Genomic DNA, 60,948 nt, shown 5'->3' with positions numbered 1-60,948 from the left:
TTTCTTTTGGGTTGCCCCGAACAAGTCAGGGACAACACCACTTTAGCACCACCCCCTTCGAAAGCAACCTGAAACTTTGGGCTCCAACTTAATTCTGACAGTGCAGGTCAAATTTGACCACATGGGCGATGGAAAATGATAGGTTTGTATTATTTGCATAGTAAACAGGCGCGTTACAGTACACCAAATCCGTTGTCATTCACCTCATGGACGACCAGTACAATGATGGCAATATCCCATTTCAAGCATACTTTATTCAAACTCGTTCAAATTTGCACATTGCTGGAAGGAAAGCAGTGTAACTGTGAAAGTTGATTGTGATGGCTATTTGCTGCCAGGGTTATGGAACAGTTGTACAATGTATACGGTGCTGTAAAGAGAAGTGTACAGAGGGGGAAAGGAAGGCACTGGCTAAATTTTGCTACACAAAGGTATCAAGGTGTTTCTTAAAACAAAAATTAGTATCACACCTTTTAGTTAACAAGAAACCACACAGAACTGGTGTAATGAAACTTCCTCTTTGAAATCTTCCTAGTTGTATCTATTGAGAGACTGAAGTATAGACAATATTAGTAGATTTTTTAATATTCCTTTTGGATCTATTGAAAGACAAATTTTGACAATATTAATAAATTTTTGACAGACTGTTGGAAATGCTGTATATATCACTAGCATCATGTGATTTAAAAGTGGAGTTTGAGATAGTGTGCAAGAGAAGTTTGCCTAATTCTGGAGATGTCGTGATGAATACAATTCATGCATACTTTCAGTGCAACATTTTTCCATAAATTACTTTCTATATAGTGAATCTCAAGTACGAGCAGTGTTCTTAAGCCCTCCCATTTCAGCCATAAGACATCGGCCTACCCCAATTGTTGTGAAAGCGTACAAGTGGACTGAATCGATAGGGGAAGGGCAGGAGAGGACGGCAAACTTTGCAGATCAAATGTCCTTGGCTACTAGTAATTCAAGGGCATTAATCAGCCCTATCTACCATTCATTCCGAAGTTTTCTCTTGCAGGTATCTATGAATTATGGGTATTTGCATGGCGAGGGTAATATGCCAGTATCGGTCACAAAAGATTGTTTACAACTGGTAGCAAATACAAATGTTACACCTCTACCCAGTCAATGGCAAAACTGCTTACGATGCTTGGATAATTCTTTGTGATAACTTTGGTATAATATAAATTGAAGATGTAATGTTGAATGAAAAGCTGACACAAGGAAAGGTCTGTCTTGAGTTTCCTGCCAGTGACGGGCCTTCTTATGAAACTTTCGTCCTCTGAATAAATACCATGTGCAAACTGTGCAGCTTTAAAAAATTGCACATATCAGAAATTACCAATATCTCCCTCCCAAAATCTGACATCAAATTTCAAACAGCAAAGAATTTCAGTGATTTGAGCACATTAGGCGTACCAAGTCTGCATTTGCAAAACTATTTTATAAATTTCCAGCGTGCTAGGTAGTTCATGGCACTACCTTGTCTCCAAAGCATTGATACATGTCAATGAAAATAGTAAAGACACCCCCAAAATTACTGAAATGAGCACATTGATGCACTAAAATGACATTTAATAGTTTGAATATAAAGTACAGCACAAGCACATCTGCCACAGGATGACAACGTATATTAAAAAAGCTTACACCTGTTCACCCCAATTCTCTGTAAACAGGTCCAAATTCACCATTGATAACAATGGGTTTGGACCAATCCATGGTGGTGACAGGGTTTCACAGCCAAAAAATTAAAAATGCTATACACTTTTTGCACCAACTTTATTAGAAAGTCTTTGATCTTCGTACCAAAGATTTCATGAACCGTTGTGGAGAATATAGTTTAAATGTTGAATATCTTACAGTCGCTAACCCCTTTTCTCATGAATTAAAAATTAAAATACATATATTCCCATCAATCGTTCGATCTCAATTTCCCTGTCACTATGGTAAGAGAATTTCAAGTATGTTTTGTTACCCTTGAAAATGACGAAAAACTAGCAGTCTTGTAAATCGACTGATGCAATACCAACAAATAGCCGACCAAAAAAATGCTAAAATTTTAAGAAACATTTTCACATTTGCAATGCGTGTCCACTGAGATTTATTTCAAAAATAAAAGTCCAAATTCATTGGCAAGAACTTCTGTGGTCACATTTTAGCAATGTCCATTTCCCTATTAAATCTTAAAGGTGCATATATTTATATACATCTTGACTATTTCCTGGGTGCTTCACTGAGAAGTTTGAAAGACAGTAAATATTTCGGACTTTCCCTCCCCACCAGTGATCTCCAAAAAATTAAAAAGCATCTTCACATGTTCTTTGAAATAATGTTCAGTCTTTCAAATACCCACTTTCAAAAGACATGCGAAGTGCCTGAAAATATATATAAAATATTGCTAAAACAAAAAGGTCCGTGTTCGATGCCTGGGTAGTTTTCTGTCAACTTTTGTCCAATTTTACCCAAAATATATTCAAGTTCATAAGCCCAATATATCTACTACAGTTGATCCATAATGCTTAGCAGTGTGTGTTAGATATTTTTTTCTTCTTTTAGGATTTGAACACGAGCTTCTTTGGTTGTTCCCAGGTAAACTCTGGGCGTCCAAAATGGCCATAAGTGCTGGTGTTCTGGTAAATTGGTCTCTTCAAGTCAAGTTCCCTGCAAGAAGAAAGTTTGAGAGAAGTCAGAACCATACTGGTATTAAAAGAATGACCCTTTTGAGTGCCAAAGTCAATTTTTGTTGCCTTTGAAAAATAAATGCCACTCAAATTTTGAAAGATTTTTGCCAAAATTTTGATAAGAAACTGTAGCCGATAAAATGTTATGACCATTTGGTTCAAAATTATCAAAAAAATTCATAAAAATTCATAAAAATTAGTAAAATGTTGCACTAAAATTTTTTGGGGAAAAATTACAGAGCTCAAAGGGTTAATGACCATAGACATTACAATAAGCATTTTGGTCTGAGCAAAATCTTTGAGATATGGTTTTTACTCTTGGCGTGGATCACACCTCGGCAACATTCTTCTGGTCAACCATTTGCATTGTCTCTTGTGGGTAAACCAAGTTTTCACAGCCTTATTTTTGTGAAAATTGACAATATAATTTTTCCTTGAACTAAAACAGGGAGATAATGCCGCAAAAACACTGACAAAGGGTCAAACCCTAAACTCCTGTATTTTAATCTCCAGCACTCATGTTTTTTTATCTACCCCTTCTTTTTCTTTTCTGTAATTTTATTTCTTGAAACTGGGATGGCAGCCATTCTGAATTTCAAATAGTCAAGGTAATTTGTCTTTCTGGCCAAAATTTGGTCCTGCATATTTGCCTTTTGTCTGATATGCATAAATGTCATACAGGAAGTGAAAATTCAAATAAGCTATACATGATACCTTAGAATTCCCTATTTGCATCAAAATAAATAGCAACATGTTACTTATTATTTTATGCAGAACTTTTGAAACTTTGATTCAAAACCGAGCTTGGTTTCCTTTCTTTCAGAAGAATGACAAAAGAGTGCAAAATACTATTGAAGCTACACATTACAATGGAATTTTTTTCTTATGAATGAATATTTCAAACAACTTGTTTCAATAACAATGCACCTTTTCAATGTTAGCCCAGACAAATGAAAATCATTCAGTATTGTGTTCATGTAGAATGCTTTCATTCAAAAAGACCAAGCTAAAGATGGCGATAAAGACATATTTATGCGATCCTACGTTTCCATACCTGACAATGATACCCGGTCTCAAGTCAAAGTTCTCTTTGACAATCTGAAGGAGTTCCTGCTCTGAACGATCTGATGTGCCGTAGCTGAACACAGTAATAGACAGTGGTTCCGCGATACCGATGGCATATGAAACCTGCAGGGAAGGGAGAGAATTATTTGTACATGTACCAGGGATAGAACAATGAAATTGACAGGTACAACTGATGCTTCAATATACAGGTTACAGGAAGTATGTTGGGTAACTTTATGTAAGTTTTTTACATCGCTATGATCTGTTCTGATGGAAGAATTAACAGGATTGTGTGTTGATCCTGACACTTTTGGTGGGAATTTCACGCATGGAGCACAGGCAGTCTGGGAGAAGTCCAAAGGAACTGAGAACCGAGAGTAGTCGTGCAAAAGTGTTTGATTTTTCAGGTAAAAGTGGTAAAGGAAGACATGTCATAATGTGTACTTTCCTGAAGAAATGGGCTGAATCATCCCAACAGGTCAATAAGATGTAGGTACGGCTGAAACAAGATGTTAGACTACATATGATGTTTCTTACCTGTACTAGTACACGTCTGACTAAGCCAGCCTTGACCAGGGACTTTGCAACCCATCGTGCTGCGTATGCAGCAGATCTGTCCACCTTTGTGTAATCTTTGCCAGAGAAGGCACCCCCTCCGTGGGCTCCCCAGCCACCATAGGTGTCAACAATGATCTTCCTGCCAGTCAAGCCAGCATCTCCCTGTTAGACACAAAGACAGAATAACACAGGTTACCTTCTGTGAAAAATTGCAGAAGATTACTTAATATAGAATGTGTGCCTCGGGACCTACTCTGACTTTAAGATTTTTACAATATTTTTATGATGTACCATTTGCATGCACTCAATTAGACGGTCTTGGAATAAATAAACTTTTCTCAGTCTTTATTTTTGTGAAAATCAAATCGGTTTTTTGATCTCATAGAGTTAGCATAGGAATGCCGGCCCACTTTGAATTTCACATGGTGGTAAATCAAAAGTATTCATTTTTCCTAAGACTATTTGTTAACCCAAATCTTATTATTTTGAATGAGTGCTTGAAAGTTTTCTTGAGGAAAGTTTGAGCAAGAGTCAAGTCTTTCACTTTCGAGGCGCATACTGAATGCCTGTTGTGTTTTAAAACAGAGGGGTAAAAAATTTGGTGGAAGAGCTTCCACTAGTACCGTTTTGAAGTTTTGTCACAATTTGAACAAAATTCGACAGAGGCAATCTCAGGAATCTGAACCATCATATGACATCACAATCCCGACTTTCGACAAATCACAACATATAATTTTTATCGTTGAAAATTTGAGGAACTTCATTCAACTGATGAAAAACCGAAAAATTGAGGTGTTTGACATTTCAGAAAGTGTCAGCAGGTTGGAACCCAATGTTATGCTAAGCAGACGCTGAAAAGCAGCACTCTTATTTACTTCTTTGTAAGGCAAATTTGCAATCTATTCTTATGTTAATCTATTAACATTGGCTAATTGTTCCTCAACAGCAACTTGAATTAAATTTCAATTAACACCCATTTTGTCTATTGAAAAGCAATACTCAGTGAGAAAGTTCAGAACATGATATGGAAATTAACTTGTTTCTACATGTCTTGTCCAAAAACATGTGAATACTTGATGACTAAAAACAGCATTGTTAATGACTGTTGAAACAACATGTTGAATTGGTTCACAAGTATGTTTGCTTTCAACCCCCTTCATTTTTCACAAGATTTTTGTTTGATCTCTAATTTGAGCAGTATGGAAGTGAAGGAAACGCAGTCAGAGCCTAGTGCCATGGTCACCTAAAAGAGTCAGAAAACTGTGACCAACATCATGGAGGGTGGATGGTGCATGGAATAATCAATATCAGAAAAGACAAGTGTATTGACGAAGTTCAATATCACTATTGCCACAATCATACTTTTGTTGCTGCTACTGAAAAAAAATTCTGTCTGTTGCTTTCATAATCATCTTTTCTCATTTAGTAGGAATGTTGATCACTACATACACAGCTACTTCAAAAGAGTATTTGCACATGGCCACTGGTCTGTTAGGGTCAGCGAAAGTCATGGAATTGTTAGAAGCTGATGACAGTGTTTGAAAGACCACTATTACAAGTTTGGCCGTAGTTTGTACTTTTCTGCCAGACTTACCATGGGACCTCCCATGATGAAGCTGCCTGATGGGTTCAAGTGGTAAATTGTATTCTCGTCCAGGTACGTCTCTGGAATGACAGATTTGATGACTTTTTCTCTCAGCTCCTTTCTGAGTTCGTCATTCGTGATTTCAGGGCCATGCTGAGTTGAGATGACCACTGTGTGGACGCGGAGTGGGATGCAGGCTCCGTTGTCAATTTTGTACTCAATGGTAACCTGTTGGTGCAAAACATTAACGGCCATTAACATTTCTGTAAAACCCTTTTGCGAAACAGAGCTCTCAAGATTGGCATTTCACATACTTTGGTTTAAATTGTAGGTGTACTGTAGCATGATAAACTTGTTTTCTTCCTAACAAAATCTTTGAAAATGGAAATTCCATTCTTGGTTAATCTGTTCTTAGGTTCATCAGACCAGATATCACTGTTATAGTTGATTTGATTACACAGACAAGACTAGAACAACACACTGCCCGTCAGAGCCCAGTGGCAAACAGTCAATCATCATCAGTGAAAAGCCTGTACAAGAGCGCCCTCTATCAGACAGGCCTTGACAAACAAGCCTCGTATCAGCTTCTGAAGATGTTACAGCCAGCCAATAGCAATTGGTAAAGACAAATTTTTCATACAATGGTAATTTGCATATATCAAAAAGCCTTACACAAATGATACATCAGCATGACATTGGCTTGGCAACATGCCAAATATTGAACACCCTAAGAAGCATGGTTTTGATTTTTCACTTTCATTTCATTTATTCTCTCTTTCGTTTTACTCATGATGACGGCCTATACGGAGAATAAAAGGCTGACGGACAAATTTGCAAGATCCACAATGCAACCTCTCAGATGCACAAATTCGCTGTTCTATATATAATGATCTTCTAGTGAACAGTCTCAATTTACAGGGATGAAAAATAACATTTTCGGGACATTAATTTATTTACAACATCACAAGCTATTGGGAAAGTTTCAAAAGACATTGCTATTAATTCTGAGGTAAAAACTTTCAAAATTTCAAGAGATCACAGTTTGTTATGAGGTAATCTTTGAAACAAACAAATCAATTTTAATCCATTTCGTCTGAGGGTAAGAGAAATCTTGTGTTTGCCCTGTGCTGTCTGACAATGCAATTTTCTCTTCCCTGTTATAGGTCAGTGGTATTAAACATCACTCACAGCAAGATATTTTCCCCGAAAAGTGGCCGCAACGTTTAAGTGGGCGTTCTTTGAAATAATGAACACAATTTTGCTTTCTCTTTGAAGTGATGACAATGAACAACATTCTCGGAACGTGTCGACTTCATCCCTACTTGTAATCGGTGGTAAACAGGACACGCCTCGAAAGAAATCTTTTATGTGGACTAATGAGACCAACTTTGATCAATTCCTTCTAATCTGTAGAGTTGTTGCAAGTTTGTTACCTCAAAAACAGAATGGTGTTAAGTAGTTTGTCAAAATCAGAAGTGACAAATTGACAAAGCTTATATTAGTTTTATTTATGCAGTGGCATAGTAGCAAGGACATGTGAAATTATTCAGCTGATGTCTAACATGTGGACAGGTAGGCAAGTGGAAACCGAGGTAGGGGCTATGAACTTGTTCAGGTTACTGGTTATGCTGGGGCCACTGGATCTGAAAATCATTTACTCCATGAAAAATTTGGGACTCCATAATGACATACTGATTATTATACATTGTTGGACACGGATGGGAGTAAGGCCTCATGTCTCTGTCACAGTAGACTTTACTAAGTTATGTGACATTATCCTTGTATTTCTCCATAGAAATTTATATTGAACTGGTGTATGGCTTCAAGCCTGTACATCAAAATCACAGAAAGACTTTTTAATAAATTTTACAGCTAACATGCTTAATGTTGCAATCAGAAGTCTAGTAATGGCTCAACATCTGCATCATGTGACCTGCCTGAACCAATCAATGACAGGATCTACACTGTCAATCAGTTTTCATCTGCAGAGGTAAGGTATTGTTATTCCATATACATTACCTGGGTTTTTGAGTCGGGACGCAGGTATGGCATGTCGCCATTACGTCTCAATTCTGCTAATTTTCTATTAAGTGCGTGAGCGAGAACGACAGTCAATGGCATGCATTCTTCTGTTTCATCTGTGGCGTAGCCAAACATGAGACCCTGATCACCAGCGCCGACGTCTTCTTCCTTCCTGTTCATATGTACACCAGCTGCAATCTCTGGGGCTTGCTGCTCAATGGCAACTAGTACATTGCAAGTCTTGTAGTCGAATCCTGCAAACAAAAAGAACAAAATTGCTCACACGTCTGTCTGATGTGCTTTTACAGCTGCAGTCTTCAATCCCTGGTTCTCGTGTTAGTTCTTGTTGACACTGACATTGAACACAGCATTTAGCTATCTACAGAGAATCAACTTGTACACAGAAAAAGCTTACAAACAACCTGCCCATTTATTCCCATTGGTTTTGATCAACTTCCTCGTCAATCGTGTGCACGGACCTGTTGTACAGGGAATGGGGGAGTGAATGGTTTGAGAGCTGAAATTTTGATAAGTGAGAAAAGCAACAGTAAACTTCACACAGCAAGCAAATTTTTTTTGATGGAGGAGGATTTTTATCAAACTCTCCTTTGCCATATATATTCTTATCAATTACTGTGTAACATGGACGGATAAAGTTCACACTACCACTTATGTAGGTTGGGGTAGATGAAGCGTCATCATCAGGCTGATAAAAATACCGACGATTGGATTCTGAACCTTTTCACCCCCATTTCATTATACAGAGTTCCAACTTCGCCACAGAAAACAATGCGACCTCACTAAAATATACTGTGAAAAGGATCGTGCATGGAATTCATTCTGTGGAAAGAGAGCAGCCACCTGATTTTGGTAAGCATAGATCTTTTATCAGTTTAACCCAATCACAAACTTACCTTTTGCACAGTTATCATAGCCAATTTTCTTGACAGTGTCACGGACTACCTTTTGGTAGTCGACAACTGCTTTTGAGGTGATCTCGCCAGCAATCAGAACCATACCAGTTTTTGTGCAAGTTTCTATCAAAGAGAAAAAAATTCCCATTTGGTTGCATCATCTTTTTACACAGTACTGCAGTCTGTCAATAATACAGATGTTCATATTTTAAGTGTATTTTAATATCCATACCCTGTTCAGAGTTACCATGACAATTTGGCAATCTACAGCTTAGTACGAGACAGATATAAAATATCAGCAAAGGGCAAAGAAGACCATTGATATAATGATCATTTGCCAACCAGAAACATGTTGCTTTGTTTAACACCAGGATGTACCATTGCCCCTGGATTACGGTTTGTTTATGGTTATCAAAATTTATGCTTTAATTATGTTTTTAGTCTATATGGAGTAAATGTCACAGTACAGGCTTGGTTGGAGTGATGGCAAATTATTTTGAGGAATACTCCAAGCATGCACATAACCAACGGACTACCATTTGCGGTGGAGTAGCTGGCCTTTCCACAAGACAGTGGGCGCAAGATAACATCACACTAGGGCGTGTTATGACAGGTCTTTCATTTCGATGAGAGAGAATCAGAAATTTACTTGACTAATCACACTGTCACGGTAGCACGACGCTATTGTGTTCTATATTTCAATATCTTGATGTGCAACGACGTCAGCGTTCATTACAGGCATATTGCAGTAATGTTCTTCAGCATTAATTATCTTGGTAAAATTGCTGATTACTTAAATCATATGAATAATATCTGTGGCATATTTGTGCAGGACACACACTATACACACTCCATTCAATATATATCAGTTTCACATAAACTATATTGTTAGGCGATTTTCTCCTTCCTGTTGACTAGGAAAGGAAGCAGTTGCTATGGTAACAGCCAGCCAGCAACTATCTGCATCAATTGCTGATATTCTTTTGTTGCCATGGAGACATCCCACGGCTGACGTGGATGTATCAATCATTACAGATCACACACAAGAAAGGTGCAGCAAAGACATATTGGAAAGTGGGGAGGAGGGCTCATGAAGCGAAACTACAGGTAAATGTGACACAATTCTATCGAATATATTTATGAAAAAATTACAAAGTTAAGTAAATTATGGAGGTATATTCAAACAAAGTTTTCGACTTGGCGCAAAAACTATCATAATGACAGAAAACTTTTTCAGGCAAAGTAATGAAACAAACTACTGACACATTGCAATTACACAGAGTATCCAAACCCTTTCCTTGACCAATCCTTCATTCCTGATATTCCAATTGTTTACAATATGGTATTTCGACATGTATCTGGCACATGACTGCGTATTTTCCACATGCCAGAGTTTCTAGAGTCTTGATGGAGTCATGAAAATGTTATGTTGTTTGACTGAAGAAAATTTAACCCTTTTCCTGCCAAGTCCATATTTCACCACCACGTCAAGATGGTTAAAATTAATGAAATACAACGTATTCCATATGATGTATTTTAACATAATATTGTACATTTGAAGGCTGTTGAAAACATAATACTGTAAAGTTGATTTTTTTGGGATAAAAGATGCTATAACATACCAAGCCAAGTGTGTGAAAATACGTCATGTTTTGGCTCAATACCGCTTTTTACTGACTTGGCTGATGGGGAAGTGATACAGTTATTACTGTCTGGCAGGAAAAAATTTAAAGAAATACCAACATTGATTTTGAAAGTCCTGAAATCTTAAAACATTGCAGATGTAAGACCTCGCTTTTCAACACTAAAAAGTGCCGGACAAACCTTGCAAAAGACTGACAGTCAAATAAACAAGTTGTAAAATCAAGTATTGATTAGAAAATGACATTGAAAAGTTTATAAAGACACTTCTGGATAGACATGTCACTAGGAAGCAAAGTAACCATTTTACATGGTAATACATACCACATGCTACCTTTGCATTGGGATCTTGCTGTAAATGAGCATCCAAGACTGCATCGCTGACTTGGTCACACAGTTTATCTGTAAAAAGAACCAGAAAAGATTGGCGTTAAGCTTTCTTGCCTCTCGATCCAACAGATATGCCTCCATACATGTGCTAATCACAAACTTTTGATAATCACAAGCCTATATCATACATGTAGGTATGATACAGCACACACAAATATTTGGCTGCAGGCAGAATCTTTTCTGTCCTATAGGCATTGCTGTACACAGTCAGTAGCTTTGGCCAATATTGCGATATGCCAACAGAAACTATTCTGTGCTATGATACATGCATAGATCCCAAGTTGTCTTTGAACCACAATGTGATTATTATGGTTTTGATCATAACAGCTTGGATGGAAAACCTACAATCTGACAAGATCTCCTTATAACATGTATATTGCAAACTGCATGTTTACATTTGGTAAATTTGTAACTGTATGAAGTGCAGTTCAATTGCTGAAGTTTTCTATGTGCAAAGGCCTGTACTAAAGTACAACCCATTTCACCAAGGACCATACGTGATTTTCTCTCCATTACAAAACCATACTGTGGATTAATATGTGTTCAACAAAAGGTTAACAATGTGGTTAAAAGTACCTGTGGGAATTTTCAAACATGGAAATGCAGACATCTATTGGCAGAGGTACTGTACCTTAAAGTACTGTAAGGTGGTTTACAAAGGCAGCGCAAAATAATGGGTATCCAAAATGCATTTTTCACTTCATCTTTCACTTTGAAAAAGTTTTTTTGTCACCATTTATGTTTTCATTGATCTTGCTCGCAGAGTCAGTACTTACATATACAACTTTGTCTCCTGGTCATGCAATTTTCTGTTGTTTTAAACTATGATTTTGTGAATGACTGTGATATAACTCTTCTTACCAGACACCTAGTGAGAATGTTTGGTCCTTTACTTAAAGAAAATTTCTCCAAATATTCAAACAGTAGCAGAGAGTGCACAAACAATTTATTAACGTTTCTTCCTCTTTGTTTTGATTTCTCAACGTCCTTAGATACAAAGCTTTGGTATTTATTACGAAACTTTGATTCCACGCCAAGTTACTGATAGGGTCATTAAAAGACAGGTGCAGAGTACACTGCAGTTTCCAATTTTTCACTGTAGCAACTTGAGAATGTGACAAAAATATGATCCACTTCCAGTATTTATTGGTTGTTATAGAGGTGTTTATGATAAAATGTCACATTACGTCAGATTTCGACAGAATGGGTACTCAACTTTTTACAGGGCAGCCATTGTGTTCAAAAGTTTTGTCATCTTTCTGCCAGCAGGTTTGATAGTCCAACCCACACCTTCAGAAGTCGTAACACTTAAGTGTACGTGATGGCTTGGCAAAACTGGCTTTACATGTATATAACTGGTTCAATTCTATCCTCCCAAAACGTGTCCAACAGACTATGCAGAGACACCATACAAACAGTGTGTGTCTGCCCAGTTGATTGTTTTGCTCAGAATATCAGATCTACATCTGTTTGGACCTCTATTCACGACAGGAAACTCATGACAAATATGGCTTTCCTCTGAAAAATTTGCAGAAATAATCCTCTTATTCCCACAGAGCTACATTTAACGAAGCTCAGACTGAATTTAGTGAAATGTGATCACGCTCAATTTTCAACAGACTTGCGATCAAATTAATCAACTTTCACACAATCAGCTTGATTTCAAGAGTCATCTGGTCAATGCCAATCAAGAATTTGAATATGGATGTGACATTCTGAAATATCAAAAAAATATTATTTCTTATCTGCATTACTACAGCAGTTTGAACTTGAAATTTCAAGTGTTCAGAGATGTCATACATGCAACATACTCAAAAATATTCAGCTTGCCAGGAAAAGGATTTTTATGAACCAACATTATAAGAAGTCTGAACAATATTGCCAATGCCTGCGAGCAGAAAACCTGCAGCTCATATCATACCCATGTCAACTCAAAGTGTTTTGTTTTCAGCCTAAAGCTTGGATACCACAATCTACACCGACTATTTTCACTTTGGTGTTTGCATACTTTGTATTAATTACAAATTGTTAACTTGGTGGGAATTTTCAACCCATCAACTTGAGAAAATCCCATGGGTTAAATGAAAACAATAGGAGGTACCCTATGGTGCTTGAGCAACTGCCAATTTTTCTTTTCAGAGAATCAACATGAGATCTTTAACGATAATTTTCACTTTGATGTTTGCATACTCTGTACTACACACAGGTTGTTACCTTGTATGGGAATCTTTACTTCACGTCAACTTGTGTAAATCCAATGGGATTAACAAACTCGACAAAATTATTAAAAGGTACGTCATAGAGGTTGAACGAAAGCCAATTTTTCTTTTCAGAGAATTTACTTCAGATCCTTAACGATAATTTTCACTTTCGTGTTTTCTCACATACTGTGTATTACAAAGAGCCACTTTCATTTCATGGGAAATTTTAGATAGTTTTTTTGTTCTTGTTTGTCAACTCATTCGAATATCTCTTTCAATTTGTCGCCTTTTGCTATGGCAATTTGTGAATGGCAATTACACCAAAATTTGTATTCCTGCTGTAAATTTTTTTTGCTCTAGTTACATCATCCTTATTTTAATTTTCAAACAATACTTGGTCCAATGAGTGGGTACATTTTTGTCTCTGTTGAGAGAAAGTTCCAAATACAATGGCAAAAGAGTGACGGTTGACTTCGTTATTTTGGTACACAAATTTCTGTCGGGGACTGCATGAAACAGAACTGGTACGATTCAGCAAACACACCAACGGGGTAGTTAAAGGTGCCTTTTTTTCACTTCTTCAGAATATGCAAACTACTGTAACTTCACATGACTGTTTTCCTTGCTTTTCCACAGCAGAGCTGCACACATGACCATGAGCTTTCTTCATTAATCTCAGTTTAGTTCTATCAACACACCCCTTTGCTACACATCAAATGGATTTTTTGAAAGTGTTCATATTGCTACTTTATAGTGGAGAGGACTTTTGATGAAATGTGACCTTGGAGTTTGTTAATGTCACCCAGTGGGAGCACTGCCACTGTCCAAGTGTGACCCAGTAATGGAATCAACACACACCAGCCTACATGTACTGTATGCACATCAACTATTTGCGCAGACTATCCTGTCTAATGTGGTTTTACATGCAGACGTTTTGAACAAAATAACATCAGATAGGATCTCCCAGGATCTGTCAAAGTTTATGTCAAAGCTTAAGACTTTCACCCCCAGTTCCCTGTATACAGGTCCAACTTACCATAGAAACAATGGATTTGGGACAAACCATAGTGGTGTAAGGGTGAAGAGTATCAAAGTATTGGCAGACATGCATTGATTTCTGCTACATGTACGTGTATCATATTCATAGAAAAGCTAGTTTTGACTGTGCTGCTGGCACTCATGTACCCTGTCCCGTTCCCTCAGTGCAGTACTTCTAGAAGGCCCTTTTGGGAATATCACTAGTACAACTGTGGACAGAATTAAAATTGAGTGTCATGCTCCACTTCTGTGACAAAATAATGCTGCAACCTTGACATGCCAAAGTGTAAATGAAATTCAGCAATGATTGGCTGGAACAATGGTTTAAAGTTGAAAGTTGAAAGGTTAATTCGGCTGTCATTTGAGGTACATCAACAGTCTCGTCAAACAAAACACTGTTTAAAAATGGGTTTATGGGCTTCTTGGGATGAATAAATACCTTGCGGTATTCAAGCAGAAGAGTTCATGGCCATACATGTACAACTTTGATCCAGTTTGTGCCGGTTGTAAGCTTCAAGCAAACCATATATGCTAACATAGGTAAAACATGGTTGCATGAATAGACACCTACAAGATAGCCATTATAATGAATGTGTAGCTCTTGACTTGCCTTGGCCAATATGCAAATACGATTTTGTAAATTTCAAAGATATTCACTGGGGAGAAAAGTTTCTGTTGCTTGTACTTTGTACGAACGGAGGCTTGCCCTAACAGTTCCTTTTGTTTCTATTGAATTCTGCTAATTCATCACAGTGACAGTAACAATGCTTCAGACAACAGGCATGATGATGTAGAAGAAAGTGTACAAATACAGTCACTCAAATCTGACATGCAGCTGGCTTTTTTAGAGTAAATGAAGTCTGGGTCATGTCACTTCATACTTTGCACTGCAATTGTAGTGTTATTTTGCCTTGGGCTTTTCTCAGCCTCTCATTGTTCCACCGAACTATTAAAAAATACTAAAAGTAAAAACATGCATCTCTACGAATATGCCAAGCACATGCTGCGTTTAAAGATGTCAACATTTCTGAACAGATACATGTTTATAGGAGCACAATGAATGCCAACAAAGGTTTTCTTCAGCTGTTGTGCTGATGCAAATTTGTGATGACCTACTGTATTCATATCAAGAAACACCCATTCAGCAACACTGGTACATATATACCTTTTCAACTCCAAAGAAAAGAGTGACCGGCAAATAACAGCCCAAAAGTAGGGATTTACATCAATTCACAGTGGATTTGTCTGAAACAAACCTTACATACACCACACAATGCTTGCCTGTTAGTATTGCAATGTTCAGTTCACAAGGACAAGTCTTGACAATGGTGCAGTCAATGAACCTATAACTTGGCGATCAAAAGACACAGATATATCACTGTCAAAGTGACAGAGTAAAATCAGGCACTGATCAGATCTCAAGAAGAAAATCACTGTATATCTTGAACAATTGGAAGGGAGTGGGGGATTTACTATACTTAGAACTGATTTCCTTATCTTTTGCATAAAACCAGCATATCATCGTTATCATGTGCACATGTACATGTAGTAAAAACTTCGTTTGGCTTTTCAGAACTTTGGAAACCCAACATTCACCATCTCACACTTTTACATTGCGTGTTGGGTCGGCTGCAAGACTGCACGGAATACCGGCAAAGCTAAGCATTGGGTTTCTGAGTAGGGGATGCCCAGCAACTGCAGTGTTTTGGCAGGCAAAACTGCACTTTGGTTTCTTTCAGGTCCAAACACTTAGAAACCCTTGGATTCAACTGGAAATCTGGCAGTGAGGGCTATGGTCACATTCTTTGGTACAAGTGTACAGGGGACAAGAAAATGCTGCTTTGAAAAATGCCATGAAGTTTTTGCACGGTCTAATGTCACAGAGTTGCAAAGATTAGTTTCTCCAGGTGCTTTTTCTGATTTTGTATATCGGCATTTTCGTGGCCCCGAAAAAGGGCATTGACATAGCTTATATATATGCTGCCATGCCAGATTTTTTCACATGTACCTTTACATAACAAAATCTCTAACTCATCTATGTCAACCGTATATCTTGCCACGTTGTTGTTTTGGAAGATGGGAAGATTGCAATTTTGGTAAAGACAATACTTAGCTATCACTACCAATCAATGAGGTGGTGCCAATTTCACGTGGCATGGCCAAAACTTTTCGAAAATAACATTTGATTGACAGCCTCTGTGGCCTTGAAAAGATGGCCAATCAAAGATCTCAAGCTACAGGACCAGGTACTTAGATACTTAGATCCCCTATCTAGCTGAAAAATTCAGGCAACAGGTGTCTCACCATGATTGTTTGAAGAAGAAAAAAATTCACAAAACCTGGGAAGGACAATCCTGACAAATTCCCTTGCCAGATTTGGATGATCGTTGCACTCGAAAGCCAGTGTTTACAATGCTCCGTTGACACACGTGGAAGCTGTTTACAACACTGACAATAGGTTGTATATTCTCAAACTACATCGAACAATACACATGCATTAGCCCACGTTACAAACGTTATGTTGGACGTTCTCATTACATTAATATCAACAATTCTCTTTATTTCAAATCTAACGACACCTACCTTGGACCATCCTCACACAAACCTTCAAATTTCTTCATTTGGGGGAAGGGGGCGTGGCATATCAGTACACATACTAGTGAGGTTTGTAGAAACTGCCCCCAGGGGAGGACCATGAAGGACTGTTCAAATAAAGCATAAATTGATAGAAAAAGCTTGCACATATGACTTCTTTAAAGCTGAGCAGATTTTTGAACTGTAAAGATAACTGCACAAGGTTGTCTGTCACCAGAAGTCCTTAGCATGACTTGCAATAAAATGTGCCGATCTATGCGGAGATGAGTGACAACCATTGAGTGCAGGAGTTTCCTGCAGCTTACACCACAGGGTACACAGGCTTGTTGTTTATTTGTGTTTGTTTGTTTGTTTGTTTGTGTGTATGTTTGTGTTTGTTTATTTGTTATTTTTAATAAAATAACAGCGAAAAGCTGTTTTGTTAATATTTGTCAATAAAGAGCAGTTTATTTGTTTATTTGTTTGTTTATTTATTTATTTGTTTGTTTGTTTGTTTGTTGATACGTATTTCCGATGGTTAGGGTTAGGGTTAGGCTTAAGTTAGGGTTAGGGTTAGGGTTAGGGTTAGGCTTAAGTTAGGGTTAGAGTTAGGGTTAGGCTTATTCACTCCCACTATATATGGAGACAAGGGGAGCAAGTGGGATTCCAACATCTGTATTTTCAAGTCAAGAAAAACACACCAAATAAATGCCGGACAATTGAAATATTGGGTTTGTGGCAGCATCATGTCCTGTACTTACCACACCTATCCTTTAATTCGATGGAAAGGGCAAATTCGGCGATATTTAGCATCTTTCTCCTTTGATTCGTACAGTTTGTACGGCAAAACGTAAGTGTCACACTTTGGCGGGTTAGTACGTCAGTGAAATTCAAATCGGACCAATCAGATAGCTTGTTAGCCCTGCCTTGGCCCGAACTGGAGACGTTACCGTTATGGGGCTCGAACCAGGATGATTTTACTTTGGCGCATTTTGCCATGTTCATTTTCCCTTTACGAATCGTCGACAACTTTGTATGCCGCAACATTCACTTTGGTCTTATGAGAAGAAGGTTCCACTAGAGTACTTCAACTATACATCTGTGCGAAACGCACTCATTTCCAATCAGTTCGTGAGATATACGAGCCTAGATGGACAAAAACATGAGCGTAAACCCGGAAGTAAACAAATACAGAGAGACCGTCGTCGCCACGCCACGGTTGAATTTCCGCGGCTGGAAAAGTTGTTCTTGGTATTGGTTCAATTCTAATAGTTTTCTAGCTATCGAAAGTAAACTACGGGCAGTAACCTTCCAACTATGAACAATACTGTACTCGTCCGAGTATACTATAAGCCCCCGGTTCGGCAACACTGAACAGTGAACGGTGGTAAAAACTGGAGGGGCTCGAGTATCCCATTTTTTTCTGCCACGCCACCACGGTCGCTTAACTTATGCTAATTTTATGCACGATTTTTTCAACTCCTCTGGATGTGTCTATCGCTTTCCAAATCAACTTTATCCAAAGGTATTGATTACACAATCTCTGAATACAGAAGTGACATTTTGGTAAAATTTCAGCGTCGAAAAAACCCCAAACTTGAAACAAAGACGTCATGTACATGTATGCTGCTGATCTGAGTGTATGTGAACTGGCATGGCATGCATATTGCCTACACGGAAAGGCAACTCAATATTCCTGTATCAAACCGTATACATCTTGTGAAAACAACAACATAGCAGTGATTGTAATAGTCACCAGGAAAAAAAGCTTCACAAATGAAAGGATAATTAATTGCTTCAAACAAAAGCAACTGCATGTTCACATAAAACAGACATCGTGGCCGTCAATGAAAATAAACCATGGCAGACGTGTGTGAGACTATTCTATTTAGGCGACGGGGTGAGCAGGGTCAAAGAATCAAGAAAGTACTGGAAAAACGTGTCATTTTCCTTACATTGCTGTCAAGGGAACTCGAGTTTCCCATTGTTTTTACATCTTTTAATGGTTAAAGTATGATCCATTGTCATGAACAGCGAATCAACGACTTTTTTGTTGCATTCTCGATATCTGCGAACACGTATTAGTCACAGACACGACTGCATCTTGCTGTGGTATAGTTGCTCGAGAACTGGCATTCGCGTATACTGCTGTGAGTCTAACAAGCTGCCTGATTGGTCCGATTTGAATTTCTCTGACGTACTAACCCGCCAAAGTGTGACACTTACGTTTTGCCGTACAAACTGTACGAATCAAAGGAGAAAGATGCTATTAGCATATCGCCGATTTTTGCCCTTTCCATCGAATTAAAGGATAGGTGTGGTAAGTACAGGACATGATGCTGCCACAAACCCAATATTTCAATTGTCCGGCATTTATTTGGTGTGTTTTTCTTGACTTGAAAATACAGATGTTGGAATCCCACTTGCTCCCCTTGTCTCCATATATAGAGGGAGTGAATAAGCCTAACCCTAACCCTAACCCTAACTTAACCCTAACCCTAACCCTAACTTAAGCCTAACCCTAACCCTAACCATCGGAAATACGTATCAACAAACAAGCAAACAAATAAATAAATAAACAAACAAATAAACAAATAAACTGCTCTTTATTGACAAATATTAACAAAACAGCTTTTCGCTGTTATTTTATTAAAAATAACAAATAAACAAACACAAACATACACACAAACAAACACAAACAAACAACAAGCCCGTGTACCCTGCGCTTACACATACGTGTACAGAATATATACACTGAAGGTAATACCATGAAGTCCCTCTTATCATAACCTTATACAGGCAAAAAAAACCTGATTTCTTTGAGAAGAAATCACTTTTTTTGAAGCAAAGCCATGCAATCACATGCTATGATTGCTCCACAGCAACTATTAGAATAGTTTGAGGGGAGAAACCCTAAACATAGTAAAAACGTTAACTGATTTGAAAATATGACTCGGTAATTGTGAAGCACAGTATTGCATCAGCTAACTTGTATTCCATCCAGAATATCAGTGTTTGATCAAATCCAATACAAGCCATTCATGGCTTATCACCGGTATCTCCTGAATAGGTGGACAGAGTCCATCTGTCAGAGAATGACGGCATCAAAACCAACATCCCGTTCTCCAATGCAGCGTACCTGAAAATCGCAATGTATTCCTGCAAGCTGTTCAGACTGTTGGATGAAAAATTCAGCTCCGCATAGGAGAAGGGTACAGAAGGCTGCTTTCTGACAAAATTTGATTTGCTGTGAATTATTGGGGGCAACACTTTGATTGTGTCAGCAGTTTTTAAAAGTTTTATTCTTGAAATTTAACATCAGTTTTCAACCCCTAAAATTATCCATCAAACATTACAGTCGTAGTAGTATGAACAATGCTATGAATTTCCCAACTACCAAGACAATTATAGAAGTACCCATATGCTTTAAAAGGTAACCTTCAAGAGGTCTCAGTTTCTTTTGCATCTCAACTCTCAAGGCACATTGACATTCCTTTTAGTTAACCCGTAGTACCATCTTCAGAAACAGTCACACTTGGTTGTTTTCTGAAGACTTTTAAAACCTTCACGCTATAGCCCAACTTCTGTCCTTACTGCCACAGCCGACAGATGAAGCAAAATGTGGATAAAGGCTCGAAAAGAAAGCTCCCGCTTATGAAAGACATGTACAGAACTGTGTCAGACAATTGGTAGAGCTGTCTGTTGACCTTTAATACATCAACTGTCTGAAGGACAAACAATTTAAAATGCTGGGAGTGGAGTTGCCCAAAGATGGTTTTTCTCATTGTTCTGATTGTTTTCCTCACAAAAATTTTGCAGTCTTTCACAACAAAGTCGTGGGTTGCAACCTTGAAGTTGTCAGAGGCATCAAATTAGCATGATGATCATGGTGACCTGACCAAACCAGTTGCACTTCTTCTCTCTGACATCATGGGTTTTGTGGCGATGAAGTTTGGACCAGGATCGATGCAGATAAAGGCCACTGCCCTTTTTGTATAAGAAAATGCAAAAACATTCTGACCTGGAGACAGCGGAGCAGATTCATTCATAGGAACAATCAATAGTACAGCACAATGCTGATGCCAATGATAATCATGTGACCTTTCACCTCTTATCTGTGAACTTTGCCTCCCACCATGAGATCATCTGCTTTGGACTGTCTATAAGTGATCAGGCACATAATTTTTTTATGACAGCAAGGCCAGGTATCAGACTAAGTGCTGCATGTGATTACAGCTCACATTTCTTATTGGTTGAGGACAGATTTCAGTAGCAGACTTGTAATTGACTTTTGACTTTGTCAGCCACAAGAAGTATACAATATATGTATTAGTCTCTCACCTAACAGTAACAAAATGATGGGTACTATCACTACTGAGGAAATCCATGAATGACACTGAAAACTTGCACACTATGCTTTGTCTTCACAGTAACCTTTTACATGAAGGTAAAGTTTAATCCCAATTAATTTAACTACAATTTTGGTAAAGTTGCTTGTAGTAACGTTTACAGACTGACCTACACTGAATTTATTTCAATGTAACACTAAAACCAGTGATTTTTATGCCATTGCCATGTTGTTTTGAAGGTGGTTTCTTCGCAAAAAAAAATGTTTCTCTCATCTGACAGCACTCTTGCAATTCTTAAAGCCTGCGCTAAGAGTGAAACTAGTTTTCTATAATCATGCCACGAATTACACCACGGTTTGCATAGAATCCTAGAAACACAGCTTGATTGCTTTACATCAGAATTGCTGTTTGGATTTTTTCCCTTTATGTAATCCTGTCAACCCTGCCATCATGTTAAGATCTAAAACACACTGTCATTGGTTTGAATATGTACCACTCTGACCTAAACCTGCTGTGATTGGTTTGAACATGTAATATTATGTCATAGGAAGCCCTAAAACAGTATGCTGCATTATCTGGATCCCTGGCCATCATTCTATACACATTACAGCTATTGATAAGCCTGGGCATTTTATATAAAGGGCTACTCCTAAAAAGACTTGCATATTCTGTGTTAAAAGTTCGTTATTACAAAAATGTAACCATTTCACACCCGAGAATTAACACTGAAATGAGCTAACTTGCAATTTACAGTGAATTCTGGAGCCCTCAGTATCCCTTCATTTTCCAGCCGTGAGATCTTTGGGATCCTGTTTGTGTACCTAAAATCTTGAATAAATTGCAATAACAGTATGGGCAAATGGTGGATAATATTTCTTTTTCTATTTGCCCACAGTAAAAGGACTGCAAACCACAGGTGTTTGCTGTATTGCATCAGCCGAAAACATGAATGGGTCAGGAAAATAGTTCATTCATGTGATTGATAAGCTTTTAACTGAAAGCCAGCTCATGCATGACAAAGCGAAAACTTCTTTCATATACTTAACAAAAAAATTAAATAACGTGGGATTGGCTCACGCCAACACATGCACAAATGTTTAAATTTTTCAGATTTTTTCGTGAAAACCAGTAATGGCGAACAATTTACCCATATTTGCCTCTTCTACTAAAGTTGCAAGTCATCACAAATCAACAAACATAATACAAAGGTAGGGAACCATCAACAACAACTCCACTTAAAATTTTTAAAGGGGCTTGAATGACCAGGGGGGGGGGGGGGGGGGGGCCAAGAATGAATACTTTATTACTGTTTGGACCAAGACATTTTCACTATTTAAAGAGGTCGGCAGATCTGCCCGGATTTTCAAGGACTGGACACAAAAATATAAATAATCGACCTTTACGCATCACAACATTGTTTAGGCGAAAAAAAAAATAATGAAAGCTCTCCAGTTAATGAGAATTACTAGAATAATAAATTAGATATTAGATGCCATACGGTAGACTCGTGGTATGCAGCATGCAAGGCCGTGTCCAAACTTGGGAACTGCTCACGACCGCAAAGCTCTGGCCGAGACAGGCAACTCGCGGCGGGCATTTAAACTTCCCACTAATACTAAGCGGACACCGCGCCGGCTAAGCAGATGCAACGGAGCAGTCGTTCCCGGTTGGCGAGTCGTGCTCATGCTGGCACTTATATTACCGATTGGTCTGTACCGATCTGAAGTCCACCACTTGCCGTCCAGTGTTTTCACCTGACGGCTGTAACGGTAAATACTACTATTTTTTACTCATTCTCTGCCTATTTTTCCAGTCAGTAGTTTACGCCCGTCCACTGTCACGTGTTCAAGTGGCGCGTAGTGTAAATCCTTTATTGAGCGTTGTGAAGGCCATGCTTGGCTTCTCGGTTGACAGCCTCGCTTCTCGCCTCACGCCGTAATTGGGTACGGGTGTGCAGAGCGTGTAGTGTTCCGAAGGCCGGAACAACTGTTTTACTGCAGTGCAGCGTAATTTGGATGGGATATGTCCGCGATATAAAATATTTCGCTGTGTTAACGAGGTCCTCTTGCGGCATCGCCCATCCGTCACCAACGTGTTCGAATATTAATTACCGGTACCTAATTAACTACCGCATATATTGGGTTTTGCTCACGTGCCAATAGATAAGTAATTTAGTGAGTGAACCATGACAACATCGGTTGAAGTACAGAACCAAGTTTATAGGACTCAAAAATTGTGCGACTTTGCCAAGCGATGGTTATTCGAAGGACGGAGCGCTACGTAGCTACGCCGAGAGCGTTCGGCACATGGCCGGTGCTGAATGCAGGCAGACTACACTTTACATGTCGGCTAATCCCCCGCCGATAAAATCAACGCGCCGTGAAATGAACGTAACTGGCAAAGTTACTTACCAGGATGTCCCTCTCCGACCGATTCGGAGGTGAAAAGGATAGTTTGGACTTTGTCGACGTGGTTTTGCTGTGACATTTTGTGTTACTGTCTCTCACGCTCGTGTCCTCTTTGCCGTCTAAGGTTAAAAGAGACTTCATTGTAAATACGCACTGGGTTTTACCAAGCAAGTCATGTGACATTCATGTCTGCTTCCATTGGTTTATGCTAATTACATCCCGCTTCGTCGGGCTCTGTCTCGCTGACAATTATTTCAGTCGTATTATCTTCGATTTGTGCACTTCTTGATAACAGATACATGTAGATCTGTAGTAGTAATTTTCAATGGTTCTTATGTATCAAAATTGGCCTATTTCAAAGGTAAATGAGGAAGCAGACATGAAATACGCACTGCATCACTTGAACGAGGCTAAAAGGTCGACCAGGGCCAACGTAGCCCTCACGCGTTGAATTGATGCAATGTTGCAGTTGCACTGTATGTCTCGCTCCGCACCAGTATTGTCAAAGCAAGGGTCCCTTTTGTCAGACACGCCGGACCACGGGTAACAATAGGCGAACTGCTGACGGTATCGTAACATTGAGATTATATAACTGCATTCAAAGTTGGCAACGTGTCGGGCGTTGTCCGTTTACATACAACATTTTAATCGGTTACTTTTAAAAATAGAACGATTTACACCCTATTTGTTATACGTGGTTGATAGAGTCGTCCATATTAAAGCACCGTGATCACAGCAAACACGTGCACAATGAGAATCACGACCCGGCAAAAAATTAGACTAGTACAACGGACTTGGTCGCGACAGTGAACTTATTCTTGCATAGTGATGGCCGCCTGAGAATGTTAAAAGTCTGCTATGAAAATATTTTTCTCACTTCCCTATCCCTCCGGCTGTATAAGTTTGCTCTCTGAAATTCTGCAAATGGGTAGAACGATTAATCGTACATGTGTACTGTAATGAAAAGTGACTGACTCTATTCCATTTTGCGCTGACCAGCAACAAATATCAAATTACATTCATAAATAACAGTTTGGTGACGACCAACTATATATGAAGCACACACAATAAGACTTTAGTAAAACAAAACAAGTCTGAATGTAGGCAAGTCTGAATGTTTGAGTTTTAATTTAATAGGTAAATCATCTCACGAAAATATATGCAAGAGGTTTAAAAATTGATGTGAAATAAAAACTGAATCGTATTTGATGAACGTCGACAAATGACGCAAAACGGTCCCGGATAACTATAAGCATGGAGGTAGTAGAGACTACCTCCATGCTATAAGGTAAAAGTGAAACCGAAACGGACTGACGAGACAAAATCATCCAATTTCCACTAGGGCCAACATCACAATTTAAGGTAAGTATGTATAGGCCTATATCCCTGGGGTACTCATCCAAATATGGCGTCAAAAATTCACCTTCCGCAAAAGACTGGTCAAAATCGAGGCGAAAGCAGGGTAAAAAAATCTACATTATATCAACATTCCCTCGAGGTAGGGGAGGGAGAGTTCAAAATCGCGATACATATGTGTATACCCTACCTGTAGCAGTGTATGTATGTATGTATGTATGTACGTATGTATGTATGTATGTATGTATGTATGTATGTATGTATGTATGTTACAATTACAGTTGCTATATTTTTATCTGATTACACATTTTAAATAAAGTATAAAACCAATAATAATAATAATAATAATAATAATAATAATAATAATAATAATAATAATAACAAGGCAGTATTGCTGAAGGCAATGAGTACTTGGGCCGTGATAGAGTAATTTTGAGGACAATATATACTACTATTCAAATATGGTCTTGAATTTCCTCCTGTCAATGAGGCATTTGATTAACTGGTTATTAAACGAAGCAATGGCATGACAACGGCAAAATATGTCTAGCAACTTTTGTGGAGTTTGAGGCAGGGGTTCTTTATTTATAGCGGGAATTGCTTAAACTCCTTAAATATTCAAATTACAGCAAATTTCTTTTGTTCTCGATGGTAGATGTCTAATATTTAGATGGGCATATTTAGATTTCTACCCTATAGTTATCCCTATATACCAAAAATCGGACATCCAGCTCTATTGGCTTGCTCAGAATTAGATATGCACATAATTAATGAGGTACAATATGTGGTGTCATAAGGTGTCCCATCATACCATTTATGAAGGGTGTAGCACTTGTGGTTACTGAGTTGTGGACAAATATATATATTTGAGGTCAAAGGTCATCGAGGTCACGTGACATTTTGTCAAAATAATTGTATTGCTAAGTTATTCCTATATACCAAAAATCAGACCTCTAGCTCTATTGGCTCGCTCAAAATAAGACATGCACATAATTAATGAGGTACAATATATGGTGTCATAAGGTGTCCTTTCATACCAAATATGAAGGGTGTAGCACTTGTGGTTACTGAGTTGTGGACAAATATGTATATTTGACGTCAAAGGTCATTGAGGTCACGTGAAGTTTTGTCAAACAAATTATATTAACTTATCCCTATATACCAGAAATCAGACCTCTTGCTCTATTGGCTCGCTCATAATTAGATATGCACATAATTAATGGGGTACAATATGTGGCGTCATAAGGTGTCCCATCATACCAAATATGAAAGGTTTAGCACTTGTGGTTACTGAGTTATGGACAATAATGTATATTTGAGGTAAAAGGTCACCAAGGTCACATGATATTTTGTCAAAATGTCTGAGATATCTGCGTGAACCGATGGACTCACTGATGGACTCACGGACGGATATGAGCCAATCTATAGCCCCCTGGACTTTATCCGTGGGACAAAAAAACTGTGTCACTGCATCCTTTAGGCAATATGAATACGATGAGAAACTAAATTTTTATTTTTCTTGGCATCATACATGCGAGTCTATGGAGAACTGCCTTATACATGGGAGTCTATGGAGGTGTAAACTAAAAAGTCCTCTAACACGGCCAAATTTGAAAGCATTGTGAAACAAATCGATGTGCATCTGTATGGGGTTGGGTACTAGGCGTGAACGGACGCACGGACATGACCAAACCTATAAGTCCCCTCGGACTTCGTCCGTGGTGATTAAAAACAACGCAACAGTTATTACAGCTACACCGGCGGTAGGTTCATATCCAGAGCCCCGTACGGTCTGCCGCCGTCGCTTGAAAACAATCTCATGCACCCGGCCATATGGGCAGCTGGCCGGATGCATGACTTCCCGGAGAAGGCGAGCTGTCACGTTCAAGCTCAGGATTATTTGTCGATCAAATTTCAGTAAATTTACCTTACCTAGATGAAATTTTGTCTATAGGCTGAAATTTCGCCGAAGTTTGACAAAATTACATCGATTTTTCAGGTTCATATGCGACATTTTTGAGTTTTGAGTGCAGACAGAAATAAGTTTTGAGGCAACATGGCTGCGACCCTAGCCCTGCGTACGATGCTATGTGCTACAGCTAACACACAGCATCGTACGCAGGGCCAGCGAGAGAGTTGCCGACATCGACGGTTATTTACGAGAAGTGAATAAAAGACTGTCATTTTTGGAAGCGATCGAGTAGCTGAGGTAGGCTGGGATACGACTTGGGCCCAAGAACGCTGAATTTCGGCAGTAATTTGGCTTTTTACGTCAATTCCCAAAATGGATTTGAAGTCACCGACCCAACGTACGGGTCTTTGCAGGGCTGTGGTGAGCGGGGCGGTTAGCTGTAGCGGAACACACAGCATCGTACGCAGGGCTAGTTGACCCCAAGTGAAAATGTGTTCGCGATCAAATCTTCCTATATTTTTTTCAGAATTTTCAACAAAATCATTGCTTCTTACATCTTTTGTAAAATATAAAATACTAAAATAAAACTGCGATGTGCCATGTCTCCAGATTTCTAAAATATCGTTCGTTGACCGTTCGACGCAAACTTGTGACGCAGTTGAAATTCAATACTGACCGCCAAATAATCTTAGAGATCAGTCTAGACATCCTCCAAATTATCCAACCATTCGCATTGGAGTTCAGCTCGCTTAGAGTATCATAACGTTTTTCGGCCTTCGTTTAGATCGACCCTAATATCTCCCATTTAGGAGATAAATACACAAGCTACCTCAACAAAACTTCGTGCACCATCCAAGACCGAACGCACTACAAATCTGTCTTGACGTCATCATCTCCTTACATGGTAATCGGCATACCGTATTTTTTAGCAAAGGGGACACAGAATACGTCGGAGTATTCAGTTTCAAAACGTATTACATTGTGTGATGTTGTCAAAAAAAAGTCATGTTACTGCAGTGGTATAAATTACAAAACACAAAAGTTCAAATCAGTTTATTTTGGACTGGCTTTACCCAACATTTCATATTGTTTCTTATGCCAGATTTGACCACGTGCTTACTGGCGACCCCTTTTCATGCAAATTTGTGTCAAATGATGTGTTCCTCTGGAAAAACAAACGTACGATTTCTAAATGAAGGAGGCGAAATTTGCCCTCAAGACGCGAAACCACCCCTTTATGGGGTGTACCTAGCTATTTTTAACGAGCTTCTCGAATCTGCAGCTCTATTTCGAAATGATGGTCTGGTTTTCTCAGCTCAAGGATAAGTGTTCTCCATCGCTGTGGGCATTACTATTCTCAACCGGGGGTACAGTTTCCAGTCGTAATGTTTTTCATTGTGTCCGGGATATAAAACCTTTCCTTTTCAAACTTTCTCTTTGATTAACACTAATCCACATCTTGTCAGTGATTAAACATGTTTCAAGTTTAAATGTTAAATTCTGGTCTCGAGCCCTCCTGTTCGACCAAACCGAAATTACCCCTCCCACTTTGGCTCGTCCAGTGGGTGTAGCAAGGGTCGTGCCATCGCCTAGGAAATGGAGGGTGCATTAATTGTTGCATTTCGATGCACATTTTGATTATATTCAGAAGATTTTGTGGCAAAAACTCAGATAGAGAAGCATTTATATTCACATCTCACTTATTCAAGACTGGCTGAGAGCAGCACTTCCATTCAGTTAACATCATTACGCCATTTATAATGCAAGAAAGATGAAGCCAATACATTTTGCCCTCCCTGGTCTCAGCCAGAAATGGTTATACCTTACAGTTTTTTCCACGGAATGAAAACAAATGTACTTGGGCTGAGGCCCAAGTACAATAATAATAATAATAATCTACTTATATGTGAAAGACTGACTAACAGAGAGATGAAAAGATAAAAAGATAGATTTATTGATATACAGAGTGAAAGTGAAATTATTTTGTCTGTATTTTAAAAATCTCTGAAAGCATTTTACAATGTAAATCTTATAGAAAAAATAGACTGACCAAGGCATACAGTTTGTCGGTATGGAGAAAGCGAAGGCAACTAAATAATTTTTTTTTCGAAAATGTATCTGGTAGGAGACATTAAGTAAAACTTAATGCCGCTGGTCTGTAAAAGTATCGTGATAAAAAAGTGATTCAATTGGTTTAAAATTGTATGAAAGAGTGGAGTTGAGAAGTCTTATTTATAATTCGATAGGAGTGTACACAGGGTTTTATATGTTTGCTACGTCAAGGAATATGTTTCTTGGAACCATGGTGACAATTGTGCGCTTTAGTTCCTTTGACTTACCGCACACACGTTAAAATATATAAACCGGAATCGTCTTATAGTCGTTGGGAGTGCTGAACATGTATGTATTTCTCTATTCACACAGTTCAGGGACAGAAAGAAAAAACAACACAAACAAACTTGCGGGAAGAAGAACAAACAAATGTTATTATATTACCATGCCCTGCCCGTCGCATTTTGATTGGTCGAGCTGAACCACGTGACTGACCACAAATACACAGTAATGGTTTGTTTACAGGCCCGTGAATATGAATAATAAGATTAGCAACACAAAGTATCGTAACTTTACAGCTCAAACGTAAATCATGATCAATCACAAAATAAAATGGAGCATTTGTAGGTCAAGTTGAGATACTTTTATTCTGAAAACATCTTCGGATTTGCCAATTTTTTACAGCGCGTGACAGTGCGTCGCGTATTGCTCAGTTTCTGGGGCCCCGTTGTCGTTCGCTCCTGAAATTTTCGGAAATTTTGACGGTTTTCATTGGTTCGCTGATAATATAATGGAAATAACAGACTCCGCTCTGACCATTAACGTTTATTTGTGGGTGCGGGCTCGAGGAAAGCCAAATTAACGGGCTCGGCAAGCCTCGCCCGTTAATTTTTGGCTTTCCTCTCGCCTTTGCCCACAAATAAACGTTAATGGTCAGCGCGTCGCCCGTTATTTCTATATTAATTACTGTATATTGCTTCGCATATTCTAATGGCACTGCCGCTCAATTGGTCAGTACATATATCAGTTAAGCAACCAACATCCTTGTGAAAGGAAAGGGCGGAAGCCAGTCTTTGCGTTTTGTTCGTATTTTTGACACCGTCTAATCATGAACATCAGGGTCTAATTGACCCTGACCTTGTTCTAATTACCTCAAAAACAGAGTCACAGCGGAAGTAAACAAGTCACAGCACGTATGTATGCATTTCTAGCTTTGAAACATCTCACTGGTTACAGCAATATCTATATATTCACCATATAATTAGGCCGCGTTCAAAAAAAGTGGTGAGGGGGGGGGGCTGGAGGAATTCAGGGGGGGGGAATTCGAAAATTTTTGGGGTAGTCGAGGGGGGGACTTGAAAGTTTTGCTCTGCCTATAGGGGGGGGGGGCACCTGAAAATTTTGTGACTCCCAACATTTTGATGTCGTCCAATGGTTCCAATGTTAGTAATAATTAAACAAAATCTAGAACCGTTTTGTCATATTTTATGTCTTTAATCTCGAAAAGTCTAAAAATGTATGAATGCCATTAAATTTTCGTAGAACAAGTTTGCCTTGTAATGGGGCAGGAGCTACAACTGTTTATAATTTTTCAATATTTCTATGCAATGTATCAAACACAGTTTCTTGGTGTCTCTCTACAGCATGCTAAAAACACAATATTCAGTTTGTCAACATAGCCCGTTTGTCTAAATATTGGTGATAATTGAATGATGCAAATGCACGGTACACGTAGGCTGTGTAGGCAAGCTGAATACTGGATAGCTCAACATTCTGTAGGGAATAGAACAAGAACACAATTGTATAAACTGAACAAAAATATTGTCAAAATAAAAAGTTAATACAACTACTGCCCTGCTACTACATACTGGCAGTGACAGTGATACATGTAGCTGTGACTCTGATGTAGTTTAAAAAGAGTTTCGGTCATAGGACACTCAATTGACAGTGAAACATACATCTACTTGTACACAAGATCCAGCCAGAGAGCAACACATAGAAGACTAGGGGACTAACAGTTACCATGGATTTTTGAATTCTGGCGTATGAGAACAATAAAATATTAGAGAAAAAAGATGGGGTCACCATAATTGATCTTATACAAATATACAATGAAAAGTCAGTTTTTCTAAAATCACTTAAAATCAATATATAAAACCATTCATTTCAAGTTTATGCAGTGAATGAAACTTTCACATCTCATTGTACCAACAACACAAAAGTAAAACTTTGAATAGTAAAGACTCTAATTTAAATGGAAAAATGTGTGACTAAATGGAATCTTTTATTTTTTATCAAATTTGTCATTATTACACCCAAAATTTCTGAGATTAAAACATTAATTTCATGGAATATTTTAACCTTCCAGTCCAGTATTGTCAATTTTGTAAAACATTTTGTAAGTGGCATCTAAGTTGTGCATGTCTTGTACTTTTGAAAAAAAAATTTTGGTAGGTCACTGTGCTCATTTTTTCACAATTTGGTTAAACGTAGCTAGGAATACATAATTTTCATACTCTCTCATGATTGTCATTTTGTGTGCTTTTCAGCTGGTGCCATTGAACTGGCCAGAGTTGGATAAACTCAAGTGGGCTTAGACTGAGAAATCCAAAAAGTTCACTGATGCATTTAAAAATGAATCAATTTAAGAACTTGCCCTAGGTATATGGCTCTACAACCTGCTGATAAGAGATAGTGTTGAACATTTGCGTGCAGAACGACACATTACATGTTTTTTCTACTCTGCGTGCATTCCTAATAAATATGCGGCTATATGGTAATTTGGGGGGGACTTGAAAATTTGGGGGTTGGGGGGACTTGAAAATTTTTGAGGGTATTGAGGGGGGGGACTGAATATTTTGAGGGTATTGAGGGGGGATCTGAAAAAAATAAGATTTCAATCGTGATTCCTCCAGCCCCCCCCCCCCCCTCACCATTTTTTTGAACGCGGCCTTAGCTCTCCATTATTTACGGACTTCGAAAATGAGAATTTTAAATCAATCTATGGTGAAACCGCCGGCAGTCGTTGGAAACTAAACAGTCCTTTAAACTGTGCAGGTCACAAATGGTGCATACTTCATAGCACTTGCAGAACAGTGAAGCAGAGCTCCCGTGGCATATAATTCAAAAATGGACGCCATGCCATACTTATTTGTGCATATAAGCACCGTAGAAATCTTTGATTTTGATTGAAACGTTAAAACGAAAGCGTCATTTATTTATTTTCCAAAATGACTTCGTGTTATCCGGCTTCTAGGTAATCGTGACACTAAGTGTAAGTTTTTGGATCGAAGCCCACCTGCCGTTATGTTGGAGAGGGTTAGACATCCGACGATTGACAAATAGCCATTTAACGTTGTTTTTACATTCCATCACAGAGAAACATATACAGAGTGGCAACACTTGCATGCCTTTTGTTCCATGGTCGTCTCGGTAGACTATTGGCTTTTCATATTAAAATGAGCTTCAAAGGTGTTAAACTTTTTGGAGGCTTTGTTTGTGGTTGATAATTACAGTAAGTACAGTTGTAAGCTTTCATTTTGTATCTACCTCGGGTTACAAAGTAGAAAAACGTTTTTTCTAGAGGGTCTATGGAGTAACACTAACTTGCACATAACGAATCTGATAATAACTTAAAAAAGCATTAAACGTGACTGGCGCTCGACGCTCTCTCTACCATAGACTTTAAAAACCGATTTTAAGGTCTATGTCTCTACCAATATCGCTGGATTCGTATGTAATAAAGTGACCACAAGTCGCTCAGCACTGATCTATAAGTGTACAGTTGTAAGCTTTCATTTTGTATCTACCTCGGGTTACAAAGTAGTTACTGGCCCACTCCACCCAACCATCAACGCAACAGAATTTGCTGAGTCAACTCTGTTGTGATATTAATAAGCCTACAGACGAGCGGCAAGGATATACGATCAATTCATACCTGCGATGTTTGTTTGTTTTGTTTTGTTTTTTAATTTATTTTGAGGGGGGGGGGGGTGTTTTTCGTCCTGTCTTCAAAGTATGTTGACGTACAACATATTAGCCTCGCCAAAGCAACGCGTTGTGTGACACTGTATATAGGATATAAAATGTTTTTCCTAACAAAGAAATTTTAATCTGTCAAATATGGACAATACACACACATGCTGTATATAGCAGTTGAACACCGAGAATGTTTATAAGATTTTAGTAGCAGGGCAAGAAACTGTATTTTACAAACAGAACACACATCACTGACTGAAACACAAAAGAAACAGCCAAGTTTGCGCCTCGAAAGTGAAAGACTTAAACTTTGCTCAAACTTTCCTCAGTGAAACTTTCAATCATTCTCTTTCCAAATCAAGAATAAAACGGGTTACCGTGCAAAGTTTGGCACTGGGGAAACAAAATACCTGACATTTACCGTGATATTTGAAATTCAAAATGGCCGCCATCTCTGTGTTAACTCTATGGGGAAAAGTAACATCGTCGACTTTCGGAAAACTACTAAGATGAAAATTTTTCTTACTCCAAGAGTTTTAAAATAGATCTGGTTTACCACCTCCAGTGGTAAACCAGAAAATAATTGTAAAGATTCGAAGGCCAAATATCTGCCCTCTAGGCGCATTCTACCTTAAAGGAGATACAATCTCAATATGTATCTGCTCAAAATGCACCCTACATATATAAGCAGTCTAAGATCACAAATGCATTGAATGAATATTAATTTAAGCTGTCTGTCTGTCTGTCTCTTGATCTACGAATTGAAAGTGGATGGCGAAAACACTAGAAAAATTAAATGTGTGATTCAAGTGACCTGATACAAACCGCTTTGAGTGTTGAGTGTACCTACGTACGGTAAGTTAAAAATAAAAATATCCTTTTGTTGCATCCATCCTTGTACATAGCGCCCGTGACACGACGCCGGCAGACCTTAGGGACCGAGCACAATTAACGGCAGGGGGGCCGGAAGAGAAAATGGGGGGGGGGGCACGAAAGAAAAATGAGTACTAGTGTTCTTGGGGTGGGCCATGAAAATTCCAGAGAAGGTAAGGGGTGGGCCACCAAAATTTTTTACACCATGACAGACAGAGAATATTTTTCAGCATGTTTGTTCCTTGTTGAAGCTGGAGTTCCTTGTTAAACTTCTTGTAGCATGATGAAATACCAAGTCTTAAACCTCACAATGCAGTTGTTATGTGTAAAATGAGCAATATTATTATTGAAAATTGACTTGAGCTTGTTAGACTAACTTGGAGATGTGCAGTGAACACTGTCATCATTAAAAATAATTCATGTCTAAATCAATGCTTCAACTATAACAACTATAACAGCACTGAATGAACTTGTAGATTGTTTATAAGGTATTTGGTAATTTCATCATTCTTTGAGATTAAAATAGCACAACACAATACTGAAAAATAGCTGTAGGTGTTACAAGTAGTAAAGCTTGAACATATGTTATTTTGTTTGTTATTATTTATTTCAAGAATGCAAGAATGTTGTTTTCACTAAACCATATATTAAAAGTTATAAGGATTATATATATGTGTACAACTTTATACCTATGATGGGGGGGGCACTAAAATCTTTGCTGGTGTTAAGGGGGGGGGCTGTAAAAATATATATGCACCACATATTTTCTCTTCCAGCCCCCCTGCCGTTAATTGTGCTCGTTCCCTTAGACCAACTTGTTGAATATGTAAATCTTCGTGAGCGAAGTGCGAGGTGTGAAACCAGTCAACTTAAAATAAAGTAATTTTATTCTGGCCGGGCTGTAGTATTAGACAGAGGAAAATTTGCAGAGAGAAATGAAATATTGTTGTTTCTGATAAGGAAACGAAGAATGTTAATTTTATTGAGAATAAATAATCCAATAGAAGTGAACACGTGCAGAACATCCATGTACATAGCTGTTGTACGAAACTGACAGCGACAAGAATTTCAGTGCCAGCCACGGACTCTTTACACACGGCTCACAAACAACACCGGGTCAATAAATCACAATATATAATGAAATATGCGAGAACCTTCTACGCATAACATGACGTAAAGTGATCCGACCAATGCAAACAATATCGTCAACGTATTTTTCTCACATGCAGGTCCCGTGAACAATTTCGCGTCGCCGGATTTAGGCATCTCGCCAAGTTCCGACGACGCAAAAGTGAAAGAAGAAGTCGTGTGCAAACGTTACGCACTATTCGAAAATGGTGAACGAAGTAAACGAATAAGTTAACGCTCATAAAATTGAAAAATTACACGCTGAAGCAGTCATAAGTGGGTTATTGAGACTGTAATGTTCAACATTTATTTGTTCAATTCTGGGTAATTTGAACACATTAGTATAAGCTAGAGTTGAAGTAAATTGCTTTGATATTTAATCAGAAGGGCAACGCCCTCATACGACACTTCACGGTGAGATCTGTGACCTGATCGTGAAGGTGAAGGAGAATTTCTTGTTCTTAAAAGCCACTGTCCCCAATCGCTGGTTTTGGCATAAGGTCTTGATGACCTTAGGTCCTTTCTTTCCCTTCCAAAGTTTTATATCAAGTTGATCAGCTTCGTTTTAAGGTAAAGTTGATAAACAAGCTGTACCTTTAAGTTGTTATGCGTCACCGTTGACTATACCATCGGTCATTGGGACACAACCGATGCAGAATACAGGATCAAACGTTTACTAATCCGTGTATATGACGGATGTATTTCCGGAATATTGAGAATCTCTTCCTTTCCTTTATATTATCATGAGATTTGGCAAAAAACTGACTAAAGAACGACGCTTCCGGAACAGTCGACCCGTATTGGCGATGAAATATGATAAAGTATTTTTACTGCATTAAAACTGTCAGCCGAGATCACTTCCCCTTTGATCGGATCTGTTTCCGCCATTTTGTCTGGCTTATAAGGCCAGTTAGCTGTTATTTAACCCTTAAAACGAAATGCATATTTTTTTATTACAATGCCTGCACGCTGCAGGAATTTTTAAATTGTACTACCCAGTGCACAATAACAGAAACGAATGGTTTTGTTTCAGAAGCATTCACTACAACATGCACGTTTTGCTTCATATTGTAATTTCCTTGTTTTCATTAAGATAATAACCCTTATCCGTTGACGCATAAAAGCTACACTTTTCATCTCGCGAGTTAATGTATTCATGCACGAGGCATTGTGACCTGTCAACTTTCATCGCTATTTTTACAAAGAACTGCAACCATTCTTTGAAAGGGTAAAGGGTAAACAGCATTGAAGTGTTTTCCCATACAATAAAAATATTGTAATGAATATTTTTAACGTTCGAAGCATTTCCTGCGAGTGCTATTGTTTGAGTCTTGAAACGACGCTACAAACAACTGCTTTGCACCTAGAATACATATGTTCTGACATGCTGTGATATTGAAAAAAAACATGATCAACAGGAAACTGTTACGAGAAAATTTAACATCGGCGGGTTCTGCCACGATGCGCAATATAACCATTTTGAAAATGACTGATCGGCGACTCCCAAAGGGCCGTAGACCAAGGCAGACCGTACAGAGAGCCATAAATATACGGTCAGGAAAGGTTACGAGCGAATACATTGATCTGTGTGTGTGTGTGTGAGAGAGAGAGAGAGAGAGAGAGAGAGAGAGAGAGAGAGAGAGAGAGAGAGAGAGAGAGAGAGAGAGAGAGAGAGAGATGTCCTCCTTTTGAAATCAAACTATTATAATATTGCAGTTATGAACAAGTAGCTCCTATGCTCTAACACACAATTTGCACCAGTGTTTACAGATATACAAATAAATATGAAAAATTAGAGCCGGGCGTCATTTCAGAAGCTTCGAGTTCAACGGAATTTAATCTACGAGCGGCTCCGATATTCCGTATAAACACGAAAGAGATCTGAAAGTAATGATATTCAGTTTAAGTTTCGAGGTTGTGCTGAACAATCATCTCAGCCATTCAGTTTACGTCACTTTTCGAAGAATTCACGCATTCGTCACATGTATGAGCAGAGGTAGATGAAACTTGGCAGCCATTCAGAATCTATACCAACAATTAATTATTATGACTTCAGAGACGCGCGACGAAATTAACTTTAATGTTTGCTTTGCCTTCCACCCCACCCCTTCTGGGAATCGATCAAGCTGACCGAGAAAGTATCACGCACTTTCAAATATTCGGGTTTCTAATTGTTGTTGTGGTGAGTCAGCAAAATAAGCTTTTTTGCTGCCCCGACTTGCATAAGTATCATCAATTTCCGTTTGGGGTTGTCGTTGTATAGATACTTAAAATAATGATTGTCTTGTATTTGTGGGGTCATATTGACGACAATAATAAATTTAGAACATTCAGTTAGGATAAATTACACATAATCTTTCATAAGGAAGGACACATAATCTGAAACGGAAGACGGGAAATAATTTCCCTTCCTGAAATATTCCTATTAAAGAATCTGTGATTTCCTTTTAAAGAATATCTGTACGTTATATGTTATTTCTTCTCAGTCAACAATACTATTGCGTACTGAATCGTAAATTTCTCCGTCGCGAATGGTATACGTTGTCCGTTTTCACACATCGCGATGTTCATAAGTTTGGGAACGACTCATATTTTGACGGGGGTTGCAAATGAATGACGTAATCGATAGAGTCTCTCTGCAGACAGACAGATATGTAGCAAAAGTGAAAGCGACATTGCCGTGAAAGCGCCGCGCATTGACACGTACTTGATGTGAATCGATCGGGCATGTTCCTTGAAGGCAAAACATGTAGTGAAATGCCTTCACAAAACCTTTATATCTGAACTTTCATATTTTGTTCTCATTAACAACAAAAAACATCATCTCTAAATACAGTGCTGTAAAAACCGTTTGATTGTGTGCCAATCGTTCGGCGAAAAACATCAAGGACAACTTGTGACGCACAAGAAAGATCTGTATATACGCGACGAAATGCGACGAAACAATGAAATATTTTTAATCGATGGATCAGTCTGAAGGAGCTACAGATAATCAGAATTCATGTATAAATATTAGTGAAACAAAAGTATAGTAAAAAAATTATATATTCGTCAACAATGTACATGTGATATTTTCGACATATCTGTGACCCAGCAAGATCTGTACGCCCTCAACGGTCAACTTTAGATATTCCTTTGTAATTGAAATGTTATGTGACTGTGCAGCAAGAGTAAAAAGACATTGTACACAGCTGGACACAAAGAAAGTTTAATCCTAAGGCATGATAAAGACACGCAGACACATACAAAAACTGGACAAAAAGTTACTTACAAAAAAAACTTCGGCCTAAAAAGGAAAAAGAAGAAAAAAAACCAATAGAATAAAATCGGTCAAGAAATTGTTTTCTCATATTACTCTATCGTGTTTCACTAATATTCATTCATGTACTCTCATGTACTGTCTTTGAGGTTCCCCGTGGACCAATATAAAACTTTTATTTGCGTATTTCTGAGTCATTCGGTCTGATTTTTAAAAGGTATCATCGATATTTATGATATATATCATATATATATATATACATATATATATATATACATATATAGACAAACAGAAAGACAGACAAATAAAAAAAAATAAAGGATATATATATACATATTTACATATATACATATATAGACAAACAGACAGACAGACAAATAAAAAATAATAAAGAGATAGATCGACAGAAAGATTGATAGACAGACAGACAGACAGAAAGACAGACAGATAGACAGATAGATAGATAGATAGATAGATAGATAGATAGATAGATAGATAGATAGATAGATAGATAGATAGATAGATAGATAGATAGATAGATAGATAGATAGATAGATAGATAGATAGATAGATAGATAGATAGATAGATAGATAGTAAGGGACAGTTGAAAATTAATTTAGCTCAATTTGGATCAAGTGAGCAGGTTTTAGCACTAACTATACGCCAAAATGACCAAGTTTACCACGCTCATACTGCAGATTCTGATTGAGTGTAACATTTCGGGAAGATAGGAACAACGTCGTTTTGTGTAAATTTAATCTGGAGAACATAAACATTTGATTGCGGAGCCACTAAAGAAATTAACAAAGCGCTATCAGTGTCTGTAGAAGTAGAAGGGATCGTATACGCTAGAAATCTAAAGAAGACAATTTCACCAAACATGTATCAGTGGACGACACAGCCAACTCCTGTAAGATGTTTTATTTTCAAATATTTAAATAAAAAATAAGTTTTCATGTTCTGACTATTTGTGATATGGACTAGTAAACATAGTACTAATATGTTAAGATGCAAAATCAGCAGTGTTTACGAACTGAGTTGTCAAATGCCTGTAAGTTCACTTGTAAAGATTTATTAACAGACACCCACATATTGTCTTTGTTGTATGATGTTTCACAACCTTATTGATCAACATAAAATATGTTGTTGTTGTTGGATTTTTATTCACTTTCGACGTTGTGTTATTTCTACGTTGCTGGAATATACTGCATTGTCCAAAGTTGAAAGTTTCCTTCTAGAAGCAAGGTGTAATAAACGACCCCCTTCTACTTCCACAGACACTGATATCTTTAGTGACATTTCATTCCAATTTTTATGTTATCTTGATGAAAATGGACACCAAACGACGTTGTTCCTATTTTCTCGAAATGTTACACTCAATCGAAATCTGTAGTATTTTCATTCTCTTTGGTCCCTAAATGACTGATGACTTAATAGTCATCGTCAAACTGATGCATGCTGAGAATTACACGAAGCACTTGACAGACTTATGATTAAAGTTTTGACAGAATTCACGCATGCGTGTATGACATGCACACCACCTCGATCCTCACCCCAGATATTCAGACTTGACGAAAAGATATTAACCTTCAATTTTGTTTTCCACTCCTGTTTCTAGCAATCGATCCAAATGGCCGAGAAATATCTCTCAGCTGACCAGAACATCAGATCGTTTTTCTGTGTACAGAATCCAGCAATTGGCACAAAAACCGGACCTCCCCAGACGTGTAGACCCTTGCTTCGTAGACACGTGAACGTCGCCCTCACAATACTGCTTGTTCGTGTACCTGACGCTAGTGGCGCACTTTCAAACTTGAAATGACGGAACAAACTTTTCGAAAATAAACCTTGATGTCGAAACCAAAGTGACTGCTCCAGAATTTATTTGATAAAACTGGAATGAAGTAAACATTCAAATTTGTTGTAAGTGGACTTAGAATTTTGATATTATCGGTGACAACAGAGCTTTGAAATCTGCTATTTAGTCGTTATAAGTCGAGAAGCATTGTGAACAACATGATAAATGATTGGTGGAATTCCGTAGGAGCCTTGTCACATAGTATATCATTTGGTCACAGGAAGCATGATCCAAATTTAAATTTGACTGAGGGTAAATGCCACGTTTGTGCGAACGGCTTTCATATCTTTGTGACAAAGGTGAAACTCTTGAAAACGCTTTGTTTGGGTGCAAATATGCTCAAGAAATGGCGGAAGGCAAGTTTCTTTCTTTGTCAGAAAATCACAATTACATCAAAAGCAATATTGACAAATGAATGCAAGAGAGTAGTTTAAGGTTTCCCTGATCAGAGTTCCTACGCTCAGTTCCAAACAAAACCTTCCTATATCTATCTATCTATCTATCTATCTATCTATCTATCTATCTATCTATCTATCTATCTATCTATCTATCTATCTATCTATCTATCTATCTGTCTGTCTGTCTGTCTGTCTGTCTGTCTATGTCTGTCTATCTATCTATCTATCTATCTATCTATCTATCTATCTATCTATCTATCTATCTGTCTGTCTGTCTACCAATATCTATCTATCTATCTATCTATCTATCTATCTATCTATCTATCTATCTATCTATCTATCTATCTATCTATCTATCTATCTATCTATCTATCTATCTGTCTGTCTGTCTGTCTGTCTGTCTGTCTGTCTGTCTGTCTATCTATCTATCTATCTATCTATCTATCTATCTATCTATCTATCTATCTATCTATCTATCTGTCTGTCTGTCTGTCTGTCTGTCTGTCTGTCTGTCTGTCTGTCTATCTATCTATCTATCTATCTATCTATCTATCTATCTGTCTATCTATCTGTCTGTCTGTCTATCTATCTATCTATCTATCTATCTATCTATCTATCTATCTATCTATCTATCTATCTATCTATCTATCTATCTATTTACCGGCACTCATAGAATACACAAAAGAACAACAACGAGCTCGAGTGGAGGCAGACGAGTTCAACTCGCTAAACTTCAGTATTTCGGTAAATAGGTCCATACTTGTTATTGAAAGCAGTGACTTTTGGCTATACCATGGTTGTGAACCGAATAAAAGGTTGGATTCGTTGATGTCAGAAGAGTTCATTGAAGATTCCGAAGATTGGAAGAAGTCTGAATGATCAGCGCCATCCAGAAGATCGAGTTTTCTATCATTTTGTTTGTTTGCCTTGGACAATGACTGAATGTAACTTCAATATATGGTGTGTCAAGAGTCAAAAAACACGGTATTCGTTTTATTTGACCTTGTCTGGTTTTCCGGTGTCTACCTGAATCCTGGAATATAGGCATTGTATAGAAAAACCATTGTTCTTATTCATGTAAAGGGCATTATATATTTGGTTTCTTATCTCGTGAAAAGGTTATCTCTAAGCGCAGACACATTTTTTCTTTTGAATTTCACAATAAATGCCTGAACCCACTTAGGGACGTGTATCAAACTTGTCGAAATTGAGTATTGGATTGTTTTGTCCGTCTTATCGATTTATAAACCAGGTCGCCGGTATCATGTAGAAACTTGGTCGCTCAGGTCAAGCTGAACAGGCGAGCTCAGCCGAGTGCTGAGATGACCTGTGACCTCGGTATCTCATAAGCCACCCCGTGGGTGTGTACTCAACCACTGACTTGCCATAGTGACCGGTACAATATGGCTGCCAAAGAGAGCTGTCAGGTAATACAATAGACGTAGAAAGAACGAAGGCTGTGTTGTTAGTTACGTGACATTTCTTGTCCGCTCGGGCCCTGCAGGGCGTATTACACCGATTGTTTTCTGAGGATCATTAACTTCACTGCAAGGTGGTGTGAAGTTCAGCCCGGGAACTTAGAGATTTTGATATTTTGCCTCAGAAATAGTACCGCTCTCAGGTTGTGACCTCTGGTCTTTGGACATTGCAGTGTTATAGGTTTGTCGAACACCATTTTTAAAGGGATCAATGACAAAACGAATATGAACATTATAGTGCACGTCAGCAATCGCTCTGCACGGTGAACATTTTATGAGCAAATTGGAACACGGCGGACTCCAGGGATTAATAAGTTTGAGCAATAACAGCTATAAGCCAAGACATCTATCATCTCAGGTGGAAGTTAAACACCAGGTGGTATTTGAAACATGAACACGCATGTAGGGACGCTGCCCAACATGGAATCCGAAACAGGTAACGATTGTTTAACTGCGCTCGAAAGAGCGTGCGAAGAAGAGATCAACAAGGTGAAGGAACACGCCAAGAAAGTTGCTGTAAAACTCAGGGAAGACGAGCAGAAACTGATCGAACGTTTAAAGTCTGAGTACGAGTCCCAGAAAAAGCAAGTTGTCCCGGAAATAAAGCAACCCACAGTTCACTTGGAATTCCTGCCAGATACAAGCTTGCTCGATGACGATAGGGTAATCCTCGGCAACATAGGGGCATTAGATGTGAAAAAAACAAAAGTTGGAATTCCGAAATACGTTCTTGTCGGTGACTCAGAAGACCTGAAATTGGAAACGTTTGATTTCTATGGAAACAGGGCGGCAGGGTCAAATGAGTACGACCGAGTAAGCGTCGAGGCAACGTGCTCGGGAGGGGCCAGGCGAGAGTTAGACGTATCACACAAAAGCGGAGGAAAGTTTACGTTCAAGTTTTCCGCGGACACTGAGGGCGTGCACCTCTTATCCGTATCTATAAGTGGTCGTGAAATGCCTGGCTCCCCCTTCCACGTATCAGTTCTATCAAGTAAGTTGTTAATCGCATCTGAGTGGCTTATATTATGAACACCACGCAGGAGTAGACAGGGAAAATATTGGAGAACGACACGACTGTACATACGACAAATGACGCGACTTTCGGGGAAAAATTACAGTCAACTGGCTGAGTTTTCGTATAGGATTCATTGTGGGGAGGTTCCCCTATTTCCTTTATATCCACATGTCAACTCTCTGAATGTCGCTGTTTCAGGTAGAAATATTGATATTCTCAGGAATTCCAAAAGTACATAAATTTAAATTTTCGTGGGCTATGACAGTGACTGGCACATCAGAAGTACACTTTCGCCATCAGCTGTCAAAAAAACACATGCGTCACTCCAACCACAGTCCCTCTAGAGGGACTGTGCTCCAACCGACTGAACAATTTTGTGATCGTGGGGAGGGGGGGGGGGCAATTTCATCATGCAGTCTTCCAGATTTAAAGGCATAAATGTAATCAGTAAAGAGTTTGTGTAATTCACATGTACGGGCTGGTCTCATGGCATCTAGCCATTTTATCAACATAAGACCATCATGAAATAAAATGTGAAAGTCTTTGTGATCTTGAAGCTTACCGTTGATACTATGACACACATAAATGTTGCAACAATTTAAGGTAGTGTGCGACTCGAAAGTGAAAGACTTATAAACTTTTGCTCAAACTTACCTCCTCAGTTAAACCTTCAACCATCTTCTTTCACAATCAAGAATAAAGACCAGGTGTCACCATGCAAAGTTTAGTACGAGAGAACCAAATCACCCAGCATTTACTGAATTTTGAAATTCAAAATGGCCGCCACCCCAGTAGTAACTCTACGGGGAAAAGTGAAATTTTCGATTTTTCGAAAAACTAAGACTGAAATTTTCTCTTACTCCAGGAGTTTTGAAATGAGCGCTCATAAATGGTGGATCAGAAAATAATTGTAAAAATTTAAGTCTGAATATCTGTCCCCGAGGCGCATTCTACCTTAACCGAAAACTGTTAAATTTTTATGGAACAGACAAGAAAGTAATTTCGAAATAGGCTAGTTTTTAGTCAGAACATTAAGTCAATATTTTCTCAATACATACAGTAAGAAACTACGTTGAAAAGGTAAAAATAGGAAGTCTGGTTGCCAGAGGAAAAAACTGGGAATACAAAAATGAGGTGAGCGTTAAAAAATTGTGTTACTCAGTATCTTTGCAATGGATAAAATCAAAATGTAGAGGGAACGACGTTCCCACACCTGTTTGTTCTGTGCTGTTCTCATTACATACTATCTCTATAATCACATTGGACATCTTTGCTGCAGTTCCTTTAGGTCACACATGCCATGATGAGGTCTCCTCATGTAATATGCGGAGTGGCGATGATTTGCGCCCCCCTCTCTCTCTGTCGTCAAATTATTGCATTCGCCATACATATATACGCGTATATATATGCACTTACATAATCGGATAGACAGATAGACAAATTCGTAGATAGATTCTTATCTATCTACCTACACATACACATACACGCGCGCTCTACTGTTTGTACGATTGGACTCCCTATGGAAATATTGTTAATGTGCACAAATCGATAAATATATAATTTATTGCGGGCGCTATAACGCTATATCGGTGTGGTTAGGCTAGACGGAAAGTTGCATGCTTCTACAATCCTTGACTATTGCCACCGATAATGAGATGAGTTTTGATTTTAATTGTCAGCAAGAATGATGCTTTCTCCCCTTCCTGTACTTTGGGGGAATAGACGGCGGGTAGCTCGGAATATAGAGTCTATTCGTTTAGGTAGTGTGTAAAAACTGTTTGTTTGACAATTTTAATATGCAGGAATTTTGAACACACCAAGGAAAGATAAATTAAACATGTCGTAAAGGTCTACAGTGATGTAGACTGGAAACTATTTTTTGACTTACCAACAAGACAGATTTCGCCACCGTAACAAACAAAAGGACATCTTTTGCCTTTTATATAAGATTGACATGTAATTTTTTCCCCGATATCTTTTCAGGATGGCAATCCGCCTGGTAAAGGGAGAGTGACACGAAAGCAGGGTGATGACGTCACTGTCCAGTGGGACTGCGGAAACCAGGGCAGCTATTTCATGGAGGCCAGCTCTGGTTATTTTCAACTGAAACTTGCTGAGTGTCACTGAATAAGCACAAAAATAAAACTTCATCTACAACCGTAGGTGGCGCAGTAATAGCGGAACAAAAACGCTCAAGCCTGACAATGATAATTTCTCATTCAAGGTGCTAGCTCTTAAGAGAAAGTGAAAATTCAACGTCACAGCTATCGCAACTTGCTCTATCTGCTAGTGCGACGACACTTGGTCACGTGGAGTTCTTACAGACTAGACCGTACAGCCACTATTTCACAGTCTCGCCAGACCTTGCCAGACCTGGAACTAGCGGGTGTGCCTAACGTTTTTTGAAAGTTAACATTCCAGCTGACATACATGACTGGCAAAATTCCATGAGGTTTCCCTACAGACTTTCGAACTGTCGTAATTTTCAAGTTTATCTGAAAGATAGAACTTTGTGCTGCTTCGAATTATTTCTTGACTTTTACAATGTCTATATAGTAAATTTTTATGACGTACTGTCAATGATAAGAAAAGTAATATTTTGTTTTTCAGATTAAATTTAGGGCACAGGAAAGCGACTTCCACAAAATTGATAAGTATGTCGAAGGAAAAATAGCTGTAACCTTTGACATTTCGTGATTTTGTGTATTGTAAATGAAGTGTACGTTTTTATTTGAGTTCCTAAAGTATGTCAAAATACAAAAACCAATGGCCTTGACAACACAGCAGATTAAGCGTACAATTTGCAATTATCATTGTCTACAATTGAATTCCAGTCCAGACTAGAATTTATCAACGACAACACTGAGCATTACACACATACATGTACATGTATATGCAGAGTTGACAAACTGAACACTACTGGTAGAGACAATATTCTAGTCGTTGTGTTTGGCCTCCTGAGACACACGATGAATCATGGTCTGTTTGCAATATCCAATGCTTGAGTGTTTTTTTATTGACATCAGACTTACAATAATTGGCCGGCAACAATTCAAATAATGCTGTTACGGTTCTTCAAGTTCAGTATCGCCTACACCTTTCACCTATACTTTCACTTTATATCGATCTCAAAGTCGCGACACAGTGATTACCCACTTGCTTAACCCTTTCACCCAGTTCCCTGTGTACGGGTCCATTTTTACCATAGAAAACAATGGATTTGGGTCAAACTATGGTGGTGAAAGGGTTAAAACGGAAAATCCGATAGGGGAGTCATAATTGGAAGTATATGTACTTGGTCAAAAATATCCCTATGTAACAGTATTGAGGTTTGGTTCCAGTATCGGATACCACCACGGCACTAATAATGTTCTGATCAAAGAAGTGCATATGTATCGTCTTCAAATATGTGGCACATAAACCTACGCTGAGATAACATATAGCTATTTTGTGGTTCAAAACAGTTTACGTATTCCAAATCGGTGTTTTTGTTTTAGCTGAGTGACGATTGTTAGATTCTGGAGTCTGTACGACACTAGCTGCACCAACGCTTATCTCCCCTCACGTGCACCCGATGGCACTGCCCTAGAATAAAATGTACCTCCCGATGAATATTTCTAAAAGTAATGATTTGATACCTATCGCAAGAAATGAAAGTCTGCTTTTAACGCACATTAGTTCATGGGTAACTTCTTTTGCAAACGTTCTATTCAAGTCAAAACACAGAAAATTAAAATGATTATCCAGATCGTCGTCTGTTTCAACACGTTTAGAAACTCTTCTCATGCTTCTCTGGGAATCGCCAAGGGATGGGCCATTGGATCATTGGAGGGGTGGTCAGGGAGCTGAAATGCACACTTTTCGGATTTTATAAAGCATTACGTCATTCAAAATGCACACCTTTGTATAGGCCGGTCACTAAGCGAATGTTCTGTTTTGAAATCGGTTTGGCTGCAAAAAAAATTGTTTTCGCAATTATTACTCCACGGTGTTTTTTTTTCCATTTTTGACCGTCCCCACCTTGGATCTAATGCTACAAGTAAACCACATGAGATTACAGAAGCCAATGCATACGGGAATTGTACATCAGAAATTTCTAAAAAGCTAAAAAAAAGATGCATGCCTTTTGCTACTTTATGAACAAATAGAACATGCCTTAAAAGTATTGATTAGATCACCTCGCATCTCAAACTCTTGCTCAGTGGTGAGATGTCAATTTTTACCCACAATGCATTTCAATATCCTTGGGGAGCATCAGTTCTCAGATCGAATTTTCTTAAAGTAGGTTTAGGGAGACTTCAGTAATTAAAGGGGGGTGGGCCGGGGGAATTGGGGGAGGGTCACTTTTTAGAAAACAGTTCAAGGGGGAGGGTCACTTTTTATAAACCTATCTTGGGGGAGGGTCACTTTTGACAGAAGCTGATTTTATGGCCAAAACTTTGATTGTCCATGTGATATTTCCTGAATTGGAAATCACCAACAAAATACGTACACATTATAGACCGCCATGCATAGTGAATTGACATTTCGGTGAAATTCCAAAATCAAGTTTCTTACACAACCATGGACTTGTAACCACTCTAGTCTAATCAAGAACAATAACCTAAATAATCAAGCATACATAAATGCACAGATTTATCTAATTTTGTACTGAAAAAAAATTATTCATAGTTTCATCATAGACCGCAATGCATAGTGAATTGACATTTCAGTGAAATTCCAAAATCAAATTTCTTGCACAAACATGGACTTGTAACCACTCTAGTCTAATCAAAAAACAATAATGTGAATAATTAAGCATACATAAATGCATAGATGTATCTAATTTGTACTGAAAAACATTATTCATAGTTTCATCATAGACTGCTATACATAGTGAATCAACATTTCAGTGAAATTCCAAAATCAAATTTCTTGCACAACCATGGACTTGTAACCACTCTAGTCTAATCAAGAACAATAACCTAAATAATCAAGCATACATAAATGCACAGATTTATCTAATTTTGTACTGAAAAAAAAATTATTCATAGTTTCATCATAGACCGCAATGCATAGTGAATTGACATTTCAGTGAAATTCCAAAATCAAATTTCTTGCACAACCATAGACTTGTAACCACTCAAGTCGAATCAAGAACATTAACATCAATAATCAAGAGTACACAAATGCAAAGATTTACCTATTTTTGTATTGGAAAAAACTATTCATAATTTCATCATAGACACCATGAATAGTGAACCAAATTTTTAGATGAAATTCAGAAATCAATGTCTTGTACACAAATGCACATTTTACTTCCCTATTCAAGCAAAGTACATTTAAATACATTATCAAACATATAATATACAGATATAGCATGTTTTGTGGGGGTAAATTGTCAATAATTTGCCGGATAGACTCCATGTATTATGATTTGATATTTTTGGATGAAGCACTAAATCAGCCACATCTTGCCTTCTTATAGTTGCACAAAATATGGTGACCCTCCCTCAAATGTATGAAATACCATATCTCTTCAAAAATTCTTGCCTTTGTAATTTGTCCCTACCATAACAATTGAACTAATTGTTATGTAAATTAGCTGATACTGTTTTAGTTATTCCTGGGGAGAATACCGCAATGGTTGGGGGAGGGTCAAGTTTTAGAATGTCGGACAAGGGGGAGGGTCACATTTTAGACAGGAGGATAAGGGGAGGGTCAAATTTTACGGTACAGGTGTGAGTATTTAGGTTGCAGTGGCGGGCATATATACTACGGGATCAACAGATCGATTCGAAAATCGATCTACTTAGCAGACTACCCAGCTAAGGAGCGCCTGTGGTTTCAGTGTGTTTTTGGGTCTTCGCGACTCATAAGAGCGCCGTCAGCGGCAGAATTTGGCAACTTGGCCACTTTCAGCGGAAAGGATATACACCATGGCCTCTGCAAAGCCATTGGAAGAGAACGACAATTTGGGAAAACTCGGCGAGTATTTCTTGACCTGCAGTCTTTGTCAAGAGTACTACAAGAATGCCAAGACATTACAGTGTCTACACTCTTACTGTGAGGGTTGCCTGCAGACATTGGTGCAGAAGAGCGCAGAAACTCTCAGATGTCCTGAATGCCGATGTGAATTTCAACTTCCGGTTGATGGCACCTCAGCTCTTGCCTCAAATTTCCTTATCAACGGGTTAGTAGAATATGTGAGAGCGCGTGACACGCGACCGATGGGGAAATCAGATCAAGGGATCATGTGCGATTTCTGTGAAGAAACGGTTGCCGAAAAGAGATGTTGTTCTTGCGTTTTGAATTTATGTGAAAAATGTGTTAGGGGTCACGCAAAGATTAGAGCTATCAAGGGGCATCGGATGGTGGCGCTGTCCGACATAGAGATTGATGAAATTGCAAACTTTTCGTCGTTTAGGTCGCCAACTTTCTGCACATCTCATGAAGAAAACATCATCAAGTTGTACTGCGACTCATGTGAGAAGCCTATTTGTTTGGAATGCGTGGCTTTAGATCACAGGCCACCCGAACATAAACACAGATCCCAAGAAGAATTTTTCACAGTCTCTGTAAAGACCTTACGAGATTCCTTGGACAATCTCAGGATAAAACAGACAGAAGCACGGGAAAGTGCACAGAAAGTTACAAAAAATCTTACCGAGGCAATCGAGCGCCACCAAGAAGACGTGAAGAAGATACAAGCACACACAGAAGAAATTATTCGGAAACTTAGAGATGAGGAAAAGAAGTTGCTTGAACAAGTGAAAAATACCACGATGCCGAAAAGAAACAAATTGAATGTGATATCGATCATTACGAAATCGCAGAGAAGAATATCGCCAGTGTCTGTGACTTCATTAATGTCCTTATAAACTATGGCGACTGGGAGGCGGCCGCTCAGTTCAAACAGGCAACTGTACGTGTCAATGAAGTTATGAAAATAAGAACAAGATATTACCCTCCGAAGATTCCTGCTATCTTCAGACCAAACAACGAGATGATGAACGGTGAGGGGGTTATTGGAATCTTGGAGGAGGCGATCAAGGTAACGCGATCTAAAATACCTAAGTATGCTATCACAAAGGAAGTAATACAGATAGATGTGCAGTACACAGACTTTCATGATTATACAACTGATCGACTTCAGGCAACCCTTACTGACCCAGATGGAAAAGTGAAACAACTGGACGTTAGCCGTGGATCGAACTGCTACAGAGTCAAATTTCGTGAAGACGCTGAAGGTCTCTATGACTTGTCATTGACTGTTGACGGATATAGCATGCCCGGTTCACCATTTACCATTCACGTCATGTCAGGTATAGTGAAATACAGTAATAAACGTCAAAAAGAACATGTATTATGTCACGTGAATGATTCACCACGTGTACCAGAATCATCCACACCCGTTTGAATGTTTGAAGAGGGCCGGACATTCAACATAGTGATAGTTTATTATTTTCCCATTTCGACCATTGTTGAATTGGCTTTTCACGTATTTTGCTGTCGGGGAAGGACTTCAGATACTGAAAGAGTTGTTTCGTCTTTATAACTACAATACGTTGTCGGGTTCGAATTAATTTCGATCAATCGATATGTTTGTGAGTATCATGATAAAGAGCATGCGTAGCCGCGTACACTTAATCTAGTGAGGAACGAGCGTAAGGTGCAGAACAAACTGAGTGTCTGGCTATTTGCATCCGTTTACTGTTCTATGTGGATATTGCAAAGGGTATTTCATTTATTTATGTTACAGGTGAAAATATGGCTGCTCAAATGAAGGTGGGAACGGTTGTTATTAGGGGAAGAGATTGGAGCTATGGATCCGAGGTAAATTTTCCAGGTTATGTATGTCCGTTCGCGTTCATAGGAAATTGAAATGCCTTCTACCGTAGACTCCAGAAAATGAGGTGTATGGTTCTAAAATGATAACTACAGCCACGATTCATTGTCACATTGATTTTGTATATGACCTACATTTAGTGTAAATTTGAAAATGACCGCCAGTGTTACACTTCCCTCGATAGAGCAAAGTTTGTTTGTTTTTTCCATTACAGTAATTGCAGTGACAACTATATTCACCCATAAAAAAATACAATGAACAATTTCCTTATTGCGCGAGACTTTAAGAGCCATATCATTGCGTGATTATGACGTTTGTTGGAAATTGTTTCTCAACAAAGTGCAAAATGGATGTCACGTGTAGTGCCGAGGACTGCATGAGTGACCCATTTGAGTCCCCAACAAATTTTGAGAATAATTATTCAAACTTTGAACTTGTCGGCAACTGAGGCTGATACTGAATATCGCCTCGCGAGATCTCCCCATGAACGTAAAATACTCTGCTGTGTTCATTTGGCATTCAGTGCTATCGTGAAAGAAATCAAACAGTAATATTGTACGTTTCTATTTTGTGTTTATTTCAAGGATGGGAATCCACCGGGCACTGGTGAAATAACGGCTGAAAGACAGTACAGTGGATTGATAACGGTTAAGTGGAGCTCTACAGGCATTTGCAGGCAATATTTTATGAAAGAAGGCATTTACCGCTGCAAATTAGCCGGTTTCTACTAAGATAGGCAGTGTTTACATCAAACCAACAAAATCATGTAGACTTGGCGAACAAAGCTGCCATATACATGATGAGTCTTGGGCACATCTTTACGAATACCACTCACCTTTCATTTTATCGACAGACAGTATGATTAAATTGAGGACTGCATGCCAGTCATTTAAATTTTGTAAGCTTGTTTCTTGTGCTTTGTATTACAGCAAAGGTAGAATGGCGCCTTGGGGACACATGTCTGAAATATCAAATGTTTCCAATAATCTTCTGGTCTAGCGCTTGTATGTTGTAGGCACAGTTGCGAGTGGAGTGATACATACCGGCCGCCGCGTAGTATGCATAGAATAATTGGCCAATTTATTCTATGCATACTACGCGGCGGCCGGTATGTATCACTCCACTCGCAACTGTGGTTGTAGGGGCTCATTTTGCATCATTCAGTGACAGTCCAACTTCAGTACGGCTTTCTTCTCTCATTCCTTTTAAACGATAAGATTGATTCAAATTTGATGGTAGACATATTCATCATCAAAATGAAGTGTCAAGTATTGAAATGAAATGAACGCAAAACGTTCAAAGGAAAGATCTGAAAACAGAAAATGTGAATGTGTATAAAATGAGTTCCCTTCGCATCCGTTGACATTAAGTCTCACAAAGCCTGAACATGTAACCACAAAATCATCAACATTATTTTTCAACATAAGAATAAATTACAGGGTATTCACCCAGGAAGAGAAATAGCATTTCATTTGATTTGCACAGGATTGAAAGGTTACCTTACCCTGCTGCCGTTTCTTTTTCTTTGAAAAATGAATTTATTCCAACAAAGTGAAATGTAAAAACACATCTACATAACTGAATATTTTGGGTTGAGGAAGATGTGTGAAAAAAAATAGTAATTTAAAGGGCCAGTATTGATACCTTTCGATAATTTTTTCACCAATTTTGTTTTGAATGTGAATCATAATTCCTTGTTCTTCTCCTAAACACTAGTTGATATACACAGTGTTCAGCTTGTCAATTCAGCCTGAACGCATGTAAGCTGCATTGTCAATGTTATTGTTGAAAAGTGAATTCTGGTCCGGACTAGAATTCAAATGTAAACAATAACTTCATTTTACACGTGTAGACGCTAATTTGACAAGCTAAATAATGAGTGTTCCAACATTCTTTTGGAAGTAGAATAAGAAGTTACAATTGATATACAAAATAAAAATACTGAAAAAAATCATCTTAGCATTACTGGCCGTTTCACTGAAGAGAATAGAAACAAATATATCAAATAAATCATATCATCATATGAATGCATTCAGGACGCATCCTTCTCCTACAAGTCTTACAAGGCTTGAAAACATGATAAAATCTTCAGCTTTGTCGTCATCTTATAAGTGAAATACAATGTATTCATTGGTGAAGACAGATAGCACTTTAACTGCATAATGATTGAAGGGTAACTTTAATCCCATCAAGATTTGCCAAATTTCTAACATTCCAAACTGTGTAATTCACAAAGGAAGTGATACAATATATCATATCTGATATTAATTGCATTATTATATCATTTTCATTTCCTGCAATTGCTAATCTTTAGATATTGGTATTGTTATCAAAATTGTGCTTTCTGACAAAGAAAGAAATTGACAAGGAAAGAAATACATTTCTTTACTTACTTTCTGACAACACATTTCTGCCAGATTTCTTTTACAAATTTACACTCAAATAAGATGTGTTCCAGTGTTTCTTCTTTGCCACAAATGTTGCATTTCCCAACACTTAATTTAAAAGTTTTGGCCGTGATTCCTGTAATGAGGCCTCTGTGGAGTACTTTTCAATTTAAATCATTTTTGAATTAATTACCATTCCTTTCGAATTAAGACGACTGAATAAAGAAAGTTTGTAATTGTTGGTAAAAGTGAGACCCTCTGCCAATATTTGACCTTTGACTTCATGCCATTTCTTATCAACTAATTTACAATAAATTGACATTGTTTTGACATCGCTTTTTGTCAGACCATAGTACCTAAAATCAGAATGTAATAGCTTTCTTCATTTTGGATGTTTGAACTCATTTGTTTCCAGGAATCTGAGATTGAAGTAATGAAAGATTCATACTCTGCCATAATCTCTTCTTGCGCATGTCTATTTGTAATCCTCGTATTTTTTGCAATGATTTACCATTGTTCAAGTCTGTCATTTCTGTTATCATCCAAAACATCCTTAAGCCTCAAGATTCTAATATTTTACCATTTTAATAGAAGAGGACACTTCCTTCATTCCTTATGTTTTCGTTGTACCACAGAACTTTACTAAGAAGATTGTGTTTTGATGATGGCAAATTCACTCCCGTGTCTTAGTGACTTTGAAGTTTCAGTTATTCAACATGTGCCCATACACCATTGAGACTCGGTTGTTGTTGACTTTGAAATTGAGAGGGAAATAGCGATAATCACTATTCAGTTTATTGTCCAAATTCGCAGTGATATACTTAGATAAGCTGGCCCATTTAGGGAGCGTTCAGTTTTTGCGGCCGGGGGGGGGGGTGGGCCGGCACAATCCAGGGGATGGGGGTCACCTTAAATTTGAAAACTGCAAAGGGGGTCACTTAATTTTCATAAGTAGCCTTTCAGTCAAAACTCAGTTTCAGTGTTCAGAATATTCTGGGAGATAAAAATGATTCGCTGCATGATTTTATTCTCTGAGGTCATTTAATTGTCAATTTTAACAAGGGTATAATTATCTATGTCACATGAACATCTTACCTTGGCAACTCTGAGGCTTGTCTTCTTGTAAATCGAGCTCACTGAGGCCACTGAACAATTCCTATTACTTACATATTAGATATAGCAAGCTTTGTCAGAGGAATTATTTATATCAAAGTGAAAACAGCTGACATACTTGACTGGCAAAATTTACTGAGACTTTCGAACTGTCGTAATTTTTAACCTTTGACATTATTTCGGATTTATGTCTTGTAAATGAAGTGTACGTTTTTGTTTGCGTTCCTAAATTATGTCGAAATACCAAATCGCTTGCCTTGACAACACAGCAGATTGAGCGTACAATTTGCGATATATCATTGTCTACAAATGAATTCTATTCCAGACTAGAATTCATCAACAATAACATTCAGCATCACGCATACACATGTACATGCAGTGTCGACAAGCTGAATACTACAGGTAGATGATTCGTTGTGATTTGGGAGTTGAAGAAGAAAATGTCTTTCACAAGTACTAGTAGACCAGAAATACTGAAAAAATGATCATTTTAAATCACAATGTCCCCGTTTGTCTTTAGCATATTCTGAAAAGTCAAAGTTTAGCTCATATTTGGTATGTATATAAATACCAAAAGAGCTTATATGGTGAGGCGTCTACATGTCTGTCTGTCTGTCTGTCTGTCTGTCTGTCTGTCTGTCTGTCTGTATGTCTGTATGTAGTATGTATGTATGTATGTATGTATGTATGTATGTATGTATGTATGTATGTATGTATGTATGTATGTATGTATGTGCGGATGTATGTCCGTCACACGGAAAAGCTCTCAAACCGCCACACCTAATTTCTTAGTATTTAGTGTACAAGTAGACCCTGGGGTTGAGATGTGACGTTGTTCAAATGAACATGTCCGTTTCAAAATGTGCAAATGATGTAAGAAAAAGGGGAAATTCTGCAAATGTGCAGGAGTAATGGCAGTAACTGGAAGAGCCCACACATCTGAGTATAAGAGGTTTATGAACTTTAACTTACTTGTATGCAGTGTACCTTCTATGTGTAGGAGTGGTGGCAGTAACTGAAATAGCTTATGAGTCATTTGATGTCATTGTTCAAGAACTGTTACATATTGGCAGACTTGCTTAAGCTAAGAGGGACTGAGTTGACGCTGCTATGCATGTTGCTAAAGTTGACCTTCAGTGCCTAAAGTTTCAGACCTTATTTACTTTTGTCATTCTAGTTTTTCTGGTTTAAGTATTTCTTGAATGGACCAATTCAAACCAAATATGAGCACACTGTCCTTGACGGTCTTTTTTAATAAAATGTGTGGGCCAAAAGAGATTCTTGTCTGTCCTTTCATGGCAGCATTGACCTTGAGACCGTCAACCATGAACTCCCTTACATAACATTTGACACCGTCGTAATCTAAAAGCGGAGGAAAATTGCCCGGATATCACAGACAATGCCCACACATCCAATGTTTGTGTTTTTTATTTATTTCGGACTTACATTGTCCGACAACTATTCAAATAATGTTGTTACGGTTCATTATCGCCTACACCTTTTATCTATACTTTCACTTTATATCTGTATGAGACTGTGCTGACACTGACACTTAAATAATACACATGAGAGCGAGGGCAATATCACGATTTATTGCCTGCCCAAGGGATGGTGGTCATGATCGAAGTACTGATGATGCCCGAGCCGTAGGCGAGGGCATCATCAGTATTTCGATCATAACCACCAGCCCGAGGGCAGGCAAAAAATTGTGATATTGCCCAAGCTCTCATGTGTTATTATTTTTATTACACCGAACAAGCAAACATGCAAAGAAACAAAAACACAAAGACTTCTTCGAGTACAGTTCGCCTTCTTAGTCCGGACCTCAGCGTAAGATATTGTCAATGCCGAGTCTAGGTTTGCCGCTAAAGTTTGCCGATCTCCTCGTTGGCGTATCCAAATTTGTTGCTTGCATAGTCGCTGAACACAGAAATTGCATTCCTTGTTGCCATTTTCGTTCGTGTGTTTGTTTATAATCGTCTAACTGTGCCAGTGACAGCTCTGCATGACGTTTCGCAGCCATAAGTTGCCGACTGCAAAGTACAACAAGCGAACGACAATTTGTTTTGCGCAGAAAGGATGCGCAGTAAGTAAAATGACGTCATCCATGTAATATCAAATGCAGAGGGCATCATCAAGTTCGCAGAGGGCATCATCACATTCGCAGAGGGCATCATTATACACATATTGACTGGCCATGAGGGCAACAGCATACGTCTGTACCCCGAGGGACTGTGAGTCACCCCCAAAAACAGACTGTTTCCCGAGGCCGTAGGCCGAGGGAAACAGTCTGTTTTTGGGGGTGACTCACAGGCCCGAGGGGTTAAAGACGTATGCTGTTGCCCTCATGGCCAGTCAATATGTGTTTTGTAACACATCTCATCCGTAGCCATAAGAACGTACTATACACAAAACGTGTCTCATGTAGGCCTATGATGTAGGCCTAATATGTTGGAATGGTTCAGTAAGAAAACGTTTTTCCTAACAGGATCGCAATACTTCTGCAAAACGTTCAATGCACCTTTGATTATAGTTTTCGTCCGTTTCGAGTCCTTGTTGGAAACCAAAGCATCCAATTCTTCTTCAGAAAGTAGGATGAACCAGAATATTTCTCGACTATCGTTTCGATCGGCCGCAGACGACATCTTTGTTTACATTCCGGTCCGCGCACGCGTCAATGTCGTTTTTGACGTCAGCGGGCATCATTTTCGGAACTGATGCCTGGCAGGCAACAGTTCCAACAAATGATGCCTGATGACGTCGTTTACGTAGATCAGCACAAAAAGAATGCATCCCACGTGACTATCAACTGGCGAATTAGAATACAGACTGCGGATGAGGTGTGTTACAACACGTTCTTTTACACATGTCACGTGAGTCGTGTTTAACCAATGGCGGTGCACGCTTAATGAGTGAGGTGTAATAATGTTCTATAATTTATCTTCCCTTGACGTGCACCCGATAGCACTGCCCTAGAATGAAATGTACCTCCCTATGAATATTTCAACAACGCTGAAATCTTAGAAAATTTGACGAATTACAGTTCGGATTGTACAAAGCATTACGTCAGTCAAAATGCACATTTTTGTAGAGGTCAGTCACTAGGCGAATGTTTTGTTTTTAAATCGGTTTTTGGCTGCAAAACAACTGTGACATACTAGTACATGCAAGTGTCCTGGGTTCCGAAGTGAATATCAACTTCCGGATGGGGGTTCATCAGTTTTGGATAGAATTTCCTAAAAGAACTTAGAAGTTTAAGTACACGAAATGACTTTAACATCTACACAGCGTATGACCATTGGCGATTTGTTCATTTACGACATCTTAAGGTAAATTGCTGAATACATGAAATTGTCATGTAGAATTGGTTTGTCTACATGACGAGCACTCCCAAAACTTACACCACCGTTGCCTTAAAGGTCCGATAGCTGTATCTTTTTCGCATTATTTTTTGTGATTTTACTTCCAAGCTAAAACAAGTTCATGGGAATGTACTCATTGAGTGGTGTTTATACAGGTTGAATAAAACTGTCCACTGGGACTTCATGTGCAATTTTGAGCAAGATAAATAATAAATGTTTGCCCAAACATAAAATGGCGCCCTCATGCAAACAAAGCAAAAACACAGTGCGCAGTGCATATATGCATTGGTACCTTACCAGAAACAACAATATAATGCATACTGCTGAACGTTTTCCACTGGGACACCATGTGCTATGTTTTCTTTGTAATATTACCAATTTTTTAAATTGGCGGGAAATCAAAATAACGGTTAAAATTTAAATTTGCTTGTCCAATTTTTCAATGCTAAAAGCAATATACTTAAATCTGTATGATTTAAAAATAACCAGAGAACAAAGAAAGCCTTTTTCAGGTGGACAAATTTCAAGAGTTTCAGCTACAGGGGCTTTAAATGAATTGATTTTTTGGAGGAGGGACTGTGAGTATCGGTCGAGTAATCGTAGTCAAAGACTTAGTTCTCCTGTTAAGAAGAGCTATACTATACATTATGTCTTCCATCGGGAGAGCACGGCAAAGGCTGTTGGTGCTGTTGTAAATTCTACACGATATTCAGATATGAAAGACGCTGACTACACCTAATGTTACGCATTACAAACAATCTGCACACTGTAGACATGGTAAACCTGATTATTTTGTTTGGTAGACACTGCATACAGAGTAATTGAAACACGATATCAAATCAATTACAAATACTGGTCAATATTTATACAGTATTGTATTTGCAGAGGCATGAGGGCCAGTATCTGTAGGTTTTGATGTTTCTTTCCGATATTCGGTATTTTTGTTCTGTGTGTCAACCATAGTTTGTTTGTTCTACAGCCTACACCGTGATGTATGGCAGGGTACCGTATTTCAGCTCATTAACAGAGTACATGATGCAGTTGTGTTTAAAATTGATATTTGAATTTGGAATTTATTCTTCAGCAACAACAACAAAACAACAACAACAACAACAACAACAACGACAACAACAACAACAACGACAACGGCAACGATTGTGAACTGTACATTTCCACGCTGTTTTGATACGCTAATTACTGAACATTTCATCGTACCAGGAATCCATGGGGTCAATCAGAAAACTGCTTGGCCACAGCACCGTAAATGAAAAATGGCAAAATGTCACTGCTATATTTTGACCGTTTTGTTGTGCTCAGTAATAGAGACAACAAAATCAGTAGCAATACCGATTCAAAACGTGCACCAAAATAATGTACCACACGGCTGTCCTTTCCAGTTAAATGGTAAATCTGTCGGATGGCAGTGTTTTTTGCCGATGAACTATTCCTCTTGTCGTATCACTATAGAGACATTGCAGTATAACAGTATAATTCTAAGATACAAGTTTCAAACTTTAGGCCCTAATATTAAAGATTTTCCCGAGTTGGTTTGGTGATTCACCGAACTTGTGACGAGCCATTAGTACACCAAGATATTCGTGTGTTGCTTTACTAACATTTGTTGGTCACTGTATTGAAAATCAATATATTTGTAAGTATGATCATTACAGTGGTAAAGTACTCTAGTTGCAAATATTCGTATTTTGTTTCAGTGTATTTGGGTGGCGCCACTCTAAGAGCGCCGTCAGCGGTAGAGTTCGGCAAATTGGCTACTTTCAGTGAAAAGGATATACATGATATACAGCAGCATGGCGATGGCTTCTGTGAAGCCATTGGAGGAGAACGACGGTTTGGGAAAGCTCGGCGAGTATTTCTTGACCTGCAGTCTTTGTCAAGAGTACTACAAGAATGCCAAGACATTACAGTGTCTACACTCTTACTGCGAGGGTTGCCTGCAGACACAGGTTATCGTAAAGTTGCTTGGATAGTCATTCCGAGGCGGGCGGCCGCAGGTCGCCCTTTACTTGGAAAAAAAAGAGTAAAGGGCGACCTGCGGCCGCCCGCCTCGGAACGACTATCCAAGCAACTTTACGATAACCTGTGCCTGCAGACATTGGTGCAGAAGAGCGCAGAAACTCTCAGATGTCCTGAATGCCGATGTGAATTTCAACTTCCGGTTGATGGCACCACAGCTCTTGCCTCGAATTTCCTCATCAACGGGTTAGTAGAATATGTGAGAGCGCGTGACACGCGACCGATGGGGATATCAGATCAAGGGATCACGTGCGATTTCTGTGAAGAAATGGTTGCTGAAAAGAGATGTGGTTCTTGCGTTTTGAATCTGTGTGAAAAATGTGTCAAAGGTCACGCAAAGAGTAGAGCTAACAAGGGGCATCGGTTGGTGGCGCTGTCCGACATAGAGAGTGACGAAATTGCAAGCTTTTCATCATTTAGGTCGCCAACTTACTGCTCATCCCATGAAGAAAACATCATCAAGTTATATTGTGATTCTTGTGAGGAGCCCATTTGCCTTGAATGCGTGGCTTTAAATCACAGGCCACCCAAACATAAACACAGATCCCAGGAAGAATTTTTCGCAGACTCTGTAAAGAACTTACAAGTTTCAATAGACAATCTCAGGGTAAAAGAGACAGAAGCACGGGAAAGTGGACAGAAAGTTACAGAAAGTTACAAAAACTCTTACCGAGGCAATCGAGCGCCACCAAAAAGACGTGAAGAAGATACAAGCACACACGGAAGAAATTATTCAGAAACTTAGAGACGAAGAAAAGAAGCTGCTTGAACAAGTGAAAAAATACCACGATGCCGAAAAGAAACGAATTGAATGTGATATTGATCATTACGAAATCGCAGAGAAGAATATCGTCAGTGTCTGTGACTTCATTAATGTCCTTATAAACTATGGCGACTGGGAGGCGGCCGCTCAGTTCAAACAGGCAACTGTACGTGTCAATGAAGTTATGAAAATAAGGACAAGATATTACCCTCTGAAGATTCCTACCATCTTCAGACCAAACAACGAGATGATGAACAGCGAGGGGGTTATTGGAATCTGGAAGAGGCGATCAAGGTAACGCGATCTAAAATACCTAAGTATGCTATCACAAAGGAAGTAATACAGATAGATGTGCAGTACACAGACTTTCATGATTATACAACTGATCGACTTCAGGCAACCCTTACTGACCCAGATGGAAAAGTGAAACAACTGGACGTTAGCCGTGGATCGAACTGCTACAGAGTCAAATTTCGTGAAGACGCTGAAGGTCTCTATGACTTGTCATTGACTGTTGACGGATATAGCATGCCCGGTTCACCATTTACCATTCACGTCATGTCAGGTATAGTGAAATACAGTAATAAACGTCAAAAATAACATGTATTATGTCACATGAACTGTTCACCACCTGTACCATAATCGTACACACCTGTTCGAATGTTTGAAGAAGGCTGTTAACATTCAATTTGGTGATAGTTTACTATTTTCCCATTTCGACCAT

General features: G+C 38.5%; 3 protein-coding genes and 1 long non-coding RNA gene across 4 annotated transcripts; 3 read left to right on the top strand and 1 right to left on the bottom strand.

Moving 5' to 3' along the window:
* Window positions 1–234: 234 nt before the first annotated feature.
* LOC139123020 (S-adenosylmethionine synthase-like) lies at window positions 235–23,628 on the bottom strand. The gene is made up of 8 exons (XM_070688960.1): window positions 23,433–23,628; window positions 10,794–10,871; window positions 8,829–8,951; window positions 7,912–8,168; window positions 5,902–6,120; window positions 4,287–4,469; window positions 3,739–3,872; window positions 235–2,664 (listed from the first exon to the last, which is right to left on the bottom strand). Exons 1-8 carry the CDS (start codon window positions 23,506–23,508, stop codon window positions 2,556–2,558), a joined length of 1,179 nt encoding a protein of 392 aa, XP_070545061.1. The 5' UTR covers window positions 23,509–23,628; the 3' UTR covers window positions 235–2,555.
* Window positions 22,548–39,915, top strand: LOC139123022 (uncharacterized). Its single transcript, XR_011549563.1, has 2 exons — window positions 22,548–22,790; window positions 39,607–39,915. It is a non-coding gene; the product is annotated as an uncharacterized lncRNA (long non-coding RNA).
* A 1,670-nt stretch (window positions 39,916–41,585) lies between these two features.
* On the top strand, window positions 41,586–45,521 carry LOC139123021 (uncharacterized). The gene is made up of 3 exons (XM_070688961.1): window positions 41,586–42,713; window positions 43,798–43,871; window positions 44,721–45,521. Exons 1-3 carry the CDS (start codon window positions 42,113–42,115, stop codon window positions 44,862–44,864), a joined length of 819 nt encoding a protein of 272 aa, XP_070545062.1. The 5' UTR covers window positions 41,586–42,112; the 3' UTR covers window positions 44,865–45,521.
* Window positions 45,522–48,655: 3,134 nt separating this feature from the next.
* On the top strand, window positions 48,656–51,495 carry LOC139122309 (uncharacterized). The gene is made up of 4 exons (XM_070687705.1): window positions 48,656–48,909; window positions 49,488–50,041; window positions 50,479–50,552; window positions 51,150–51,495. The coding sequence occupies exons 1-4, from the start codon at window positions 48,656–48,658 to the stop codon at window positions 51,294–51,296; spliced, it is 1,029 nt and encodes a 342-aa protein (XP_070543806.1). The 3' UTR covers window positions 51,297–51,495.
* The last annotated feature ends 9,453 nt before the right edge of the window (window positions 51,496–60,948 follow it).

The sequence above is a fragment of the Ptychodera flava genome, chromosome 22, assembly GCF_041260155.1.
Source record: "Ptychodera flava strain L36383 chromosome 22, AS_Pfla_20210202, whole genome shotgun sequence".
Lineage (NCBI taxonomy): Eukaryota > Metazoa > Hemichordata > Enteropneusta > Ptychoderidae > Ptychodera > Ptychodera flava.
This window is presented reverse-complemented; position numbering and strand designations above follow the sequence as displayed.

Excerpts from the sequence above, each read along its gene's own strand:
- LOC139123020 (XM_070688960.1), bottom strand. The coding sequence starts at position 23,508 with ATGTCACAGCAAAACCACGTCGACAAAGTCCAAACTATCCTTTTCACC. Across the intron at positions 8,952-10,793 it reads CAATGCAAAGGTAGCATGTG|AAACTTGCACAAAAACTGGT; the intron begins GTATGTATTACC and ends TCTCTTTGATAG. Across the intron at positions 3,873-4,286 it reads TCAGACGTGTACTAGTACAG|GTTTCATATGCCATCGGTAT; the intron begins GTAAGAAACATC and ends CCTTCCCTGCAG.
- LOC139123021 (XM_070688961.1), top strand. The coding sequence starts at position 42,113 with ATGAACACGCATGTAGGGACGCTGCCCAACATGGAATCCGAAACAGGT. Across the intron at positions 42,714-43,797 it reads CCACGTATCAGTTCTATCAA|TAAGAAACTACGTTGAAAAG; the intron begins GTAAGTTGTTAA and ends CAATACATACAG. Across the intron at positions 43,872-44,720 it reads ACTGGGAATACAAAAATGAG|GATGGCAATCCGCCTGGTAA; the intron begins GTGAGCGTTAAA and ends ATATCTTTTCAG.
- LOC139122309 (XM_070687705.1), top strand. The coding sequence starts at position 48,656 with ATGGCCTCTGCAAAGCCATTGGAAGAGAACGACAATTTGGGAAAACTC. Across the intron at positions 50,042-50,478 it reads TACCATTCACGTCATGTCAG|GTGAAAATATGGCTGCTCAA; the intron begins GTATAGTGAAAT and ends TTTATGTTACAG. Across the intron at positions 50,553-51,149 it reads ATTGGAGCTATGGATCCGAG|GATGGGAATCCACCGGGCAC; the intron begins GTAAATTTTCCA and ends GTTTATTTCAAG.